General features: G+C 33.6%; 1 protein-coding gene and 1 long non-coding RNA gene across 5 annotated transcripts; both read right to left on the reverse strand.

The window, feature by feature from the left end:
- Positions 1 to 29,537: 29,537 nt before the first annotated feature.
- LOC112090866 lies at positions 29,538 to 40,561 on the reverse strand. Of its 4 annotated transcripts, none has more exons than XR_002901850.1 (10): positions 39,984 to 40,561; positions 39,401 to 39,572; positions 38,410 to 38,572; positions 37,303 to 37,360; positions 32,215 to 32,412; positions 32,040 to 32,123; positions 30,790 to 30,899; positions 30,494 to 30,572; positions 29,807 to 29,876; positions 29,538 to 29,681 (listed from the first exon to the last, which is right to left on the reverse strand). It is a non-coding gene; the product is annotated as an uncharacterized LOC112090866 (long non-coding RNA). The 4 variants fall into 4 exon arrangements; XR_002901851.1 differs by having other exon boundaries at positions 39,449 to 39,572; positions 39,941 to 40,561; XR_002901852.1 differs by having other exon boundaries at positions 32,334 to 32,412; positions 39,941 to 40,561.
- A 16,260-nt stretch (positions 40,562 to 56,821) lies between these two features.
- LOC21401884 (DNA damage-binding protein CMR1) lies at positions 56,822 to 60,333 on the reverse strand. The gene is given in 6 exon segments (XM_024163120.1): positions 56,822 to 57,103; positions 57,453 to 57,516; positions 57,519 to 57,544; positions 58,011 to 58,417; positions 59,017 to 60,034; positions 60,135 to 60,333. Coding segments are annotated over 6 exon segments (1,926 nt in total). The 5' UTR covers positions 60,332 to 60,333; the 3' UTR covers positions 56,822 to 56,889.
- Between the last annotated feature and the right edge of the window lie 2,497 nt (positions 60,334 to 62,830).

The following is a 62,830-nucleotide window of genomic DNA, read 5'->3' on the forward strand; positions in this document are numbered from 1 at the left end:
CTTGAGAACTATTTTTAAGGTAATTAGAGAAGTTAGATTTATGCATATGATAGCTCGTTGGAAAGATATATATATATATATATATCTACTTTTTTGGAGTTAATTTTATAATTTTTGAAGACAGAAATAATATTTTATCAATTTTCCCGTCAAGATCGACGAATCTGCCAATTTCCCATTTTCAGGAGAATATGATTATGAATTAGAAATTGATTTATGGTTGAGCTATTGAGCTTTAATAATGATGACCAATTTGTTTATTTTGGACAGTAGAAAGGAAGACGAACAAGGGAAGCGCAGAGAGTTAAACTTGGATTTTGCTAAGCAACTCAGGTAAGTAAAGTATGACTTCTCTACAGTACTTGTAAACTTTATTTGATAGACTTTCTATGGAATGTCAAGTATGTTATTATGTGAATTTTTGTGACATTGTCAATGTGTATATCTTGTGAAGGTATGATTGAGCTAGTATATTGTACACAAGGTATAACAGCACGCTAATTGTTAAATTGCTTGTGATTGAGCACATGATAGCGTGCATGATAACCCGGTACTGCCAAGTCCCCAAAGGACTCCTATTGTGATATGGTGATAAATGAAATTGTAATTGGGCCATGCAAGTCTCTCAAGCCAAGTGGGTGATGACAGAGACTATATTTTGATATTGTGAAATTGTGATTTTGAGTGCATTGGTCATTCCCTCGAGCCAGGTGGGTGATGACGGGGAACCTGATATTGTGATTTGAGAAATTGGCATGTGGTCAGATTGTGAAAAAGACGACGGTATTACCGGGAGGGCCCTAGAGATATATAGTGCACATGCATAAAGTGTAAGAATTGATTGACACTACCACAATTTGGGCTATTTGCGACAAAAATATTTACAATGACAATTTTCATCGCAAATAAATAAATATTTACGGCGACATGTTGTCGTAAATATTTTTGTAAAACTAAAAACTGAAAAATATTTGCTTGGCGGCAGATCTTGTCTGGTGTGAACTTTTAGCACCAAAATAACATTATTTATGACGACATGTCGTCGCAAATAATTAACTATTTATGGTGACACATGTTGTCGCAAATAAAATTTAATTTATTTATTTTCCCCGAGCAAAGAGGATTATTTTGCCGGGTGACAAAAATTTTTTGTCACAACATTAATGTGTGTCATCGCAAAAAGTGATTTTGTATTCCCTCAGTAAAATAAAAGGTGGGAAAAGTGGGTGGGTCCCCAAAAATTATTTGCTATGACATTATAGGTGTCGTCGCAAATAATAATTCCAAAACCTTGCTTCTAAACCCTAAATAATTTAGTTATATGTGTGACAACATGTGTCGTCGCAAATAATGTAAGTGTCATCGCTAATAATTTTTTTAAGTTATATTTGCGACGACTAGTCATTGCAAAGCAAATATTATTTTCTGTCATCGTAAAAAACTCTGTTATTTGCCCACGAGCAGAGCGTCATCCTCCATTTTTTCCGATTGGCTTCTCTCTCTCTCTCTCTCTCGGCCTCTGACCGGTTTTCTCCAGTTTTCTGACCCTAAACTCTCAAAACCTCCTTGTATTCTCTTCAAAATGAACAATATTATAAGTTTTATTTGTTTCTTCATCCAAAAAATCCCAAAATCTCACCGTCAAAGTCTGCCGCCGTCGAATTCCACCACCGCCGCAGCCCTTTGCCCCTGTTTATCTTTCGTTTTCAGCCCCCGTTTCAGTGGGTAAGTTTTTCTATAATTATTGTATTTTTTAGTTTAAAATGTATGAGTTTTTTGTAATTTGAATTGTGTATAATTATAGATTATAAATCTTGAAGTTTGATTTATAGATTTTAGAATTAGTATATAATTTGAAATTTAGATTATAGATTGAATTTTAGATTATGAATTTTGAGATTGTTGAAATTTGGTATTGAGATTGTTGAAATTTTAAGATTATAATTTGATTTAGGTTGAAATTTTAATATTATAATTTGATTTAGGTTGAAATTAAAAGTTTTGATAATTGTTCTGGGTGGCATATCTTGTAGATATGGTGTGCCGAAATCTTTTAAAAGCTATTTTTTGCAGGTTTGAATTTTTATATAATAAGAAAAATATGTCGTTATGATGCCAAAATTTTATTAAAACCTATTAATTTTAAGAATTTAATTAATAAGAATTAATTCTATTAATAGAAAGAAAATTAAAAATTAATTATAAACATTATGAGTGCAACAATAAAAAAATAACTTGTTCATCCAATTTGATAAAACATATAAAATTGAAACATGAAATGTTAAACTTTCTTTATGAACGAGATTATATAGTCACAAGAAAATATGAAGTATGATTAGATGTGTTATTGTTTTTATAGTCAAGATGCCAATTGACAAGAGTTGGATACATATGAAAAATCTGTTGTCTGATCAGTATTGGGAAAAGTTGTCTGCGTTTATCAACATTGCCAAAGACTATGTTGATGAAAGCAGTTGTACAAGTTGTCCGTGTCGGAGGTGTTTAAACCATAAGTGTTTTCCAATAGAAACAATTAGAGCACACATACGACGTGGTATTACCATGGCAAAGACGATGTTGTGACCAATCCAATAAGTGAATCAGTTGACGAGATGGTTGCAGTTATACATGATATTGTTAGAAATAACTCTTATCATGATATGTCAGACGAAGTAGAAGCTGAGGTGTTCGGTGATGTGCAACACGATGAATTTAAAGAGTTGTCATCTGAGCTCGCATCGGCATTGTATCCAGGGTGTACTAATTATTCGTCATTGAATTTTTTGGTGAAACTCATGCATTTAAAGGTGTTGTACAAATGGCCCAATGAGTGTATGAACTTTGTTTTAAAGCTGTTGAAAGATGCATTTCCTGAAAGGATTAAACTTCTAGATTCATATTACGAGGCAAAGACAAAATTGGGCAAACTCGGTTTGGGCTACGAAACAATACATGTCTGTAAGTATGATTGTGTGTTATTCTGGAAGGAGAATGCTGATCTATCGGTTTGTCCAATATGTAACACCAGTCGTTGGAAGAGTAAAAAAATAAAAGGTAAAAGAGTACCTCAGAAAGTATTACGGTATTTTCCTTTGAAGGATTGATTGAGGCGTCTGTATAACTTGCGTCCTAGTGCAAAGGAAATGATGTGGCTCTAGGTCAAGATATAGTGGAGAAAGTACAAAAAGATGGGAAGCTTTTTGTCTTGTTTGACGAGACAGGTTCGTGGAAGGCGATTGGTGAAAACGCCAAATATTTTGACAGTGATGTCGGCTTGCACACAAGAGATATATGTGACCCACACTACAACGCCTAGAAGGACGTGCCTGAGGAGCACAAAAGAAGGATTCAAAATCGCATGCTGGTATCTATTTGAAACAAAATTTGTTCTAAAAATTTCTAATTGTGGATACAATAAATAAGATTTATTTGTTGATTTCTTAATGTATTCCAGGATTGGTTTAACCTCGACTACGACCGCGATAACGGCATCATTAGAGATGTAGTTGACTGTGAAGCCAGTAAATGTTACAAGGGCTGGAAGACTACCTTGCACAGACACTTCCAGAAGATGGGAGGGGCAGAAAATGAGGATTTTGTCAAGCAAAATCCTCCTAAAAACCTAAGGAGAAAAGAGCAATGGGAACCTTGCTGTGATCGTTTTACATCCCCTGCTTTTCAGGTTCAATTTCATTATGTCATCTTATTTTTGATTACTTGGTTTATTTAATTATTAAGTATGTTCCTAAGTTATGTATGATCATTACTAGAAAAAATCTGCTACAAATCAACGAAACCGTGAGAGTCAAAAGTGGTCTAGCTTCCATGGTAGAAAGTCATACTCCCAGTATCATTTCGATAAGGTAATATTAATTTGCATACTTGTTAAGTTTTTTTCACTTTGGCTTAATAATTGTTCTTACACATTCAACTTGATTAGGGAAATCCCGATACCCATAAGCTAGGATCATTAATTGACAATTGGGGTGACATACACCGTCATGGACAGAATTTTGTCAACCCGGACGCGGAACAAGCATTTGTAAGTAAATTTTAAAATTATTTCTTTTTTCATATTTAACATAACATGTTATAGTATTTTTATTCATTTTTATTTCCTTTACCTTTGTAGGCTCAGATGGAAGGGGAAAGAACCACGCAGATGACATAGTCTGCTAGCGAAGGTTCATCCACACCGGTCACTGAGGAAGGGATTATATCCCAAGTCTTGGGCAAGCGCAGAGGACACACTAAGGGAGTGGGACTGACATTGCCACAGAGGAATCGTTCAAGCGCTTCCACCTCATCATCTGCTTCGCAATCGGACGGGTCGTCATCGATTAATTTGCCCCAGCATGTCCAAACCTGGCTGAACAACATCTATGTCGAGCAATACAAAGTGTTCAACAACCAATAGATGATAATAGAAGCCATGCGCACGATGAATCCCAACATTAACTTCTTATCACTTAATCGTCCTGAACCATGGGTTCGCCCGCCGCCGCCACAAGTGGGAAATAAAGAAGACGAGGATGAGGACAATGATGCGGATAATTTAGGAGATTAAAATATATGTTTTTTTTTTCTTATTATCAATACCTTTTTGTGTGGATTGATTAATTTACTTTTTTAGACTTATTTTATTTATTATTGTGTTGAAAATTAATTGTTATTAGCAAATATCAATTTTATTATTAAATTTTCTTCTAATTTATATGTTAATAATTAATATTATCAGGAAATTAGGGGGACAAAAAAGGAAAACATTTTTTGCGACGACAAATCTGAAAAAAGTCGTTGCAAATAGTCTAACTCACTAGCGACGACATCTAACCCTTTTGTGATGACATATATCATCGCAAATATAACTGGACACGTCATCATCAACGACATGTTCGACAGAATATTCGTGACGACTTATTCCTGACAAAAGTCATCGCTAATGTATTAGCGACGACATCTCAAAACTTTGTCATCATAAATATATTATTTGCGTCTAATTTTTTGTAGTGACCAATTTGCGATGACAGGTCGTAACAAATATAATATTATCGATGACAACGTATTCTTTTGCGATGACATTCAGTCGTCACAAATAAGCTTTTTTCTTGTAGTGTGGCATAAGTTACCTAGGATATTGTGAGGCATGCATATGTTAAAAGGAGATTGTGTAATTGTAGCTTTACTTACTGAGCCTGTAGCTCATTAAAGTTTGCTCTGTGCTATACGTAAAGGTAAGAACAAAGCATAACAGTAAGCAGGGGAATTGGCTTCATTGACTGCTATACATATGGTCGGATAAGGAGAACACTATAACAGTGGAAAATTGGACCACTCGGATTGCCATAATTTTTCGTGTGCACAACATTCCCCACAAGTTTAGGGCAAGGATATCGACTATGTATTTAAGGGAATACCCAACAGTTTGGTGGGAGATTTCTCAAGATAGAACAACGAAAGAAATGACATGGAATAGGTTTCGGTTTGCAATAGAAAGACAATTTAGCCAAAACTTTGGAGGTTCTCTCTAGGAGAGAAGAAAGCTTGAGAGTTTCACCGATAGTGACCCAGAATAACTAGGAATTTAGATATGGAAATTTGTGATATATTGTAAATAATTGTGGATAATGAATATGTACTGTATTGAATTACGATCTAGGTATTGTATGGATGTTTGGAATAATGTTATTTTGAGTAATACTATTTTGATCAAGAAATGAGTATTTAGTATTTATTGACAAAGAGTGAATGCTTGATAAATGATGTGCATGTAGGAATAACGCGTACACACCAGTACAATAAAACAAATGCCACGTGGAAGACCTCGTAAGATTCCTCGACGAGAGCAATCAGAACCAACTCGTCAGGGAGATGGTAATGAACTCATAAACGAGGCTCCCGAAGTGCCTCCTACTAGGGCACAAGCGGATGAGATAGCAGAATTACAGGAAGTGGTAAGGCTGCAAGCGGAGCAAATTCGCCAGCAGAACGAGCGACTTAATGCCTTTATGGAACGAATGGAGGCTAATATGAATCCACCGCCACAACAACTGCTACCGCCACTACAACAGTAACCGCCACTACCACCGCAACCGGCACGAAATCAGAATGAGGCTCAGGTGGGAGAGCTAGAGTATGAGCGATTTAGGAAGCAACAGCCTCCGACATTTGAAAGGGACGTTGATCCATTAATTGCCGAAGAATGGATGTGTAGTCTGAAACAGGTGACAAGGTATTTCTAAAAGTTGCACCAGTCCAGGGAGTAATGAGGTTTGGAAAAAAGGGTACATTAAGCCCTAGGTACATTGGGCCCTTTGACTATTGAACGCAAAGGAAAAGTTGTATATAGACTAGCCCTATCACCGAGACTGTCTGGAGTGCATGATGTGATGTGTCCATGCTATGAAAATATTTGTGGGAACCATCTCATGTGTTGAGTTATGAAACGATAGACGTGGATCCAGAACTATCTTATCAAGAACAACCTATAAAAATTATGGACAGAAAAGAGAAGGAATTGCGGAACAAGACCATTCCACTTGTGAAGGTCCTCTGGAGGAATCATGCAGTCGAAGAAGCGACTTGGGAGTTAGAAGAAGATGTGAGAAAGAACTTCCCAGTTTTGTTTTAAGTTTCAGGAACGAAACTTTTCTTGTTATAGGGAATTGTAACTTCCCAATTTTTGGGCTTAAACTTCTGTATTAATTTTGTATGAAGGAATTGTAAGAGAAACGATAAAGGAGCTCAAGGATTAAATTGCAAGGCTTTGGGGAGCAAGATTGTAACAATTTTCATATTTAAGGGCCAGATTGCAATATTAGAAAAAAAAACAAACACAATAAAAGTAAAAGGGCCAACTGCCCTTTCACGTGGCATGGCTGGAACTTCAGCCAAACCACTAATTTTTTCTTCTTTGGCCATGTTGAGAGGATGGAGCATTATAGGAAGAACAAAAATTTTCACTTAATTCTCTATCTCCTCTCTTAACTCTCTTCCATGTCTCTCTCCTCTCTCACTCTCTCTGCGTTTTTTTCCCCTTTTCTTTGATTCATTCTTCTTCCTCCACAAAGGACTACAGCAACTTATTGAATCAAAGGATTCATCGGAGTTAGGGTTCAAGTAAGAGTTTTCTCCCTTGCTCCTTTAAATTTGAAAATTGGTTGTATTATTTTATTTTTGAAATACGAAAAATAGGGAAAATCATAAAAAATAAAAAAAAAAGAATGTTCGCCAAAAAAAGGTGTCCCTTGTTGCACTAATTCTTAAAAATCATGTATTAATTTTAGAATGGAAAACGTAAATAAAAATGTTAATGTTTGACTCATCCTGGGCCCTGCGCGCCCCAATGCGCGAGCCGGGTGCTTTTTAGCAGCGTTTTCTTTCTTCATAATTTGTGGCCATTTTTTATTGACATGCTCAGAAAAATGTAAGGATCGCGTCTACATAATTTTAAAATTTTTTGACACCGTTTTTATTTTATTTTATTTTTGAAATACGAAAAATAGAGAAAATCATAAAAAAAGAATATTTATCAAAAAATGGTGACGCTTGTTGCATTAATTATTAAAAATCATGTATTAATTTTAGAATCTAAAACATAAATAAAAATGTTAATATTTGACTCAACCTGACCCCTGAGCGCCTTACTGTGCAAGCCGAGTGCTTTTTGGCAGCGTTTATTTTTTCATAATTCGAGGCCATTTTTTGCAAGCATACTCATAAAAATGTAAGGATTGTGTCTGAAAAAGTTTAGGACTTTTTGACGTCATTTTTTATTTTATTTTATTTTTCAAAGACGAAAAATACAGAAAATCATAAAAAATAGAATATTTGTCAAAAAAAAATGTTGCCGCTTGTTGCATTAATTCTTAAAAATCACATATTAATTTTAGAATGTAAAACATAAATAAAAATGTTAATGTTAATGTTTAACTCATCTTGGCCCTTAAGCGCCCTTTTGCGCGAGCCGAGTGCATTTGGAAAGCGTTTACTTTTTTCATAATTTGAGGCCATTTTTTACAAGCACGCTCAGAAAAATGTAAGAATCGTGTTTGTAAAAGTTTAGAACTTTTCGACGTCGTTTTTATTTTATTTTAATTTTCAAAGATGAAAAATACGGAAAATCATAAAAAATAGAATATTCATCATAAAAATGGTGCCGCTTGTTGCATTAATTCCTAAAAAACATGTATTAATTTTAGAATATAAAACATATATAAAAATGTTAATGTTTGACTCATCCTGGCCCCTGGGTGCCCAACTGCGCGGGCCGGGTACTTTTTGGCAGTGTTTTTTTTCATAATTCGATGCCATTTTATGCAAGCACGCCAAAAAAATGTAAGGATCGTGTCGGCAAACGTTTTCAACTTATTGTCGTCGTTTTTATTTTATTTTAATTTTCAAAGACGAAAAATATGAAAAATCATAAAAAATAGAATATTCATAAAAAAATGGTGCCGCATGTTGCATTAATTCCTAAAAATCATGTATTAATTTTAGAATGTAAAGTATAAAAAAATATGTTCATGTTTGACTCATCCTGGCCCCTGAGCGCACCACTATGCGGGCCAAGTGCTTTTTGGCTGCGTTTCCTTTTTTCATAATTCGAGGGCATTTTTTTTGCAAGCATGCTCAGAAAAATGTAAGGATCGTGTCTGCCAAAGTTTAGAATATTTTGATGTCGTTTTAATTTTATTTTAATTTTTAAATACGAAAAATAGTGAAAATCATAAAAAAAAATAGAATATTCATCAAAAAAATGGTGCCACATGTTGCATTAATTCTTAAAAATCATATATTAATTTTAGAATGTAAAACATAAAGAAAACTGTTAATGTTTCACTCCTCCTGGCCCCTGAGCACCCTACTACACGGGCCAAGTGCTTTTTGGCAGCGTTTACTTTTTTCATAACTGGAGGCCATTTTTTGCAACCATGCGCAGAAAAATATAAGGTTCGTGTCTGCAAAAGTTTAGAATTTTTTGACGTCGCTTTTATTTTATTTTAATTTTTAAAGATGAAAAATATAAAAAAAATCATAACAAATAGAAAATTCATCAAAAAATGGTGCCGCTTGTTGTATTAATTCCTAAAAATCGTGTATTAATTTTAGAATGTAAAACATTAATAAAAATATTAATGGTTGACTCATCTTGGCCCCTAAGCGCCCTACTGCGCGGGCTGAGTACTTTTTGTCAGTGTTTAGTATTTTCATAAGTCTAGGCCATTTTTACAAGCATTCTCACAAAAATGTAAGGATCGTGAATGCAAACATTTAGAACTTTTTTACGTCGTTTTTATTTTATTTAATTTTCAAAGACAAAAAATGCATAAAATCATAAAAAATAGAATATTCATCAAAAAATGGTGCTGCTCGTTACATTAATTCCTAAAAATCTTGTATATATTTTAGAATCTAAAACATAATAAAAATGTTAATGTTTGACGCATCCTGGCACCTGGGTGCCCCACTGCGCGAGCCGGGTACATTTTGGCTGCGTTTTTTTTCATAATTTGTGGCCATTTTTTTCCAGCACGCTTAAAAAAAATGTAAGGATCGTGTCTGCAAAAGTTTCGAACTTTTTGACGTTGTTTTTATTTTATATTAATTTTAAAAGACAAAAAATACGAAAAATCATAAAAAATAGAATATTCATCAAAAAATGGTGTCGCATGTTGCATTAATTACTAAAAATCATGTATTAATTTTAGAATGTAAAATATACATAAATATGTTAATGTTTGACTCATCTTGGCCCCTGAGCGCGCCACTGCACGGGCCGAGTGCTTTTTGGCAGAGTTTCCTTTTTTCATAATTCGAGGCCATTTTTTTTGCAAGCATGCTCAGAAAAATGTAAGGACCGTGTCTGCCAAAGTTTAGAACTTTTTTACGTCGTTTTAATTTTCAAAGACGAAAAATAATGAACATCATAAAAAAATAGAATATTCATCAAAAAATGTTGCCGCATGTTGCATTAATTCCTAAAAATCATCTATTAATTTTAGAATATAAAACATAAAGAAAATTGTTAATGTTTCACTCATCCTGGCCCCTGAGCGCCCTACAGCGCGGGCCGAGTGCTTTTTGGCAGCGTTTACTTATTTCATAACTGGAGGCTATTTTTCGCAAGCATGCTCAGAAAAATATAAGGTTTGTGTCTGCAAAAGTTTAGAACTTTTTGACGTCATTTTTATTTTATTTTAATCTTTAAAGACGAAAAATATAAAAAATCATAAAAAATAGAAAATTCATCAAAAAATGGTGCCGATTGTTGCATTAATTTCTAAAAATCTTGTATTAATTTTAGAATGTAAAACATAAAGAAAACTGCTAATGTTTCACTCGTCCTGGCCCCTGAGCGCCCTACTACGCGGGGCGAGTGCTTTTTGGCAGCGTTTACTTTTTTCATAACTGGAGGCTATTTTTTGCAACCATGCTCAAAAAAATATAAGGTTCGTGTCTGCAAAGGTTTAGAACTTTTTGACGTCGTTTTCATTTTATTTTAATATTTATAGACGAAAAATATAAAAAATCATAAAAAATAGAAAATTCATCAAAAAATGGTGCCGCTTGTTGCATTAATTCCTAAAAATCATGTATTAATTTTAGAACGTAAAATATAGATAAAAATATTAATGTTTGACTCATCCAGGCCCCTGAGTTCCCTACTGCGCGGGTCGAGTACCATTTGTCAGTGTTTAGTCTTTTCATAATTCGAGGCGATTTTTGCAAGCATGCTCACAAAAATGTAAGGATCGTGAATGCAAACATTTAGAACTTTTGACGTCGTTTTTATTTTATTTAATTTTCAAAGACAAAAAATGCATAAAATCATAAAAAAAATAGAATATTCATCAAAACAATGGTCCCACTTTTTGCATTAATTCCTAAAAAACATGTATTAATTTAAGAATATAAAACATATATAAAAATGTTAATGTTTGACTCATCCTGGCGCCTGGGTGCCCTACAGCGCGGGCCGGGCACTTTTTGGCTGCATTTTTTAAATAATTTGAGGCCATTTCTTGCAAGCACGCTTAAAAAAAGTAAGGATCGAGTCTGGAAAAGTTTCAAACTTTTTGACGTCGCTTTTATTTTATTTTAATTTTCAAAGACAAAAAATACGAAAAATCATAAAAAAAATAGAATATTCATCAAAAAATGGTGCCGCATGTTGCATTAATTTCTAAAAATCATGTATTAATTTTAGAATGTAAAATATAAATAAATATGTTAATGTTTGACTCATACTGGCCCCTGAGCGCACCACTACGCGGGCCGAGTGCTTTTTACCAGCGTTTCCTTTTTTCATAATTCAAGGCCATTTTTTTGCAAGCATGCTCAGAAAAATGTACGGATCGTGTCTGCCAAAGTTTAGAACCTTTTTGACGTCGTTTTAATTTTATTTTAATTTTCAAAGACAAAAAATTGTGAAAATCATAAAAAATAGAATATTCATCAAAAAATGTTAATAGTAAATAAAAATGTTAATGTTTGACTCATCCTGGCCCTTAGGAGCCCCACTGCGCGAGCCGGGTACTTTCTAGCAGTGTTTTCTTTTTTTTTATAATTCGAGGCCATTTTTCACTAGCATGCTTAGGAAAATATAAGGATCGTGTCTGAAAATTTCAGAATTTTTTGACGTCATTTTTATTTTAATTTATTTTTAAAATACGAAAAATAGTGAAAATAAAAAAAAATAGAATATTCATTAAAAAATGGTGCCACTTGTTGCATTAATTCCTAAAAATTATGTCTTAATTTTAGAATGTAAAACATAAATACAAAGTTTAATTTTTTACACATCCCAGCCCCTGGGTGACCCACTGCACGGACTAGGTGCTTTTTGGCTGCATTTACTTTTTTAATAATTCGAGGCCATTTTTTGTAATAATGCTCAGAAAAATGTGAGGATCGTGTATGTAAAATTTTCAAACTTTTTGACGTCGTTTTTTTTTTTTTTTAATTTTCAAAGACGATAAATACAATCATAAAAATAGAATATTCATCAAAAAATGGTGTCGGATGTTGCATGAATTCCTAAAAATCATGTATTAATTTTAGAATATAAAATATAAATAAATATGTTAATGTTTGACTCATCCTGGCCCCTGAGCGCGCGACTGCGCGGGCCGAGTGCTTTTTGGCAGCGTTTCTTTTTTTCATAATTCGAGGCCATTTTTTTGTAAGCATGCTCAGAAAAATGTAAGGATCGTGTCTGCCAAAGTTTATAACTTTTTGTCGTCGTTTTAATTTTATTTTAATTTTTAAACATGAAAAATAGTTAAAATAATAAAAAAATAGAATATTCATCAAAAAATGTTGCCGCATGTTGTATTAATTCCTAAAAATCATCTATTAATTTTAGAATGTAAAACATAAAGAAAAGTGTTAATGTTTCACTCATCCTGGCCCCTGAGTGCCCTACTGCGCGGGCCGAGTGCTTTTTGGCAGCGTTTACTTTTTTTCATAACTAGAGGCTATTTTTTGCAAGCATGCTCAGAAAAATATAAGGTTCGTGTCTGTAAAAGTTTAGAACTTTTTCACATCATTTTTATTTTATTTTAATCTTTAAAGAAGAAAAATATAAAAAATCATAAAAAATAGAATATTCATCAAAAAATGGTGCCGCTTGTTGCATTAATTCCTAAACATCTTGTATATATTTTAGAATGTAAAACATAAATAAAAATGTTAATGTTTGACTCATCCTGGCCCCTGGGAGCCCCACAGCGCGAGCCGGGTACTTTTTGGCAGTGTTTTCTTTTTTTATAATTCGAGGCCATTTTTCACTAGCATGCTCAGGAAAATATAAGGATCGTGTCTGAAAATTTCAGAATTTTTTGACGTCGTTTTTATTTTAATTTATTTTTAAAATACGAAAATAGTGAAAATAAAAAAATAGAATATTCATTAAAAATGGTGCCACATGTTGCATTAATTCCTAAAAATCATGTATTAATTTTAGAATGTAAAACATAAATAAAAAGTTTAATTTTTTACGCATCCCATCCCCTGGGTGACCCACTGCACGGGCTGGGTGCTTTTGGGCTGCATTTACTTTTTTCATAATTCGAGGCCATTTTTTGTAATCATGCGCAGAAAAATGTGAGGATCGTGTGTGCAAAATTTTAGAACTTTTTGACGTCGTTTTTATTTTTTTTTAATTTTCAAAGATGAAAAATATGAAAAATCATAAAAAACAGATTATTCATCAAAAAATAGTGTCACTTGTGGCACTAATTCCTAAAAATCATGTATTAATTTTAGAATGTAAATAGTAAATAAAAATGTTAATGTTTGACTCATCATGGCCCCTGTGCACCCCAATACGCGGGCCGGGTGCTTTTTGCCAGCGTCTTTATTTTATAATTCGTGGTCATTTTTTGCTGGCATGCTCAGAAAAATGTACGGATCGTGTCTATAAAATTACAGAATTTTTTGACACCGTTTTTATTTGATTTTATTTTTGAAGTACGAAAAATAGAGAAAATCATAGAAAATAGAATATTCAACAAAAAATGGTGCTGCTTGTTGCATTAATCCCTAAAAATCATGTATTAATTTTAGAATCTAAAACATAAATAAAAATGTAAATGTTTGACTCATCCTGGCCCCTAAGCACCCTATTACGCGGGATGAGTGCTTTTTGGCAGCATTTACTTTTTTCTTAATTCGAGGCCATTTTTTGTAAGCATGCTTACAAAAATGTCAGGATCATGGCTGCAAATGTCTAGAACTTTTTTACGTCATTTTTATTTTCTTTTAATTTTCAAAGACGAAAAATACAGAGAACCATAAAAAATAGAATATTTATCAAAAAATGGTGTCGCTTATTGCATTAATTCTAAAAAATCGTGTATTAATTTTAGAATGTGAAACATAAATAAAAATGTTAATGTTTGACTCATCCTGGCCCCTGGGAGCCCCACTGCGCGAGCCGGGTACTTTTTGGCAGTGTTTTCTTTTTTTATAATTCGAGGCCATTTTTTACTAGCATGCTCAGGAAAATATAAGGATCGTGTCTGAAAATTTCAGAATTTTTTGACGTCGTTTTTATTTTAATTTATTTTTAAAATACGAAAAATAGTGAAAATAAAAAAATAGAATATTCATTAAAAAATGGTGCCAAATATTGCATTAATTCCTAAAAATCATGTATTAATTTTAGAATGTAAAACATAAATAAAAAGTTTAATTTTTTACACATCCCATCCCCTAGGTGACCCACTTCACGGGCTGGGTGCTTTTTGGCTGCATTTACTTTTTTCATTTCGAGGCCATTTTTTGTAATCATGCTCAAAAAAATGTGAAGATCATGTGTGGCAAATTTTAGAACTTTTTGACGTCATTTTTATTTTTTTTAATTTTCAAAGACGATAAATACGAAAAATCATAAAAAATATAGTATTCATCAAAAAATGGTGCCCCATGTTGCATTAATTCCTAAAAATCATGTATTAATTTTAGAATGTAAAATATAAATAAATATTTTAATGTTTGACTCATCCTGGCCCCTGAGCGCGCTGCTGCGCGGGCCGAGTACTTTTTGGCAGCGTTTCCTTTTTTCATAATTTGAGGCCATTTTTTTGCAAGAATGCTCAGAAAAATGTAAGGATCGTGTCTGCCAAAGTTTAGAACTTTTTGACGTCGTTTTAATTTTATTTTAATTTTCAAAGACGAAAAATAGTGAAAATCATAAAAAATATAATATTATTCAAAAAATGTTGCCACATGTTGCATTAATTGCTAAAAATCATGTATTAATTTTAGAATGTAAAACATAGGGAGAACTGTTAATGTTTCACTCATCCTAGCCCCTAAGCGCCCTACTGCGTGGCCGAGTGCTTTTTGGCAGCGTTTACTTTTTTTCATAACTAGAGGCTATTTTTTGCAAGCATGCTCAGAAAAATATAAGGTTCGTGTCTGTAAAAGTTTAGAACTTTTTCACATCATTTTTTATTTTATTTTAATCTTTAAAAGAAGAAAAATATAAAAAATCATAAAAAAGAGAATATTCATCAAAAAATGGTGCCGCTTGTTGCATTAATTCCTACAAAGCTTGTATTAATTTTAGAATGTAAAACGTAAATAAAAATGTTAATGTTTGACTCATCCTGGCCCCTGGGAGCCCCACTGCGCGAGCCGGGTACTTTTTGGTAGTGTTTTCTTTTTTTATAATTCGAGGCCATTTTTTACTAGCATGCTCATGAAAATATAAGGATCGTGTCTGAAAATTTCAGAATTTTTTGACGTCGTTTTTATTTTAATTTATTTTTAAAATACGAAAAATAGTGAAAATAAAAAAATAGAATATTTATTAAAAAATGGTGTCACTTGTTGCATTAATTCCTAAAAATCATGTATTAATTTTAGAATGTAAAACATAAATAAAAGTTTAATTTTTTACACATCTCAGCCCCTGGGTGACCCACTACACGGGCTGGGTGCTTTTTGGCTGCATTTTCTTTTTTCATAATTCGAGGCCATTTTTTGTAATCATGCTCAGAAAAATGTGAGGATCATGTCTGTAAAATTTTAGAACTTTTTGACGTCGTTTTTATTTTTTTTTAATTTTTAAAGATGAAAAATATGAAAAATCATTAAAAAACAGATTATTCATCAAAAAATGGTGTCACTGGTTGCACTAATTCCTAAAAATCATGTATTAATTTTAGAATGTAAATAGTAAATAAAAATGTTAATGTTTGACTCATCTTGCCCCCTGTGCACCCCAATGCGCGGGCCGGGTGCTTTTTGGCAGCGTCTTTTTTTCATAATTCGTGGCCATTTTTTGCTGACTTGCTCAGAAAAATGTAAGGATCGTGTCTGTAAAATTACAAAATTTTTTGACATCGTTTTTATTTGATTTTATTTTTGAAGTACGAAAAATAGAGAAAATCATAGAAAATAGAATATTCAACAAAAAATGGTGCTGCTTGTTACATTAATCCCTAAAAATCATGTATTAATTTTAGAATCTAAAACATAAATAAAAATGTAAATGTTTGACTCATCCTGGCCCCTGAGCACCCTACTACGCGGGCTGAGTACTTTTTGACAGCATTTACTTTTTCTTAATTCGTGGCCATTTTTTGTAAGCATGCTTAGAAAAATGTAAGGATCGTGGCTACAAATGTTTAGAACTTTTTTTCATCGTTTTTATTTTCTTTTAATTTTCAAAGACGAAAAATACAGAGAACCATAAAAAATAGAATATTTATCAAAAAATGGTGCTGCTTGTTGCATTAATTCCTAAAAATCGTGTATTAATTTTAGAATGTAAAACATAAATAAAAATGTTAATGTTTGACTTATAATGGCCCTTGAGTGCCCTACTGCGCGAGCCGAGTGCTTTTTGGCAGCGTTTACTTTTTTCATAAATGTAAGGATCATGTCTGCAAAAGTTTAGAACTTTTTGATGTCATTTTTATTTTATTTTATTTTTGAAATACGAAAAATAGAGAAAATCATAAAAAAATAGAATATTCAACAAAAAATTGTGGCGCTTATTACATTAATTCCTAAAAATCATGTATTAATTTTAGAATCTAAAACATAAGTAAAAATGTTAATATTTGACTCATCCTTGCCCCTGTCATAGAGTAAGCTTGTCCTTGTACCTTTCCTTTCCCTCTGTCATTGTTATTCGGCCTCTGACTCCCTGGCCTATACTGTTGGATCTGAGGAGATTGCACTGTTCACGAGGTACGATGTCAGAATTGAGAATAGTTCGGTGGTCGGTAAACTGGTGCAGGAAGAAATTGCATTTGTGGTGGAGCTGGCAACTGTAGTTGGAATGGTGACACGAATTGCTGAGGTCGGGCCTGCCCGTAACTGTTGTCCCTTTTAGGCTGTTGGGACTGCCACTGATTCCTGCTCCATTCCCTGAAATGCGACATACATCGCCTCTATGATTCCCTCGTTCGGTACGGCCGGCGGATTAATGGCTCTATGATGTGGCGACATCCTCCGCTTCTTAAAGAACCATTGCTCCCACTTGTCGCTTCCCCACTGGTTTGCCCTCGATTGTGGTTCCTTCTTTGATTCCGCTGAGGTCCTCCTGAAGCTCTGTTCATAGCTTCTCTAGTTTGGAGATAGGCCAAGTTATCTTGCTCAACCAATATCGTTGAAACCACCAAGTCTCAGTAGACACGAATTCTAAGGGCTACCAACGATTTTAGGACATTGCTTTTGAGATCCTTTTCAAATTTGAGACACTTCATGTACTCAGATTTGATTAAGGTTGGTACGAAATAGGATAGGTCATTAAACTTAGCCTCGTACTCCCTCACAGTCATATCTCCTTGTTCTAGCCCCATAAATTCCATCGCTTTCTCGTCGCGGTAGCTTTGAGGAAAGTACTGTTCATTGAAAAGCTCTTCAAACAATTCCCACATCATGGTGCTCACATCATGCAGTCTCCTAGTCTGCTTCCACCAAGTACTTGCTTGCCCTTCAAACTTGTAGGCTACAAACTCTACCCAGTACTCTTCGGGTACTCCCATTGTGTTCAAGTGCTTGGTGATTAACTCAAACCAATACTCTGCTTCCTGTGGTCCACCCTCACTATTGAATGTAGGGATTGACCCACATCTGAACTCGCAGAAATACCCCTGCTTCCTGTCCCCAGTTGGACGGTCATTATTGGCTCAAGTAGCCATTCCCTGAAATGCGACATACATCGCCTCTATGATTCCCTCGTTCGGTACGGCCGGCGGATTAATGGCTCTACGATGTGGCGACATTCTCTTAACTGAAAAGAAACTATACTGTTTAGTGGTTTTCTGATGTCATTAATGTTTGTACAAATCCCCAAGAATTTTCAAAACCATTGGCTCTTCGGTCGTTCCCATTGCAGCACCATTTCAATCTTTGAAGGATCCACTGAGATTCCTTGTCCAGATATGACATGTCCAAGGAACCTGACTTCCGTTAACCAGAAGTCACACTTTTCCTTCTTGGCGTAAAGTTGATGTTCACAAAGAGTCTGAAGAACGATCCTTAAGTGTTGCTCGTGATCTTCCTGGGTCTTTGAATAAATCAGGATGTCATCGATGAAACCTATCATGAATCGATCCAGATAAGGTCGGAAGACTCGGTTCATTAGGTCCATGAAGGCTGCCGGAGCATTCGTCAACCCAAAAGACATAACCAGAAACTCAAAATGCCCACATCGGGTTCTGAAAGCAGTTTTCAAAATGTCCTCCTCCCTGACCTTGAGTTGATGGTATCCAGATCTCAAATCAATCTTAGAGGAATACCACGATCCATCCAACTGATCGAACAACTCATTGATCCTTGGCAATGGGTATTTATTCTTTACGGTGACTCAGTTCAACTGCTGATAGTCGATACACAGGCTGAGAGATCTGTCGTGCTTCTTTGTGAATAACACGGGTGCACCCCACGAGGAGGTACTGTTTCTGATGTATCCTTTCTCTGCTAATTCACTGAGTTGCTTTCTCAACTTTTTCATCTCGGCCGGCGCCATTCGGTAAGGAGCGGTGGAGATAGGTGTCGTTCTTGTAAGTAAATCAATGCAAAATTCTATCTCTCGGTCTGGTGGTAAACCAGACAATTCGTGAAGAAATACGTCCAGGAATTCATCCACTACTGGGATTTTAGTACTTTCCCTGGTAATGTTGGATTCACCATCTAAAGCGAAAAGAAATGAGACACAGGCTAGGTTGCGCCATCCCCAACGCTGTGTTTCAATAGTCGTTCCTCTGCAATCGGGTTAACACCACCCTGATAGGTTACTATCGTGCCGGAACTGGTAGTCAAGGTAACCCTCATACGGTGGCAATCAACAACCGCCCCGTATCTTGACAACCAATCTATTCCAAGCACTACGTCAAACAAGTTCATGGGAAGGATAATCAAGTCCGCCCTCAATTTCTCACATTCGATCGTGATCACACATGATCTACATATGCTAGTCACCTCCACACTCCCCAATGGAGAGTTCATGAACATTGGAGTCTCTAAGTCCTCGGGTATCAAACCCAAAATTTTCACAAAAGAAGTGGAAATAAGTGAGTGCGTAGCACCAGTATCAAATAAGACTCGTACAATTGAGTGTGAGATGAGTATCATACCCTCAACAACTGGATTTTCGGCATGAGCTCCAGAACTTCCCCCTACCATAGAGTAAGCTTGTCCCTGTACATTTCCTTTCCTTCTATCATTGTTATTAGGCCTCTGACTGGCCTATACTGTTGGATCTGAGAAGATTGCACTGTTCCCGGGGTCTGAGGTCAGAATTGAGAATAGCTCGGTGGTCGGTAAACTGGTGCAAGAAAGAATTGCATTTGTGGTGGAGTTGGGAACTATAGTTGGAATGGTGGCACAAATTGCTGAGGTCGGGCCTGCTCGTAAGTGTTGTCCCTTTGAGGCTGTTGGGACTGCAATTGATTCCTGCTTCCTCCTTAAGTGCCCGAGTTTTCCACAGTTATGACATGTGTACCTGTAGGTCCACTTTCTAAAGAACCATTGCTCCCACTTGTCGCTTCCCCACTGGTTTGCCCTCGATTGCGGTTCCTTCTTTGATTCCATTGAGGTCCTCCTGAAGCTCTGTTCATAGCTTCTCTAGTTTGGAGATAGGCCAAGTTATCTTGCTCAACTGATATCGTTGAAGCCACCAAGTCTCGGTAGACATGAATTCTAAGGGTTGCCAACGATTTTCAGACATTGCTTTTGAGACCCTTTTCAAATTTAAGGCACTTCATGTGCTCAATCTCAAATTCGACCAAGGTTGGTGCGAAATGGGATAGGTCATTAAACTTAGCCTCGGACTCTCTCACGGTCATATCTCCTTGTTCTAACCCCATAAATTCTACCGCTTTCTCGTCGCGGTAGCTTTGAGGAAAGTATCGTTCATTGAAAAGTTCTTCAAACAATTCCCACATCATGGTGCTCACATCATGCAGTCTCCTAGTCTGCTTCCACCAAGTACTTGCTTACCCTTCAAACTTGTAGGCTGCAAACTCTACCCAGTACTCTTTGGGTCTTGAAATAATGAATTGAGTTCGTATAGGCATTTTGGATGCCGCTATTGCAATAGCTTTTCTGGCTATATTTTCTGGTACTCCGCTCATTTCATAAAGTATTCTACCTGGTTTAACGACAGCTACCCAATACTCAAGTGCTTGGTGATTGACTCAAACCAATACTCTGCTTTTTGTGGTCCACCCTCACTATTGAATGTAGGAATTGACCCACGTCTGACCTCACAGAAATACCCCTGCTTCCTGTCCCCAGCTGGACGGTCATTATTGGCTCGAGTACCCATTCCCTGAAATGCGGCATGCATCGCCTCCATGATTCCCTCGTTCGGTACGGCCAGCGGATTAACGGCTTTATGACGTGGCGGCATTCTCTTAACTAAAAAGAAACTATATTGTTTAGTGGTTTTCTGATGTCATTAATGTTTGCACAAATCCTCAAGAATTTTCAAAACCATTGGCTCTGATACCAAGCTTGTGACGCCCCCAAACAGGGGTTAGTGACGTGGAGGCTTGCTTAGACATTAAACCTGATTAAGATGGTGGTCAAACCGTTAACATTTCAAAATTTGATTTCAAAACCAAAACACTCAGGTATTTCCCAACAAGCCCCACTATTTTAATGAAATTGAGTTTTTAGAAAGGGTGAGGCAGACTCTAGAAAACACAATCACTGTTAAGATCGGCTTCAAAAGTCAGCCTCCAGCGTCCACAGGGTTACAATTTGTGCACACATAATTAAATACATAAAAGTAAATAACTAGCATCAACCACAGTCTAGTTATGTTTAAGGTTTACAATCCATAGTTAATACATGCCTTAATAAGTCTGATAGTGAAGGAAAATACTTCACCGCTTCCTTTCTTCTAGAATTGAATTCCTCACCTATTATGCGTTACTTCTAGCGTCACCTGGGTGGGGTTAATTCATATTGAAACGTAAGAAAAATGAACGAAAGGCCCAGTAGGATAAGAGTTATAAAACTAAATAAATAAGTAAGTAAATAAACTGAAATTCCATATTACAGGCAAACAGCAAGTAATTTCAGTAATTAAATTACTCACGACCAAAGCAAGGCCAAATGCGACCGTAGTGGCCTATACAGGTTTCGGGTTCTGCCCCCAAGGACATGATCTCCATATCCTATCTAGGCCATCAATGGGCTTACTAGTTCACAAGGTATCTTATCTTACGAAAATGTTCATTAAAACTTGAAATCAATCCATTATGAGATCAATAGCGAAAAATCATGCTATTGTCTTGAAAATACTTTTTTTTATCAACATGTTCTTATCATTTGAAAACATTATTTAGCCAAAACACTTTAAAACATGCTAACAAGAAAATGGGTAAGAATATCCTACCCCTTGGATGTCAAACCTGTGACTAACTTCTCGTCACACTAACCTACGCTTTCCTTAAAGCTTTAATACTCGATCTTATCCACTAGCTTTATCACAAAAGCAGTGTCTTAGGATATTTCTCATTCCTAAAATGAATTGAGCTCAATCATGTTTAATTGTTTCCTATTAGTATGCCTTGACTCAAATCTAAGTTTCACAAACGATTTTTATAATTTAGTTTGGGGGTTCTTTAAAAATTTAAATCCAATTCATTGGTTTGGTTTCCTATTTAATTTTAGTTTAAAAACAAGTTTTTAAAGAAATTTCGGCAGCATGCCAGCATAAATAGGAAAAATGCCAAACCTGCAATTCAAATTCAATTTCAAAATAAATTCTCCATAATCTATCAAAATCAGTTTCCAATCAATTTAACAAGTCTAATAACTGAAAACCCCTAAATTTAATTCAATTCTAGCAACAATTGTTCAAATCTAAACCCTAACTCAAAATTATTCAAATCTAACAAAAATTAAATTTTCTCTCAAGTCTAAAATTCAAATCAAAGAGTGGGTTTCAAGGGGTTTTACCTCAAATTAGTTGATGGAGCCGAGAGAAAGAGAGAGAGAGAGAGAGAGAGAGAGAGAGAGAGAGAGAGAGAGAGAGAGAGAGAGAAACGGCCAGAAAAAGGGAGAGAGAACCAGAGAGAGACAGCCGACGGGAGAAAGAGGGAGCCCGGAGATGGTGGCCGGCAGTGGAAGAAAAGAGAGAGAGAGAGAGAGAGAGAGAGAGAGAGAGAGAGAGAGATGGCTGGCGGTGGGAGAACCAGAGGAAAGAAAGAAGAAAAAGAAAGAAAGAAGGAAAGAGAGAGAGAGAGAGAGAGAGAGAGAGAGGGGGGGGTCTGTGGGCTGCACGGGAAGGAAAGAAGAAAAGGAAAAAAAAAAAAAGAAGAAAAAAAAAAGAAAAAGGACAAAAGAAAATAAGGGAAGAAAAAAAAATGGAAAATGAAAAAATGGAAAAAGGGGGAAATACATTAAAATTTAAGTGTATTTTCAAAAACTTTTGGGGTGAAATCATAAAATTTAAAGTTCCTTCATTAATTGTGAAAATCAAATTAGGCACACTAATAACTCACAATTTAGCATAATTAAACATGTTTAATTCTGGAGGGCGTTACACTTGTTGCATTAATTCCTAAAAATCATATATTAAATTTAGAATGTAAAACATAAATAAAAAAGCTAATGTTTGACTCATTCTCGCCCCTGGGTGCCCCACTGCGAAGGCCGGGTACTTTTTAGCAGCGTTTTATTTTTTCATAATTTGAGGCCATTTTTTGCTGGCACGCTCAGAAAAATATAAGGATCGTGTCTGCAAAATTTTAGAATCTTTTGACGTTGTTTTTATTTTATTTTATTTTTGAAATACAAAAAATAGAGAAAATCATAAAAAATAGAATTTTTTTGTTGTTTTGTCAAAACGACAACGTTTTTATCACCAGTAGAAAAATGACATGTTGTTTTGCTCTTAAAAGTATTTTTTGTTTTTGTTAAAACAGCGTCATTTTCAAGCATCAGAAAAAATGACATGTCGTTTTGCTAGTGAGTTTTTTTTTTTTGTATTTTTTAAAACGAATTCATTTTGACACATTAGTAAAAACGACATGTCATTTTGTTTTTCAAAGTTTTTGTCATTTGTAGAAAAAAAATGACACGTCATTTTTTCATGGGAAGCAAAACGACACATCATTTTTTAAGACAAAACGACACGTTTTACAATGGAAGAAAAACGACACGTCATTTTTTTGAAGACAAAATGACACATCATTTTTACGTGGGAAGCAAAATGACACGTCGTTTTAATTGCGAAAGAAAACGACGCGTTGTTTTACATGAGAAGAAAAATGACACATCATTTCTGATGGATCAAAAACGACACGTTGTTTTACGTGGGAACCAAAACGACACGTCGTTTCTTTTTTGAAGCAAAATGAAATGTCATTTTTTCATGGGAAGCAAACCGACACGTCGTTTTACATGAGAAGCAAATGACATGTCATTTTTTGAAGTCAATACGACATGTCATTTTTTTGGAGACAAAATGATACGTCGTTTTACATTGGAAGAAAAACGATACGTCATTTTTCGGGAGACAAAAGGACACGTCATTTTTACATGGGAAGAGAAATGACACTTTGTTTTATATGAGAACCAAAACGACACGTCGTTTCTTGTTGGAACTAAACGGCACGTCATTTTACCTATAAAAAAGGACATGTGACTTGCAACAAAATGAAAAGTCGTTTTTCCTTGGATCTAAAACCACAAATCGTTTTTATTGACATAAAATGACACGTCATTTTCTTGAAAACAAAACGACACGGAGTTTTACATTGGAAGAAAATGACAAGTCATTTTAGAAAAATGTAAGGATCGTGTCTCTAAAATACGTCATTTTTATTTTATTTTATTTTTGAAATACGAAAAAATAGATAAAGTCATAAAAAGTAGAATATTTATCAAAAAAAATGGTGTTGCTTGTTGCACTAATTCCTAAAAATCATGTATTAATTTTAGCATGTAAACATATATAAAAATGTTAATGTTTGACTCATCCTAGCTCCTGGGCGCCGCACTACGCGGGCCGGGTGCTTTTTGGCAGCATTTTTTTCATAATTCGAGGCTATTTCTTGCACGCATGCTCAGAAAATGTAAGAATTGTTTCTGCAGTGTTTTAGAACATTTTGGCGTCGTTTTTATTTTATTTTAATTTTTAACGACAAAAAATATTGAAAATCATAAAAAATAGAATATTCATCAAAAAATGGTGCTGCTCGTTGCATTAATTCCTAAAAATCATGTGTTAATTTTAGAATATAAAACATAAATAAAAATGTTAATGTTTGACTCATCTTGGTCCCTGGGCGCCCCACTGCGCGAGCTGGGTGCTTTTTGGCAGCGTTTGCTTTTTTCATAATTCACTGCCATTTTTTGCAAGCATGCTCAGAAAAATATAAGGATCGTGTCTGTAAAAGTTTAGAACTTTTTGACGTCGTTTTTATTTTATTTTAATTTTCAAAGATGAAAAATAGAGAAAATTATAAAAAACAGAATATTCATCAAAAAATGGTGCCGCTTGTTGCATTAATTCTTAAAAATCATGTATTAATTTTAGAATGTAAAACACAAATAAAAATGTTAATGTTTGACTCATCCTGGCCCCTGGCGCCCAACTGCGCGAGTAGGGTGCTTTTTGACAGCGTTTTCTTTTTTCATAATTTGAGGCTGTTTTTTGCTGGCATGGTCAGAAAAATGTAAGGATCGTGTTTGCAAAATTTCAGAATTTTTTGACGTCATTTTTTATTTTATTTCATTTTTTAAATACGAAAAAAAGAGAAAATCATAAAAAAATAGAATATTCATCAAAAATTGGTGCCGATTTTTGCATTAATTCCAAAAAATCATGTATTAATTTTAGAATGTAAAACATAAATATAAATTTTAATTTTTTACTCATCCCAGCCCGTGAACGACCCACTATGCGGGCGAGGTGCTTTTGCAGTGTTTGCTTTTTTCATAATTCGAGGCCATTTGTTGCAAGCATGCACATAAAAATGTAAGGATCGTGTCTGCAAAACTTTAAAACTTTTTGGCTTCGTTTTTATTTTATTTTAATTTTCAAAGACGAAAAATATGGAAAATCATAACAAAAAAATAGAATATTCATCAAAAAATGGTGCCGTTTGTTGCATTAATTTCTAAAAATAATGTATTAATTTTAGAATGTAAAACATAAATAAAAATGTTAATGTTTGACTCATCCTGGCCCCTGGGCGCCCTACTGCGCTGGTCGGGTGCTTTTTAGCAACGTTTTCTTTTTTCAAGGCCATCTTTTGTAGGTATGCTTAGAAAAATCTAAGAATCTTTTCTGTAAAATTTAAGAATGTTTTGACTTCGTTTTTTTTTTTTTCAAAGATGAAAAATGGAGAAAATCATAAAAAAAAAATGGAATTTTTTGTCTTTTTGTCAAAACGACGTCATTTTTATCATCAATAGAAAAACGACATCATTTTACTCTTGAAAGTATTTTTTTTGTTTTTGTCAAAACGACTTTGTTTTCAAGCATCAGAAAAAATGCCATGTCTTTTTGCTGTTAAAGTTTTTTTGTATTTTTTAAAACGGCGTCGTTTTGATGCATCAATAAAAATGACATGTCATTTTGTTTGGCAATTGTCATTTTGTCAAAATGACATGTCGTTTTTTGGAAACAAAACAACACGTCATTTTACATTGGAAGAAAAACGACACGTCATTTTTTGGAAGACAAAAATGACACGTCATTTTTTCATGGGAAGCAAAACGACACGTCGTTTTTTTAAACAAAACGACACGTCATTATCATTGGAAGAAAAATGACACGTCATTTTTTTGGAAGACAAAACGACACGTAGTTTTTCATGGGAAGCAAAACGACACATCATTTTAATTGGGAAAGAAAACGACGCGTCGTTTTACATGTGAAGAAAAATGACATGTCATTTCTGATGGAACGAAAACGACATGTGATTTTACGTGGGAACCAAAACGACATGTCATTTCTTTTGGGAATCAAAACCTTGTCTATAATGGTCTATTAATTCAAATATCTTCCTAATCATTTGTACTAACTAAATAAAGTTCAACATAATTTCAAGGTACTTGAATATAAATATTTGACTGGAAATGTCATACATCGTTACGTGCTAATCCCCTCTAGGATTTCTCACACTAAAGAACCAATATTGAAATATTCTACCGAGGTTGACTTCCAATTAAATCATTAAAGAGTAATGTAACTCATTCATGAAAGTGGACATCATCGTTCAACAAACACATTATCGCCTCATTATATATTTTTATGAAAGTCATGGAAGCAATCGTTGGGTTTAAATATTCATGAAATAACTTAAAAAATCATCAATTATAATTAACGTCCAAATTTATACAAGTTATATGTCTTAAAATTCTCATTTATTGTGCTTTCTTCATTGGACCCTTGATTTAGATCCTTTAAGAAAGTCATCAAGACACTTTAAACCGTCAAAATTCATGCTAATTCATAATTTCAAACATAACTTGATCATAGTTAATCATAATGATGGTTATGCTCAATAGATGTATCATTTCATCAGCCTATCTTGTGAGATCTCGCTGATATGGAAGTTTACATTCCATTATAAAGGTAATAAATACACAGGATTTTCTCAGGTTTTACAGCAGATGTAACCTTTGTTGAGGACAATCAATACTTTCATACTCCTTATCTTCAAGGGGAGATTTCATTCATGGAAGATAAGGAAAAAAAAATATTTTCTGAAGTTGTCCAGTCCAGCTCTGTTGTGCCTTTTACACCCATAACACAGACTTGCCTTGAGCCGTTTGCTAAGGTTTATTCAAGGAAGAAAGGGCCATTCTCTCAACTGATGCAATTACAATTGTCTGAATCAAACTCAGTGACTGTTGAGGTAAGTTCTCCAATTACTTCTCCCGATTCCAAAGATCCAAATATCCACAAAGAAAATGATCTTGACATTCCTATAACACTTAGGAAAGGGACTAGGACTTGTACCCAACACCCCTTGTATCTTTGCATGACCTACAACAACCTTTCTTACTAGTCTTAACAGTATTACCATTCCCAAAACATTATCCAAGGCACAAGAAAATGAGAATTGGAGGAATACCATGAAGGTGGAGATGGAGGCCCTAGAGAAAAGCAAGACATGGGATTTGGTGAAATTGCCAAAAGGAAAAAAAAACCAGTTGGATGTAGATGGGTCTTTACTGTAAAATATAAGTCTGATGGCTCACTAGAAAGATATAAGGGAAGGTTGGGTGCCAAAGGTTATACACAAACCTACGGCATAGATTATCTTGAGACATTTACTCCAGTTGCAAAGATGAACACCGTGAGAGTGTTACTGTCATTGGCAGCTAATTTTCGATGGAGATTGCAGCAATTTGATGTCAAGAATACCTTCCTACATGGTGATCTTGAGTAAGAAATCTATATGGAAGTTCCTCCAGGATTCGGGTCTATAAATGGAGAACAGATAGTATGCAGGTTGAGAAAGGTGTTGTATGGGCTCAAGCAATCTCCAAGGGCTTGAATTGGAAGGTTTACCAAGGTTATGATAAATCTTGGATTTAGACAGAGTCAAGGTGATCATACTTTGTTCGTGAGACATTCAGCTTCAAGGGAAGTCACGGCATTACTGGTGTATGTAGATGACATCATAGTGACTGGATATGATATGGAAGGAATTGGAAAATTAAAAGAGTGTCTGGTGAAAGAATTCATATCAAAGATCTTGGTGAGCTTAAGTATTTTCTTGGCATAGAAGTGCCTCACTCTCGACAAGGGATTTTCATATCCCAACAAATTTACGTGATTGATCTTTTAACGGATACAGGTAAACTGGGGTGTAAACTAGTTGACACACCTGTAGAGTTCAACCATAAGCTGAGTAATGTTCCAGAAGATGCAGCGGTTGACAAAGACAGTTGCCAAAGGCGTGTTCGAAAATTGATTTATTTATCACACACAAGACCAGACATTGGATATGTTGTTAGTATGGTGAGCCAATTTATGCATAACTTAAAGAGACTCATCTAAAGACCGTGTATAGAATTCTACAGTACTTGAAGGGTTCACCTGGTAAGGGAATTTTATTTCAACGAGGAGAAATGTTAAGTCTTGAAGCCTATACTGATGTCGATTATGCAGAATCGATTGATGATAAAAGATCAACCTCAAGGTATTGTACATTCTTGGGTGGAAATCTTGTTACATGGAGGAGTAAGTAACAAAATGTGGTTGCGAGATAAAGTGCAGAAGCAGAATTGAGGTCAATGGCGCATGGAATTTGTGAACTCCTATGGTTGAAGATAATTTTGGAGGATTTAAAGGTGAAGGTAGAAAGTCCAATGAAGTTGTTTTGTGATAATAAGTCGGCCATCAATATTGCCCACAATCCAGTGCAACATGATCACACGAAGCATGTAGAAATTGACAGGCACTTTACAAAGGAAAAGCTTGATTGTGGCTCAATTTGCACTCCATTCGTCTCCACAAAGAATCAGCTTGCAGATATTCTTAAAAGGGGCTTTCTAGTGCAGTTAACCAGAGTCTAGTTGACAAGCTTGAAATGGATAACATCCATTCATAAGCTTGAGAGGGAGTGTTGAAAAAAACATGTTTTTCCTATTTTAGGAAACCGTGTGATGTAATGGGATTGTGTAGTTAATTGTTTTTTCCTAATTCTAGGAGATTTGATTTTGATTTCTAAATTAGGAGATTTCCGGTTTATTCTTTCCTAGTTTAGTCTCTATGATTGTAAATATATATATATACATGTAAAACTACCCTAAAAATATAGTTTTTGATCGATTGTTTCATTCCAAACTCTGAGATTAAATAATAGGTAATTCACAAAACCATAAAATTTTGATATAATATCATGGAATTAAAAATATCCAGAATACGAATTCATTAAAAACATGCTCATATCATATAATAAAATTCATCGGCCAAAACCAAACCCTAGAATTCTCCTTAACACCATTCTACGAATATCACATAATTTATGAAGATTTTCAAATCTATTATTAAAACATAGAACTCCTACCTTGAATCTTTTGGAATTCTCTCAACAAATACGATGACTTGCACGTAAAAATCCCCAAAAGAATTCCTCTAAAGTTGTGTGAAAGAGAAGAGGGAGGAGACAGAATATCAACTTCGGGGTTGGAGAGCGATGGAGTCTCTCTTAGAAATTCATTGAATGATGGTGATAGGGCATAAACGTGTATTGAGAGGAGGGAGAGGGAGAGAGGAGAATAGTTATTGAGAATAAGTGAGAGAGATTTTAGAATGGAGCTTTTTAGAATGCTTTAAGTATATATAGATCTCTTAGGTCAAAACATAAGAGGAAATCCTTGTTTTTCTAATTATATATATATATAGAGTATATATATATATATATATATATATTGCACCCGAAGTCACCTTTTAATTAGATATACATAATATTTAAATATATTATAAAAATAATCAAATATAATATAATTAAAACGTGGTAAGCAAATTTTAATTTAATAAATGTAGAATAAAAAGGGCATTATAAAATTAAATCAATAATTTAATTTGGGCACCTAACGTCATTTAAAAATCATAATTTAAACAACAAAACATGTCACAATCATATCACAAAGTGCAGCAACATAAATAAAATTCTGTTTCAACATACAAATTTGACATAAACCCTTTGAGCACATCGATCCCACGTGGTCGTCACCTGCAACATAACTAGATAGAAACGTTAGTTTACTTATTTAAAATATCATAAAATCCAATTATCATTATATTAGACCGTTAAATTCCTCATTAATCTGTTAAAGAAAAAGGCGGGCGTTACACGACCTTTCAAGGTTCTCATGGCAATGTGCTTCAGTGATTTCTGAGTATGGCACGCACGCTATGTTAGAAGAAGCTGACAATGAATAGATCATAAAAATAGTAAGTATGTTTGACAGAAACAGTGAACGATCTCAACTTCAAGTGCGTTTCAATGTTTTTACACACTATCTATACAAACTCCCAAGCAAAGAAAAAAAAAAAAAAAACCTTTAGAAAGACGTAGTATTGACCAAATAGATATACAAACGTAAATCAGTATCATGATTGCTACTTTGACTGGGGGCATCCTCTGAACAACAATCTAGAAGCAAAAAAAGCCACCAAATACTTAATAGAAGAATACATTCCTCAAAAATTCAAGTTAACTGATCTACTAACACGTATTTGAAATGATACAAAAAGAAAAGAGGATATGAATCCTCAATTCAAGCAACTCTAAGGCTAAGAACTCCCCAACTATCTCAATCCTTCACAAGCTAGCCTATATGCTTACTGATTAAAACATATTTATATTAGCATATTTAAGTCTTCACCGAACACTACTAGACTGTACTGAAATTTAAAATTTCTATTTCTTAATGACTTCGTCAGCTTCCAATAGCCAAAAAAAGAGTAAAAAAAAATCTAATTTTTCTGGAATAAGACAACAAAAAGACTTAGTCCAAAAGCATCGATGGAATAAGTGCTTACATTCTCTCATGGTCTGAAAATCAAGGTGATCATCTTGGTCATCCACATCAACTTTTTAAGTAAAACCATGAAAAAGTAGCTGAAAGGTACAGTTGAGTGACAAAATGCATGGAACTTATTAATTGACACTTAGTTCACCTTATATAGCAAGCAAAACTACTGTGAAAAACATAAGACAAAGGCTAATAATACTTTTGGGCCAAAAAAAATGGAGATTGAATAAAACTTCCCGGAACAACTATGAGGCTTCAATATATTGTGGTTTTAGCCGCCAATATTGATGCTCGTTCACTTACTGTTGTTTGAAATACAGGTGCTAAAGCTCAGAAGAAACAAAGTTCCATCACTTTATCCTGAAGTTGCTCATCATACTAAGCCCCATCACAGTCCTTTCCTGCTTCTATCCCTGTCCAGACCAAAATATAAATGAGTCAATTCAAATTGATTTTCACAATGGTAATTAATGACAACTCTTTGCTAACAAGGTAGGTAGAACTGATAAAGAGCAGTGCTTCTGATTTCTGGTATGTGCACAGGACAAAAAAACATGAATATTCAATTGACTGCCTAGCTATTCGATCATGGAAAATGTAGACCAGAATTCAACCTCTCCGTCATCTTGAAAAGCCTTCCTCCAACATCAGGATTCCCGTAAATGATGGAAATTGAATAGACAACCTAGTCAAATTAATAAAAAAAAAAAAAGAAAAAAAAAGGCAAAGATGCATACAAACATTCTTCTCTAATGTGAACTGAGCCAAGGTTTAAAATTGTGCATTTGGGTACTGAGGCGTTTTATTTGAAGCCTCAAGGCGTTTCGAGGTGTAAACCTCAAGATTTTAAAAAATATACATATAAATTATGGAATTCATATGTTTTCCCTTTCACAGACCATATATCCTCTAATTAAGAAGTTCTAGTTTTTATTATTTAATTGAGAACATTAATTTAAGAAGAAAAAGACATAACCAGCCTGTGCAAATAGAGGTAATTTCAGCAGATAGTAGCAGCACTCCTCTTCTGTATAGGGTTTCAATCAGAAAAGTGCCGGATTTAGTAGTTTTGTCTAAGAAATTCGTTTTTCTCTCTTTTCCCCAACCTCTGAAGAAACTCGTCCTTGTTGGCTGCTGCTAGAACAGGTTATAGATGGACATTCTAGGGAGTTCTAGGGTTTTTTTTTCTCTTATCATATTAGAAATGAGCTTTTGTCTTTAAAAAAACTGGTTGACTTAATTTTTAAGGCTGAAAAATCATTTTTGGGCTTTTGAGCCTTTGGTTTTTTAGTTTCAACCCGGTCTTTTCTAGGCCATAAGGCTATTTTCCTCACCCTGAGGCACGCCTTATGTTCGGATGTTACCAAGTTGGAAAGAGAAAAAAACACCAACCTGTCAAATAGTTTTGTAAAAGACATCTACTGTTTTGGGCTTTCATACTTAGCAGTGGGAATGGTTCCTATGATAGCACCCTCCCCTAAAATCCTACTACCATGTCATAATTCAACAAAAATCAAGCAAAAAAACATGTGACAGAAATTTCAAGCACTTACAAAACTCAAGTTGTCTCCGTTCCTCTAAAGAGTTCATAATAGGTATGCAATTGATCCGATTGTTGTGTACTCCGTTGCTAGATTCTGTAACAAACCACATACTTGAATTGTAAGAAGCAAATTACATTAGTACCTACCACCTAGAGAAAGTTCACTCTGTCTCTCACACACACACATGCACATATCCTTTAGCTGTTTGGTTCCCATGATTTTCCAGCTTCTTGAGAAAAGACGAGTAATTCATCTAGAAATAGCCAGATAAAACATAAAGGCTGCAAAACTCAAAAAACTAACTGGAGGTGCAAGACCACATTTCCTTTATCAGTTATGCACACCATTAAAACAACATACTTCGTCCGCCTAGCTTCCTGACCTTTAAAAAGAGAAAACACAGTAATAATTACTACAAAATAGGTGGATCAGAATCATGAAAGGCAAATGACAACCAAAATAAAAGCTTATGATATCTTGTATGCTCAAGGAAACCAAAAAATAAATGCAATTGAAAGCCTAGCAATTAGATCTCAGCATCGTAAAAAAGCTTGTTTAGTGACGGCCACTACTAGACTAGACTTGTGTCTTCCCAATATCCTAAAATTTCTTACTACAATATCAATCTCAAGTTCACAACTAGAAGCTGAATAGAAAAGAAAATCCAACAAAACTAATATGGACTTTTAGGGAAAAAAAGGACCACATCCTTCTACAATAGCACGGAATCAATTGCCTTAGTGCACATCACATACAAAAGAAATATAAAACTCAAATGAATTTGTTGAAAAACATATTTGTCTTGAGCTTTGTACCAAGCAATGGGAGTGGTGTTTCCTATGTTAATATCGTCTTTTCAAACTCTACCAAACCTATAAAGACACCGATTTAATTTTAACTAGAAAGAGAAACCATGATGACAACATTTATTTTTGACCGCTTACAGGATATGCAAATGATGCTAGTACGCAATCTGTTTTTAACAAATAATAATATTAATAATATTAATAATAACAAAAGTGTGAGTCTTTCTAACGAATCAGATGTTTTAATGCCAAAATCTCATCACAAACAATGCGTTCAGGGGATCCAAAGGCAGAACAATCATCAGCATCTGTCTCGAAATAATAAGAAAAGAAAAAGAAAAGAAACAAAGCCCACTCTACCAGCTTTTCCTTGAGAGAATCAGTAAAATTTTGAGCATGGTCGTTGGGCAAAGTAATACTATAAATACAGTCTTTGCTAACAATAATTTCTACTCGAATTCCTCAACCCATAATTCATAAAACCAATTAATAAATCAAGCCATGTCTCTCCTAAGGACAACAGATTTGTAGCGGAAAAAAAATGAAGAACCAAACCTTGCTTGTCCTTAACCAAGTTTAGAAACGAGAGATTAGAAAATGCAGAGGAACAAAAATGAAAAAAAAACAAATGCTTGGGTTCTATTCCAAGGTTGAATGAATAAATAAAACCCAAACGTTTTTCTAAAACCATGAATTCAGTAACAAGGTAAATACAATCATGAACCAAATTGATGCAACAATTTAAACCTAGAACAATAAAATCACGAAATAAGAAACATAAGCAAAGAAGAGGAAACATGAGAATTTTCTTGTCCTTAACCAATGAAGAACCAAACCTTTCTTGTCGTTAACCAAGTCTAGAAACGAGAGATTAAAAAATGCAGAGGAACAAAAAAAACAGAGAAAAAAATGCTTGGGTTCTATTTCAAGGCTGAATGAATAAATAAAACCCAAATGTTTTTCTAAAACCATGAATTCAGTAACAGGGTAAAGACAATCATGAACCAAATTGATGCAACAATTTAAACATAGAACAGATAAAATCACCCAAATAAAAAACATAAGCAAAAATGAGGAAACATGAGAATTTTCTTGTCCTTAACCAGTGAAGAACCAAACCTTTCTTGTCGTTAACCAAGTTTAGAAACAGGAGATTAGAAAATGCAGAGGAACAAAAACAACAGAGAAAAAAATGCTTGGGTTCTATTTCAAGGCTGAATGAATAAATAAAACCCAAATGTTTTTCTAAAACCATGAATTCAGGAACATGGTAAATACAATCATAAACCAAATTGATGCAACAATTTAAACCTAGAACAAACAAAATCACCCAAATAAAAAACATAAGCAAAGAAGAGGCAAATAAAACCTTGAGGACACTGAGCGGAAAATGCTACAATAGAATCCATGAACCCCGCGGAAAAGCAATGAACTGAATTATAAAATTCACTACGATAAGCACTATTACGGAAGCGAAAATAAAGCATCATGTGAATTACAATTATAGAGTTATAACGCAATATCCACTACTTTAGTAGTGACACCAAGCAAATCAATTTTCGAGTCTCTACATCACGTAAAAGCAATAACACGTCAAGTGGAAATTTTTGTTAGCATATTTCGTATTCTTAACAAAACAATCACGGATATCAAAAGCCAAAAAATTAACTTTTGCATCTCAATGAAACATATCATTCTAATACAACTAAAGTCCATAATTTCAAATTTCGAATTTAGAATCTTCAATCTTTGTTCAAATATTTTAACAAAAGATAAGTAAAAAAGCAACATAATACAGAATTTTCAAAAAAAAGAAAAGAAAAGAAAACAACATAATACGAATACAAAATAAGCAAGCCAACAATAAAGAACCGCAAAGAAAGAGAGATGGAGAGGCAAAAAAGCTCTTGAGTTTTGGGATGGAAAAAGAAGAAAAAAGAAAAAATGGAAACAAAGGTAGAAAAGGACAGAAAAATTGGGATTTTGAAAAAAAAAAAAGAAAAGAAAAGAAAAAGAAAGAGCAAAATGAATACCAAACGACAAAATCCCAAAAAAAAAATGAAGCGCTGTTACATGTGCATAATAGTAAGATGAACGGCATGTGCTAGTTGCATTAAGAAGGTTTAATGTTGGTATTTTTTTTAAATACAATCTTGGGATATAATTTTATACCCAAGCTAGAGCCGTCAAGTAATCTATTCATCTATTGTCTTGATAAATATGACAACAAAAAAGGTGTAGAAATTAGTACACTAAAGTTTATGTTTATCAGTATCATTAGAAAGATCATATAGAGATCATAGCAGCTAGATTCTTCTTCCAGACAATATTTTCCTTTGGAAGCTTTGAGACATGATGTACTATTGAATAGTTAAAAATCAGACGTGGATGAAAAAAAAAAACCCGACCATGTAAGTTACATAATTAATCATATATGAAATCAACCACATTGTGTGTAATATCATGAACAAATGGAGGAGATCATATATAAAAGGATTAATTTCAAAAATTCCCTTGAACTATGACCCTTGTAACACTTTGCCCCCCGAATTTTAAAAAGTAACATCCGTTCCCTCCGAACTTTGTTCCGTTAACAAGTTTTCCCCTTCTGTTACAATGAATGACGGAATTCAACACGTGTCAGGCACATGACTCATCTGCGGAGGGTATTATCGTAAATTAACGTGCAACAACCTTCCAAGCGTTAAAGAAAGAAAACCTAGATCTTGAACAACATAAAGATCAGGAAAAAAAAGAACAATGAATCCAAGATGGAATCATCGGAGTTGAAAGGCTCTAGACAAATACTGCAAGAGTCTTCTTCAAAGTTGTCGTTGGAAGGAGGCGACGATTGCGATGAAGACGAAGCCGGAGCTATGATCGCCATTGAATTCTCTGCATAACCAGAAGAAGACAAAGACGAAGAAGACGCGAAAGCCACCATTGAAGAGTGGAAATGAAGGAGTGATATGCAATGTTGAAGAGAGAGAGTGTTCATGGAAGAGAGAAGAAGTAGAAGGGAGATGAAGAAGAAAGGAACCCTAGAAAAAGTGGTAGAGAGGGAAAGAGAGAGTGAAGATGATGGTCAAAGAAAATATGGTAAATTTTTCCAGTAAAAATGAGAAATTATCTTATTAGGAGGGTACGAGCGTAATTACGCTTTCAATTCTCACTAAATAATTGACACGTGGCAAGTCCGTCACTTATTGTAACAGAAGGGAAAAACTTGTCAATGGAACAAAGTTCGTGGGGAGCGGATGTTACTTTTTAAAATTCAAGGGGCAAAGTGTTATCAGGGTCATAGTTCAAGAGAAATTTTTTAAATTAATCCTATATAAAAACTAAGAGAGATATCAACCTTAACAACTTATCCATCAAAAACATATCAAATTGGAATCAACTGTACCATGGCTATAATGAAAGAGAAACTAACACTACCTGCCCGCTTAGGAGACAAGCTCACCTAAGCATATAAAGAGAATTTATGTAGTATATCAAGTTGCAAAATATAGATGAGTAACAATAAATAGCAATGTGGTTTTATATATAAAAACATATACATGTGTGTGTCTATATATATAACATATATATAAACACAGTAAACGCATATGATGTTGAAAAATCGTGGGACTGGTTATTTTAGATGAAAAAAGTTCTAGCAGTATAAGTTTGGTTAAAACAAGGAGAATAGGTTTAAAAAGAAAAATGATAGAAATAGTTAACAAAAAAATAAGAAAATCCAATTGACATGTTCAGCCATCAACATTTAGATACATTATTTCAAAGGCAGAGAATTATGAAGGTCTCTTGTGTTCATTTTCTTCTCAAAGAAAAGGAAAAAAAAAAATTGAAGATTTGATCGTGGTAATTCTTTTTTTTCTTCCACCTGAATGTATAATCAGGCTTGACAAAAGAAGCATAAGATTTGTTGCTATTAGATGATACACCAATGAAAAATTTAAAGAATTCCATTCTTATATTCAAAGACAAACCAAATCACCAAAGTTAAATCATTCGAAAATACAAAACAAAATAAAAACAGACTTCTTGACAACTAGTTATTTAAACTCACTTCCATTATTTCTAAGGTAATTCCTCCAACATTTACGCATTCAATAGAAATGAAGAGTTAAACATACATTAGAATCCATAAACGAAAAGAATGAAATAAATCACGTCTACTTTGTTATAGATACTGATGAATAGAACAAGTCAAGCTATAATTTCATTTTAAGCCACCAAATTTTATTGAAGTCGCCTTTCTCCTTCCTTTTACTGTAGTGCAGTAACGCAGACAAAGAAATTGACCAGAAACACCAAAAGTAAGGTGGCAATACGGGTTTGAGAGTGGAGGGTAGAGACACTAACATAGAACTTAATGTGATAACTTGTGTAGGATCTCCAACGAAGAACAATAAAAAGAAAAATGAAAAAAGAAAAACAAATTTTCTAGAAAATGCATGTACCTTTATGAAGGAAGGTCCAAGTTAAAATATTGTCTTCTATAGCAGCAACAATAGGATCCTACAAACAAATTTGACAATCTAAAATAAGATACAAATGACTCACGGAACAAAGTTTTAGAGTACAATCATAAAACCAAAAATCCAATTTAAGTTCTAAAATACAAAATGAAAAAAAGAATGGGTATACAGATGTTCTAATATTATATGCTTTGTCAGACAAGCAATCAAATTTATCATAGCAAATCAGGTATCCACATCCTCACTCATACAACTCAAATCAATTCTCCAATTTCCAAATTCTCATGCATTAGAACAAACAGATGATTTCCCAAATCTTTTTTTCCCTAATAAACGGGGTGAAGATTAAATAAACGAAATTTCAATAACAAAAACAGAAAATAACCGAAAACTAAAAAGTTAATAACAAAATTTCTATAAGACAAATAAGTCGACAAAAAATAAAAACTATATAACTTCTACCTTTGTTAATAGCACTAGGAAGCAACAACCTCCGTCTACACAATGTAATGAATTCGTAAGGGCTGCAACTAATAAAATTCTAATATCATCCGATTCATATGATTTTGGATCATTTAGGTCTTGGTCCAAATGAAATGATTTAATAATCAAAGTATGAAAGTTTTGACCACCTCATTTTGAAACTTCAACGTAATGAATTCTTAAGGGCTGCAACGAATAAAATTCTATATCACGAAGACACCAAAGTCCTTCACGAATATCCACATGAATAGTGAGTCACAACAACATAAGAACAGAGAAAATATCATCAGTGACAGTTACTTTTTAACTTCACAAAATCAGACTACATAATAAAGAGATATTTGCATTTGAGTCAACTGATAAACTAATACAGGAAAAAGAAAAGAAAAGAAGAAAACACTCTAAAAAAACAAATATTGCACTCACACTTTATACAAACCAACACCAGTGTAACCTATGGGCTTTTATACAAGGACCAGAGTCTACACATAAAAGGAAAATACCATTCATAAGAAATATCCCCTAAGGCAAAAAAAAAAAAAAAATAATAATAATAATAATAATAAGAGCTTAAAACGCTAGAGTAGAGAAATAGGAAGATAGTACCTCGTGATTTACGGCAAAAATTGGGCAATGGCAAACGATCATGTCTTGCTACACAATTCTTCACTGAAATTACATAACTCAACCCCAAGAAGTAAAAGAACATTATCACCACCGTGTGAAGTAAAAGAACATTATCACCACCGTGTGAAGTTCAAGAACGAGCCTTGTCAAAAAAAAAAAAAAAAAAAGTTAAAGAAAGAGAAAATTGAAAACCAAATCAAAATATGAACTTGAAATATGGAAAGAGAAAAAGATCAGTGTTTGTTAACTAATTTGTTAACAAAAAAGATAGTATCTCGTGATTACAGCAAAGATTATGGTTCTTTCAACCATGAATTCGGTAACAAGGTAAATACAATCATAAACTAAATTGAAGCAACAATTTAAGCATAATTCTTGTCAGTTTAAGCATAATTCTCGCTGTATCAGTTATCTAAAATCAAAGATTCAACATCAAATTCTAAGTAAACCTCTAGATATAAGAATCTCCTTCGAGGCCAGCTTTTAAACAATTGTTAGCTTCTTTTTTTTCTTTTTTTGGATACCCAGAAAAACCTTTAAAGATTTCTATATTGATTATAGATTATGTATACTATACAGCAACACAGAGAAAACCAAAAGCAAATTCAACATACCTGTCCATATGCAAACAGAGACTATGGATGCTAATGAGAGAGTAGGGAATAAAGAGGGAGAACAGAAATCGATGGGAAAGAGAGCAGGGAGGGAACGAAGAAGAAAGAAGCCCTTCATTCATCCAACACTTTTGGTTTAAAATTTTCAACGAAAACATTGTCGTTTTGGTCAAATACAGTAGCAAGTTTTGAAATTTCTATATTAGCTATAGATTAATATAGGGAGAACATTGTCGTTTTGGTCGAATATATTGCAAAAACGGAACTGTTGAAACCTGCCGTACAATTTTCAACAAAAGGTGCTCCCACAAAGTGGAAAATATCAAGCTGCAACAGAAAGTTGAATTAATGAATACCTTTCGTTTAAGAAGCCGGAGAAACTCACATCCCCGTGAAGACTTTACCTGTGTCTGCAACTGAATCGAATGTGAAATTTGCCCATTGATTGTCAAAGAATCATTGGAATTTTTCTGAACTATCATTTCTTCTTCATCCGTCTTTGCGCGGTGGCCTCATTCACACTATTACCTAGAAATCCATAATAGGAATTTAGTAATAATGAAGATTCTGAGACTGCACATGCAAGGAAAAGAAAAGTCACAAATGTTAAACTTCAATCAGTTTAGAATTTGGGGAACAAACTTTGGAAGCTGATCATACAGCTATTTATTGGAAAATATGACAACTTTCCTCGATAGAACTCATTTTCCTTAGCAAAACAAAATTCAACACATTTTCTTTCTAGAACCTAAATATCCTTTTTGGATTAAACATTTTTATAAGAAAGAAATGTCAAATGGAATAATTGCATCAATCACGTACAATTAGAAACCTCAAAGAATCAAACAATACAAACAATTTGAACAAATTATAATAATAATAATAATTAAAAAAACCTCTTATAGACTCAACAAAATCCAAATCAAGCCCTAATTTTACTCTGTCGATGCAAAAATGCACTTCACTTTTTCCTTCAACAGCTAAATAATAGAACTTCACAGCCAGCTTCCTCTTAAGAGGGTTTGATGACGGCGGTCGCGGCTGGAGCGGGCTCTTCAACTTGGCAGCGGAGAGCGCCGGCGAGTGCTTCGGAATCGGACGTAAAGAGTTCAGTCCAATGGCGGAGCGGTCTCCATGGAGTTCCGCGACGGCCAGGGCTTGGCTACGCTAGGGTTCGGCGACGCTGGAGACTCCATCTTCGTCTCCGTCAAGATCGCATTTCTTGTTTGCATGAAGTGCTTCATGGCTGCGAAATTTAGAGAGAGAAAGAGAGAAGAGGGGAGGGAGAGAGAGGGTGAGAGAGTTTTTCTTTTTCGCTCAACAAGAGAGGGTGAGAGATTGATTGATAGGGTTTTTGGATTGGGAATGGAGGAGAAGACAAATGAGCGAGAGAGGGGAAATGTAACCGTGGGAGGAAGACTCTGGAGATTTGCGAATATGATTTTTGGGTGAAAATGCACATCCGTAGGGATTTTTTTAGTTTCTGTTGATTTTTTTTTTTTTTTTTTGGGTTAATCTCGTTGATGGTTTGTGTGTTAGTGTTAATAATAATATGTTCCGCAGGGGCTATTCTATTTTTCGTTGATTATTTGTTTGTTACTGTTATCATGTCTATTTCGTGAGAGAGTCATATACAAAGAGAAAACAGAAAAGTTTTTTGAAATTTCTCTTATTTTTTTAATTCTTTTTATTTATTTTTTGAGAAATATTTTCATTAAAACACCTCAATATATTTAAAAATTAAAATTACTCTCTTTTTAAAATTAAAATCCCTCAAAGTTTCATAAATAACCTTATGTGCATCTTTTTTATGTACACCCCATATTTTTCTACTTCTAAAAACGGTTATGAAGTAGATTTGCTTTCCCTTTTTTTTGAGAAATATTTTCATTTAGACCTATTAAAAAAAATTAGGAAATAGTATAAAATAGGCCAATATGAAAAGTTTAAGAAAATAGATAAGCCAACTTTTAGTTATAGAAATTAATAGGCCATAACTTGTCAAGTTATGGTTCATAACCAAATAAGTTATGGACAAACTTGTCAAGTTATGGTTCATAACCAAATAAGTTATGGACAAACTTGTCAAGTTATGGTTCATAACCAAATAAGTTATGGACAAACTTGTCAAGTTATGGTTCATAACCAAATAAGTTATGGACAAACTTGTCAAGTTATGGTTCATAACCAGACAAGTTATGGACGAAAACACTAATTTGGCCTATTTATTAACTTATGTAAACTATTGGCCTATTAATTTTAATTTATCTCAAGTCTTGGCATATTTTCCTCTTTCTCCCTAACTCAAATCTTTTAACCTCCATAATTTTTTTCTTCTCTTTCATTTTTTCAATTATTTTTTTAAAATTGAACGGGATAATATTTATCTTTTTGAACTTGAACGTTTTTTTTTTTCTATTTTTTTTCCTTTTTACTATTTTTATGTGAACTTCAAAATTATTTTTTTTTCAAATTCTTTGATTATGCCTATGTGATTAAGCTCTTCTAATATCATTATCATTCATAAAAAAATAAAGTATGATTAGAAAGAATAATGTGCAGAGTTTTTTTCTCATTTTTTTTAATTAAAAAAATCAATGCGTTCATCTTTTTCTTCCAACAAAATATAATTAAAAAAAAAGCAACCCTAACAATTTCAATAAAACAAAACACAAATGAAAAAGGAAAAAAAAAAAAAACCCCCTACATTAAAACTTAATGAATCTTTCTCATCTTGCTCCATTACTTGGTCAATTCTCTACACTTTGTGTTCTCCAACTTGAGAAATTAAAGTGAGAAGAAAACACTCAATTAAGTGGAGGAGAAAAGATTCAAATGGAGTTTTCTTTTATATGTTCAAATGAAAAGATTTCCCATAAAAAAAGAGAAGAAATTAAGTGAGAAGAAAACACTCAATTACATGGAGGAGAAAAGATTCAAATGGAGTTTTCCTTTATATGTTCAAATGAAAAGATTTCCAAAAAAAAAAAAAAAACAGAGAAAGTAAATCTTTTTAACAAATCATATTTTATAAAAGAGTATTTATGGAACTTTGAGGGATTTTAATTTTAAAAAGAGAATAATTTTAGTTTTTAAATACATTGAGGTGTATTAATAAAATCTTGGGTGTAAATAAAATTTCCCATATTTTTTTCTTTTAAATTGTGTGTCTTGAAGGAAATGGGCGTATTTTTTCGTTTTGGGGTGATTGAGAGGAACACTATTTTTAGGGGCTGGAATTAAAATATGTTATTTCTTTAAAAAATTTGAATTTAATTTTTACATTAAAATTATATGGACAAATAATTAGATTTAGAAAATAAAAATTTAAATATATAGTAAAATTTTACTAGTCATATTGAAATATAAGAAAATTTAGAATATTTGACAAATAACAAACATTAGAATTACTATAATATTTATAATTGCAAACTTGAAAACTAAAACTTGTACATTCTTTTTCTTTTTTTATATGGACAAAACATCGGTTCTAAATAAATTTTTGCAGCAAATTACACAGTTGCTCCTCGAACGTTGGTCGTGTCCCGCGATATCCCTTGAATTTTAATTCGTAACATCCCTTCTTTCTGAAATTTAAAACTCTTGTGAAATTTCTCTTTATATTAAATTACTAACGGAAAATGACACAGAAAATGACACGTGCAGTATATGTGATGACAATTTTAAGGGTATTTTAGTAATAAAGAACAAACGGCACATTCCTCATTGAATGTTTAACGAAATGGATTAAAAATTAAAGAAAAAAATTTTAAAAATACCTGAGCAATGCACCTGTTCTAAAAAGAAAAACACCCCACTATGGCCATCCATATCCATATTACTTGGTCAATTCTCTACACTTTGTGTTCTCCAACTTGAAAAATTAAAGTGAGAAGAAAACACTCAATTAAGTGGAGGAGAAAAGATTCAAATGGAGTTTTCTTTTATATGTTCAAATGAAAAGATTTCCCAAAACAAAACAAAAAAAAGAGACGAAATTCAGTGAGAAGAAAACACTCAATTACGTGGAGGAGAAAAGATTCAAATGGAATTTTCTTTTATATGTTCAAATGAAAAGATTTCCTAAAAAAAGAGAAAGTAAATATTTTTAACAAATCGTATTTTATAAAAGGGTATTTATGAAACTTTGAGGGATTTTAATTTTAAAAAGAGAATAATTTTAGTTTTTAAATACATTGAGGTATATTAATAAAAACTTGGGTGTAAATAAAATTTCTCATATTTTTTTCTTTTAAATGGTATGTTGCATGGTGTCTTGAAGGAAATGGGCCTATTTTTTGAAAAGTCTAAAGACTACTTTCATTTTGGGGTGATTGAGAGGAACACTATTTTTAGGGGCTGAAATTTAAATATATTATTTTTTAAAAATTTTGAATTTAATTTTTACATTAAAATTATATGGACAAATAATTAGATTTAGAAAATAAAAATTTAAATATATAGTAAAATTTTACTAGTCATATTGTGTAACGTCCAGTTAAATTAATTGAGATTAATTAATTAAATTCGGTAGTTAGTGTTAATTAATCCGGGATTAGTAAAAGATTCTCAGTTATAATTATCACGTAAAGGACCTTTATCCTTTAAAAATGATTGATTTAAAATTGACACTGCTATCCCCCGAACAGTTTTTAGTATTAGTAAGTAATTTTTCAGAATTTGAATAATAGGCTATTTCATACTTTATTCGAATTGGGCTTTGAAGTCTAATCATCAAATTTGCATAGAAAACCCAAGCTCATTTTTCCTTTTCCTTTTCCTTTTCTTTTTCTTTCTTTTTTCTCCTTTTTTCTCTCCTTCTCTCTCTCTCCCAAGTTCACTCTCTTTCTCCACGCTGGCCAACACACTCCGATGAGGATTCCAATTTCTGTTTTTGACACCTCCTGACTCGTTGTTAATATCTCAACGAGCTGAGCATGTTGACATGTCGCACGACCTCCAACTCCACCAGAATCAGCCGCAATCGCCAGCCAAAGTTTCAAAAACTACCAAAACTTCTCTCCATCGTAACTTTATCGTCCGACCTCTGATCGGAGTGATTCTGATCCCTACGGACTCAGCTCGAAGAGACGAAGAAAGCCCAACCAGTAGCATCCCTCGACTCTCACCGGAGCTATGAAATCTAGCCGCCGCCGCCCCTCATCGAACTATGCCTTTTCGGGCATCGTGAGTGACACTGTCAGGCTCGTTAGACTCAGAACAGGACGTTGAGCAAAAGTCCTAACTCAATTTTGAGGTTCCACCTCCGATTGCCAGAGATTCAGGCTCACCGCCGCCGTTGTCGTGTTGTAGGGTAGTTCCAACGATCTAATTGCTAGATCATCGCTATTTTGGTGTCAAGATGCTCAGAAGATCACGGGTAATAAAAGCCCGCAACCAATTTTGAGATTCAATAGTCAGAGAATTAAGATCAAAGTCGCCGAATTTTGTCACCATTTTTTAGTGTGATCTGAGCAGTTAGAGGCCAAATTTGGTGAAATTGATTCCACCATTGAACTCAGGAGGTCAAAAACTGGTGGGAACCAAAGCATCATTGTTGTCCGACCACCTAAGCCGCCGCACGCGCTGCCACGCGCCGCCGCGTATGGCCGACTCTGGCGAGTCTCAGTTCTTGAGGTTCCCGACGTCCAATCGAAGATCTGATTCCATAGCCCGACTTGTTTTGACGCACTAAACGCAACGGTGACCTCTGTTTGTGCCAATTCTACTATGTTGAAAAGTCTACCGATACCATGAACGCGGATTGAGGCAAATCGAATGGAATCGTTGAAGTCAGAGCGAGCCGTGGAATTGCTATCCTAGAGGTAGGATATCCTTACCTATATCCTTGTTAGCCTTGTTTCAAAGTATATTGGCCTATGAAAATGTTTTAAAGACAAAACATGTTTTAGAAATAGCATGAAAGATATTATTGAGCTCATAATGAACTGAATTAAGGTTTTAATAGATATTTTCTTAAAATAAGATTTTTTAAGAACTGGTAAACCCGCTGATGGCCTAGATATCAAGATATGGAGATCGTATTCTTGGGGGAAGAACTCGAAACCCGGACAGGCCACTCTGGTGGTGATAAGGCCTTGCATTGGTCGTAAGTAATTTATCATTAAATTACTTACTGGCTGCCTGTAATTTGAAATTTAAGTTTATTTACCTTTTAGTAAAAAGGCTGTTTGGTTCTGAATGATTCTTTCGGGCCTATATTTTCATTATTTATTCGATTTTATAAAATTTTATTCTGCTGGACATTTCACTCATTTTTCCTCTATTTTCAATGTTTTAACCCCTCCCACCAGAGTTAGTAGCTTGACTAGCACCAATAGATTGAAGGCACAAGATTCGAAGTGGTTAGTTTATTCTGAATTTGCAGTTTTTATTTCTAAGTTCTATTGTATCTCTGTATATAAACTATATTGGTCGATACTGTCCCAGAGTTGTATAATTTTAAACTTTATGGATTGTTTTAAATATTTTAATATCTATTTTGATATTTGTATATTTTATTTTATTTTCATGGATTTTTCTTAATTAATCCAGTTTAATTAAGTTAATTTTATTTAATTATATCCCAATAATCACGACCCTATCTTTCGAGTCGTGAGATATTGAAATATAATAAAATTTAGAATATTTGACAAATAACGAACATTAGAATTACTATAATAATTATAATTGTAAAATTAAAAACTAAAACTTGTATATTCTTTTTCTTTTTTTATATGGAAAAAACATCGGCTCTAAATAAATTTTTGGAGCAAATTACACACTGGTCGTGTTATAAAATATCCCTTGAATTTTAATTCGTAACATCCGTTCTTTCTGAAATTTAAAACTCTTGTGAAATTTCTCCTTCTATTAAATTACTAGAGGGAAATTACACATGTGATGACAATTTTAAAGGTATTTTAGTAATAAAGAACAAAAGGCACATTCCTCGTTGAATTTGTAACGAAAAGGCTTAAAAATTAAAGAAAAAAATTTAAAAAATACCTTAGCAATGAACATGTTCTAGAAAGAAAAAGAAACCACTATTGTCACGACCCCAAGGGTAGAGCTGTAATTATTGGGGTTTAATTTAAAATTTAAATTAATTAAACTGGACTGTTTAATAAAATCACAAAAATAAATACATAAATATCAATATAGTTTGCTCCGGAGACTTTCTTTCACAAATAATATTTAAAACAATCCATAAAGTCCAAGGAAAATAGTACAACTCTGGGACAATATCGACCAACACAGTTTACATACAGAAATACAGTATATCTCATAATTTAAAACTGTAAATTCGAAACAAACACACCGCTTCGAACCTCACACCTTCAATCCATTGGCATCCACTTGTCATGTTGTAAATCTAAACCGCTAACTCTGGAGGAGGGGTTTAAAACATTGAAAACATAATAAAAGTGAGCGAAATGCCCAATATGATATAATTTATAAAACTGAATAAATAAATAAGTGAATAAAACGAGAGAGTCAGGCCCGAATTCCATTTTTCAGGCAACCAGTAAGTAATTTAAGTAATTAAATTACTTATGACCAAAGCAAGGCCTTATCACCACCGTAGTGGCCCGTCCGGGTTTCAGATCCTGCCCCCAAGGATACGATCTCCATATCCTATCTATGTCATCAGCGGGCTCACCAATTCGCAAGATCTCTTGTATTAAGAAATCATTCATTAAACTTTATGAAATAGTTCATTATAATTCCAATAGCTACAATCAAGCTATGGTGTCAAAAGGTTTTTCTTTCGCAAACATGCCCTTTCTTTAAAACACTTGCAAGGCCAAAACTCTTTGAAAACAGGCTAACAAATAAATGGATCAGGAATATCCTACCTCTCGGATGTCAAACCTGCAGCTAACTTCTCGTCACCCTAACCTCCGCTTTCCTTAAAGCTTTAATACTTGACCTTCTCTACTAGCTTTATCACAAAAGCAATATCTTAGGAAGTATTTCTCATTTCTAAAACGAATTAAGCTCAATCATATTTAATTGTTTCCTATTAGTGTGCCTTGACTCGAATCTAAATTTTACAAACGATTTTATAATCAATTTGGGAGTTCTTTAAAGATTGAAATTCAATTCATGGGTTTGGTTTCCTATTTAATTTCAGCTTAAAAACAACTTTTTAAAGAAATTTTGGCAGCATGCCAGCATAAATAGGAAAAATGTCAAACCTACAATTCAAGTTCAATTTCAAAATAAATTATCTAGAATCCATCAAAATCAGTTTCCAATCAATTCAACATGTCCAATAACTAAAAACTCCCAAATTCCATTCAATTCTAACAACAACTATTCAAGTCCAAACCCTAACTCAAAATTATTCAAATCTAATCAAAATCAAACTTTCTCAAGTTTAAAATTCAAATCAAAGAGTGGGTTTCAAGGGGTTTTACCTCAAATTAGTTGATGGAGCATTGTTTCCCTCTGTTTCTCCCATTTTCAGTTTTTTTTCTTTCTTCCCTATTTCGGCAGGGAACTCCAAGAGAGAGAGAAACCCAGAGAGATAGCAAGGGAGAGAGAGACCTAAAGAGAGAGAGAGGTGGCCGGAGAGAGGGAGGGAGTGGTGGCCGGCGGTGAAGGAAGGAAGAGAGAGAGAGAGTTTCCGTGGAGAAGAAAGAAGAAAAGGAAAGAGAGAGAGAGAGAGAGAGAGAGAGAGAGAGAGAGAGAGGGTGGTCTGGGTAGCCACGGGAAGGAAGGGAAGGGAAAAAGAAAAAAGAAAAGAAAAAAAGAAAAGATGAAAGAAAGAAAAAAAAGGAAAAAGAAAAGAAATAGGGAAAAATAAAAGAAAATATACTAAAATTAAGTGTATTTTTTAAAATTTTCGGGGTAAAAATTGAAAAACTGAAAGTAATATAAGTCCTTAAAATAACTCAAAAATTTAATCTTTAATCACAAGATTAATTAGACAAAATCAATTTTAAGCACACTAATATACACAATTAACATAATTAAACATGTTTAATTTTAGAAGGCGTTACAACTATGGTCATCCATATCCATCTTCATTGCCCCCAACAGATTATATTGCAAACAAAACTATAACAAAGCTCATTAGATTGTGTAATTACTCTAATTCTCCTTCAATAATCATCATAAATCCATACCACATAGAATTCAAATTACAAACAAACAAAAAAAGGGATATAATGTGCAGTAAATTGTTCTTCCAATAATCTTCATAAAACATTTTTAAAAATGTAAACCATGAGGAAAATAAGCTCAAAGAATAATAACAGGTTTGTCGGCCATGTTTGAGCTTTGGAGATGAGGCCGGCTCACTCCACTCCAAGTTTTGTGCCGGCGACAGTGATGACATGCACCCCACGGTGAGGAAGATAAACCTCTGATCGCCCATCGATGACCCAGCCCGAAAATGATGAGAACTCTGCAGGCTCGGTTTGGAGGCAAAATTCCAATCAAATCCCTACCTCTCCTTTCTTGCTGGCCGCCATTGATAGATGAACCACCAAACTTTAGGTCAAGCGAAGGAGAAACGACAAGAAAATCGACAATTTCCCTTCGGAAAAGAAATAGGAAGAAAATGACAACTTAGGGTTCGTTTGGTACGATGATTCAAACTAGGGTGATACTAATCATAATTCTGAAACCAAAACCGTGATTCATGATTTTGGGTTCAAATCATGATTCTGAAATTATGATTCAGAATCAGGGGTTTGAATCACTTTGAATCAAGATGGATGTAGTTTTAGAATCATGAGTGATTCTAGTTTAAAACAAGAAAAAAATCGACAATTTCCCTTCGGAAAAGAAATAGGAAGAAAATGGCAACTTATTAATTGCATAATATAATTAAGGGCAGAATAGTAATTTTACATTTGATACTCCAATTCATATCCAAGCCCTTTGCAAAATGACTAAATGGGAAATTTTTATTAGTAAAATAATTTTTTAAAAATATTTATTTGTAAAATGACTACACAACGAACAGAAACGATCACTTTTTACAAAGAACGATCAGGTAGTCGTTCTTCTTAAAAAATAAGGTCATTTTGCCAATTTTACTTTGTTGAATAGTCATTATAGTAAATTTCTCATTCATACCGTGGATAAGTGGCACGTGTTATTTTCCGTTAGCAATTTGACAGAAGGAGGAATTTTGCAGGAGTTTTGAAATTCAGAAAGAATGAATGTTACAAATTAAAGTTTATGGAGCATTTTGTGATAAGACTTATAATTTGGGGAGCAACCGTATAATTTGTTCAAATTTTTACATATAAGTTTGTAACGATTTGAGGAAAAATTTTAACAACCACAAACACTTACTTAAGGCACTTGTCACATGCTAGTAGCACGAGAAATTTAGGAGTTGTTCTTTTAGAGTGTAACTTGAGTGTAGTTTTTGAGTTGAATTTGAGTTATAACTTGAGTTGAAGTTAGAATTTGAATAAAGTTGAGTAAAATTGAATAAAGTTGAAACTTAAAAGAATGTGAACTTGAATAAAGTTGAAACTTGAGTTATCTTTTTTTGAGTTTTTTAGACAAAAGAACATGCCCTTAGATTTCACATTAACGGATTGAGCTCATGTCCTTTATTTGCGTCCACTTTCGTGTCCCCCAATAAAATCATGCTAATCAGTTTAAAAGTTTTGGGGCCCGTTTAGTTCGCTGATTCGAATTTTTAATTTGAGTTGATATGTGATTTTATGTGAGAGTTTTTTATTGTAGCAAAAAAGTTAGATGTGATTATTTGAGAGAGCTTTTTACTGTAATAAAATTTGAATTCTAAACTCACATCAGCAAAATGAACGGAACCTTAATTTTTATAATTTTTAAATTGACGTGATATGAAACTTTACTCCATGTAATATTTTTAATTGATGTAGTATGATTTTATTTGAAGGACATGAAAGAAAATATGAAAAGAGAAAGTTGACTGGCGCATTAACTTATCTTTTGGATATCACACCACTGAGTCACAATAGTCTTTTTCTTAAAAAAAAAAAAAAGGAATATCCTACAGCTTAAGACTGCATAGCCAAATTAGTCTTTTTGTGTCTCCGTAGTATTTCTTATACAAAAAAAAAAAACCTACAACATTAAAACAAAAGAAAAAACCCCCTTCAAAAACATTTGGTCTATGCTCGTTTATGCAAAAAAAAAAAAAAGGGATGATTTTGTTACGTTGAAAAAAATAAGCAGAACAGAGCATTAAACCAAAAAAAAAAAGCTAATCACTCAAGTTAACTTTTGAAATGTTTCAATTCTACTAACTTCTCAATAACTTCAGTATGAAAGGTAATGCTAAAAGAGAAATGGGACCAAAGAGCATATTTTGTAGTCTAGGGGCACAAGTGATTACTGCAAACACAGTAGAAACAATGTTCAAATCATGTGACAATGTAAAACACAGAATAGCTACAGCGTTAAAATCTCGAGTTCAGCAATCTTCCAAGATGATTTTACCACGCAAGGGACTGGTGATTATTACATTAAAAATATGAAAACTTTCGGCACAACGTCACACCAAGTATTTTATACAGTTCACCAATTTGGTTATGTCATATTTCTACCGCCGCGCCGCAAATTTCACTATTTTATTGAAGAAAATCGAATATAGAGAAAATCACTCGATCACTTTTGTGTTTCTCTCACACTCAAAAAATGATTCCTAAAATCACACTTCAATTTTCTCTCTGAAAACTCGTCCTAATAAATCCCCTCATATTAGGTATTTATAGAGTACAAAAAAAGCCCACAAAAAACACTAAAAACACGAAGCGCACCTAGAACACACGCGTTGTGCGCACTGGCACTGCGGCGCCATGCTGATGACTTCCAGAGCACTACAGCACCCAAACCCAGGGTCACGGCGCTGCGCGTCATCTCCTCCTCTTTGTGGCTTGTTTTCCTTGCTTTTCTTCAACTTTGATTTGGCTCCACATCTCCTCAACATCCTCGACCTACAGCGTCATCCTTCAGAAATTTTGAAAACCCTCCACACAGAAAATATCTTGAGTTGCAATTTAAGAACGTTAGCAAGAGATTGAAGTCTATTCATAAAAATATAATCTCTCATTACCAGTTTAGTGATAAAAAGAGATTATCACAAGGGAACATACATGTTTGGTTGAAGCATATTAACTTGCACTTTCTATGCAAGTTTGTCACGACCTAAAAAGGGCCGTGATTATTGAAGATTAAAATTGAAAGTTAAATGTAATTAAAGGAGATTAATTAACAAAATCCAAGAAAATAAATATTTTAAAATAATAATAAAATATATTGCTCTGGAGTCTTTCTTTTACAAATAATATCAAAACAGTCTACAAATTTATAATTTTTCTCAAAATAATACAACTTTAGGACAATGTCGACTGATACAGTTTATATACAGAAAGTACATTACAACTCAGAATTGAAAACTATAAAATCATAATAAAATGAACCATCTCAAATCTCGGGCCTTCAATCCATTGGCATTTATCGTGCTACAAATTAAACTGCTAACTTTGGAGGGAGAAAAACATTTAAAGTAGGGGTGAGCCAAATGCCCAATAAGGAGAAACAGGATAACGAATATAGAACAAGAAAGAAACAATAGTCACAATGACTGAAATATCAATCAAGACCATGACGCATAACTCAAGTGCATGTAAGAGAATATGAAAAATAAGTGAGTCTCAACAAATCCAATCAAATGCAGAATGGAGCTGAAAATTAGGTATTTCAAAAACTCTTTTAAAATTCTATATTATTTTTCAATTTCATTGCAAAAGTGATAAGGTATCCAATATCAAAATAGTCTAGGTATTTGTAATTTATATTAGATACTAGGATATCTAAACAATTTAGAAAATAAGTAAAGATAAAATTCATACACGGGTAGTTTGAACTACTCTTTCAAAATACTGATACGTAGTTTAGTGCAAAGCCAAATCACACCCACGCCGCGGAGTGGCCCGTACGGGTTTTGGAACCTGTCCCTAAGGATACGATCTCCATATCCCTATCTTTATGGCCATCATGCTAAAATCAACTATCTAAAATGCTCATTAGATAGCCTTTGAAAACTCATATATCTCATTGAGATTCAATCCATTTTTCTAAAACTCACTTCCGAAAAACTATGATTTGCGAGCTTAGGTTTTTTAGAAGGTTTTCCATATATATACATATAATCGCTATATATATATGTACATATATAAATAAAGGTCCCGTTCATTTCACTGATTCGAATTTAAAATTTGAGTTTTGCTACAGTCAAAAGCTCTCAGAAACAGTCACATTTTTTTTTACTACAGTAAAAAGCTCTCACATAAAGTCACATCTCAACTCAAATCAACGAACTAAACGGGCCTAAAATCCTTTCGAATTCTCTAAGTCCGAGTGAAACCGAGTTTTAAACCGAGAAGTGAAAACCCATGAAATATGTCTAAGAAGTAAAGCATGTTCAACTCATGCTGAACAACTCAAAATTCAAGAATTGAATATGCTCAATTCAATATTTGTCAAGTATCGTGTTTTCAAAACAAGGGATAATCCCACAAAACATGCTTATGAGCAAAACGTGAAAAGTTCATTTAAAAGTCTAAGAAAATATCATAAAACAACATCTAAGGTGCTAAACCAATATAGTGCCTATTTAAGCCAATATCCTTCTCCAAGTGAAACATACTAGGTTCCTTAGAAGCGTTCTAATTCATGGGTTCACATCTAAGTTAGGCAAACTTGCCAATAACTCATCCACATACTCCAAAACAAGTCTTTGGCTTAGTTTGGTAGTACTGTAGATTTTAAAACAATTGCTTTTAGTTGTGCTGAACGAAGAAGTAGCTGTTATAAAAAACAACTGAGTGTTTGGTAAACTATAATTATAGTAGCTGTGCTGGTTTTAAAATAAGTGTAATAGCGTTTGGTAAATTATGAGGTTGAATTGCTGCAGATAGTTAAAAATTACGACTATATTATACTATAATATAATATATATAATTACAATATAATATATATTTATTATTATATTTAATATAATACAATAAAACTACTATTAAATGACATATTATATAATTATGATATTATTTGTTACAATATTACTATTATATTATATTATACTATAATATAATATATATAATTACAATATAATATATATTTATTATTATATTTAATATAATACAATAAAACTACTATTAAATGACATATTATATAATTATGATATTATTTGTTACAATATTACTATTATATTATATTATACTATAATATAATATATATAATTACAATATAATATATATTTATTATTATATTTAATATAATACAATAAAACTACTATTAAATGACATATTATATAATTATGATATTATTTGTTACAATATTACTATTATATTATATTATACTATAATATAATATATATAATTACAATATAATATATATTTATTATTATATTTAATATAATACAATAAAACTACTATTAAATGACATATTATATAATTATGATATTATTTGTTACAATATTACTATTATATTATATTATACTATAATATAATATATATAATTACAATATAATATATATTTATTATTATATTTAATATAATACAATAAAACTACTATTAAATGACATATTATATAATTATGATATTATTTGTTACAATATTACTATTATATTATATTATATTACGATTTTGAATTTTAGATTGAGAATATTGTAAATTTTAAATTTCATTAGGGGTGTTATAGGTATTATGAAAGTTTCATTAATTATACTATGTTGATTCTCACACAATTTAAAAGCTAAAGTTATTTTTAGGCTGCTTCTGATTGTAGTTGTAGATTCTTGAAAATTTTTTCAAAAAGCACTCTTGAGTAGATTTACTAAACACTAAAATCGTTTCTGCTACAAGCAGAAGCTGAGCTTTTATTACATGAATAAACTTGAAAGTCCTAGTTCTAAACATCACCAAACAATCCAAATTAAGTCACCAAAAAGGATTCTAATAAGGAAAATAGTAGAAAATATGCCAATATGAAAAGCTTAAGAAAGTATATAGGCCAATTTTTAGTTATAGAAATTAATAGGCCATAACTTGTCAAGCTATGGTTCATAACCAGATAAGTTATGGATAAACTTGTCAAGTTATGGTTCATAGTCAGACAAGTTATGGACAATAACTTGTCAAGTTATGGTTTATAACCAGACAAGTTATAGACGAAAACAGTAATTTGGCCTATTTATTAACTTATGTAAACTATTGGCCTATTAATTTTAATTCATCTCAAGTCTTGACATATTTCTCCCTTTCTCCCTTCTAATAATCACTTAAGTCCTAAGATTAACAACCTAATAAGGTTAGAAACTCATCCGTCTAAAAAAGGGCTTGGTACACCTCAAGTGGGGCTGTAAAAGGCCAAAATAAATGTTCCTCTCGGGTGACGTCCGGTTAACCGGTTGTGACAGTCATCAACACAAACAGTTTTTGACAGTTTCAAACCTAACTGTAAAATTCATGAAAAATTATATATTTATCCGAATTGGGCACATGATAGCTTGTTGAAAAGCTCTAGACTTCTAGTTTCTAAATATGTAAACCATTTATTGAAATCCATTACCCAAAACTCTCAGCATCTGTATGAACCAAACCTATCTAGAAAGTACATTCGACAGTTTTTCCAATACCTTTAAAAATTCATAACTTAAGCTACAAAACTTCTTTTGGGGTGATTCAAGTCTCCAATTAAAGTTTGAAATGTCTATTCCGCAAATATATAAATCATTCTCCAAGATTCATTTACAAAAAAATCCATAACTTGATCAAAGAGGGACTGCTCTAACATTGATTCAACGAGTTTTTAACACAACTTGAGGATTTGACATCTTAAGTTATTGAAATCTTTTAGAACAATTCAAAAACCAAGATAAACTTAAGCGTTCTCCTTAAAGACACTAATATGGTTGATGATCAATTCTTCACACAAATCCCAACTCTTAAAGCTCTCTAAAATAAAAGAATATTTGTCATTAACACCCATTCTCTCTCAAGTTCTTTTAATAAAGGTATATTCTCAAATCTCTATATCAAGTACTATTCAAGTCCAATTGAGGTCAAACTAAACCCACAACTCATATTCCATAAACTTGATCAACTTAAGGTTGAAGCAACTTAAACACCAATTATTGATCTCCTAGACATTTCATCAAACACCACACATGCTTTATTGCCTTCAATTCACGAACAACTTCAAAAGTCATAAATTTCTAAGCCACTCTTTACTCATAAGAGAAACATTCCAACCAAAATATTGATCAATATAGCTAACCCTTCACAACTTGACATTTTTCATACATATCTCATGAAAATGCAAATGATGGCATAAAACAAATATCTCATCATTAAACCCAAAACTCACAAGATTATAAAACATGCAAATCAAGTCCATGAATATTCTCTTTAAAATTTCACAATCATGAACCATTTTGGAATCACCAAAACTAGATTAAAACTTGAGTTTTAAAACATGCAACAACTTTGCATAACAAGAACTAGGTTTTTAACAATAAAACTAAGTAATCAACAAAATTCACAATACTAGAAACTATAATCAAAGTAAAATCTCAATTTAGTAAATAAATATAAAAATCAAGAGAAGGATAAGTAAACCCTACCTCAAATCCTTTGAAATCCATAAGCAATACCTCTAACCCAAGAGCTAACCAAGAGCTAACCAAGAGCGAAAAGACCAAAATAGAAAGGTAAAACTCAAATTGGAATCATGCAACCAATTTTACAAACTTAGAAATTTAGAACCCTCCCTTAATCTTCTTGAAATCTCTAGGAAAATTACGGGTGTTCATGGGATCCGCAAATCCGATTGATCCGCGAAATCCAATCCAATCTGAAGTTTTGGATTGGATTGAAAATAGTTTTGTATTGGACACAGATTAAGGTTTTCCCAATCCGAAGGTTTTGGATCGGATTGCGGATTGAAAGATTGAACACTTTTCAATCCACGAAATTCGCGAATCTGAAATCATATATATACATATATATATAGTTTTTTTAATTATATATATATATAAAATTTTATGTTAATTTTTTTATAAGTTACTTTTAAAAAAAAAAAAATTTATCTTATGTATGTTTTGTTACTTTTGCAAAAAACAAACTCAAGTGTTACTTCAAAAGTTGTGGATGTTGAATTACTTTAAAATAACGATGAAGATTTCATTTTGAGTTTTACTAATATATTTTGTTAAGGGCTGGTTTCCTCCGTAGCCAAACGATATTTTGGTATTAGATGGTTGCTCAAAGCTTTGAGCACTCGCTTAACATTTGTTGATAGCATAATAACTCTTGAATGAATTACTCAGAGATTGGAAGTTGCGAATCACTTGCACAGTGGAAATGACGAGAAAAGTTTAGCATTTCCGTTAAACTCAGAATGACCATTACCCTGAAATTACCCATCAACTTTAATTTGATTGAGCCAAGCTCGTTTTTGTCAATGCCTTAAATATAACTTAGTATGCGTTTGGTTTAAGGATTCGTACCATAGTTCGAATCATAGTTCGTGACTTGCTACAATGTTTTTTCTCACAAAAAATACACGTAAATCGAGAATAATTCTAAATCATGATTCTGAATCCATCAACTAAACGTAACATTAGTGACTTTTATGGTGGGGAAAAAATACCAAACTGAAAAGATAAAGCAGCTGTAGCACTCATAATTAACTAATCCATTTCAAATAAAATAAGTAAAACAGACAAGGATTGAACGTCCAACATAGTTAAAAGTGATTACTATTAACAGGTCCGAGAAAGAGAGATTTAACATCTAATCATACAAGAATCGGGGGATTAAATTCCTCAACTCAATGTCCACACATAAACCTGACCTCCACCTGTGGCTCCTGCTAACATCCCAACATTGTAAGGGTGTGCATCAAATCTGCACGGAATAGCTGATAAGTGTGGGCTCTGCAAAGTGAAAATGGTTCTGCTCTGAGATGGGGAAATGACATCAACTCCTCTTTTCATATTACCAATGAAGACGTATGAATCGTCCCACCCCCATATTGCCCTGTTGGCACAAATTGAAATAGTTGGTGAGCAACCATACTTTTCATCCTTTCAAACTTTCCAAATTGAAGAACAGAGACAATAAAGAAATCTATATTTAAATTTTTGAGGGAAACTTTAAACTAGGGATGGACTTGATCAAGGGGATATGGATTGAAATTTAAACATCCTTAATCATTATGAGAAAAAGCGTTAAGATATATGCACCTAAATGTGGATGATAGACATATGCTACTTTGAGAAAAGAAAACAATCACAAGAACCAGATGATAACAATATAGCAATTAGTACAAGGATTAAAGGAAGAACAGAGACAGCAACGTTAGAAATCAAACAAAAAAAAATCATACTTGAAAGGAGAAATCCATCTGCCTGTCTGATTATTATGTTGAACCCATGATGTTTCTTCAAAACACCATGTACACCAACCGTGTCGTCGAAACTGCAAGAGATTGAAAAATCCCACCAAAATAAGATTAGTCAAACTTAGCTGACTGGATTCCTCAACCATTTCATTTAAGCAAGAGACGTTAGGCTTTTTACTGCATTGTTGGTATAACAATAACTATAAAGATAGCAGCAAAGAATTTTGACACCATTCGATTTCTACATTTTGAGAACCAAAGGTCCAGAGACTGTCAACTAGAAAAGGTATACTAGAGCGAATTGAAGAGAGATGCACAGCTCGACTCAGAAAGTAAAAACAAAAAATGTTAACCAGTAGAGAAGATTGCAAAACTGCCCGCCAATAGTTGCCTATTAGCTTTCACTTCCATTTCCCAAACCTGATACATGCTCTTTAGCAGAAAGTAAAACATTGCCACTATACGCATTTGTTTACTTCTATTATTATTACCATTATTTTCCATAAGGTCCTTAGATCGAAAAGACACTATGTAGCTACATACCTTGTAGTCGCAAGGCACTTTCCAGATGGCGAAAAATAAGCAGAATGTACAGATCTTTTGTGACTAATAGTCTTCAGAGCCTTAGTTTTATTTGCATCAATGCTTCTCAAATCCCAAATGCAGACATTTCCGTCTGAGGAACTAGTTGCCAATATGTTAGGATTGCCTGAATTAAAGTCTATAGAATTAATCCTATCGGCATGCAAAACACTTTGAGTTGAACATTTTCCCATTCGCTCATCCCAGATATTCAAGAGTCCACATGCCTCACCAAAATATAAACATTTTGGATCATTTGATCGTTGAGAAAGGGAAAATATAGAATACTCGCTAGAATATATCAAATTAAAGACCTCCTTTTCAGCGTCCATCAACCTTACAAAACCGTCATAACAACTGGTAGAGACCTGCATTTAAACATTAGAAATCTTAAACAAGAGAAAAAATAGAAATCAACAAAGATAGCTTTCCTAGACATTGCCTTGAAACCTAGTTTACATGTTTAGCTTCACAAGGAAGAATATTTGAAGTTTCAAAAGACTAATCTTTGCGTATTTGGGTCAATGTTAAGCTACTTATAAATATATCTTTAGAGCCAGATTCTTATTTTCAGTTGTATCCACTAATCAAAACACTATAATTACATTTGGTATGAGGGTTCAAATCAGGGTAATTTTGATTTTAGAATCAGAACCATGATTCATAATTTGAACATGTGGTCCAAACCATGGTTCTGGAACTGGAATCAGAACTAAGAGTTTGAACCATCCAAAACCAAGAGGGGGGTGGTTTTATTTTTTGGAGTGGTTTTGGTTTAAAACATCAACTGAGGGTCCAAACCTTGAACCAGAACCATCCAAACTAAACACTGGCTTTCAAGAACTATTTTTTACTTTTTGCAAACAAACAGAAGTTGGAACCAAAATCATGGACTCTAGTTCTAGAACCCTCATACCAAACGCAACCAATAGCATACAATATACATAGATTATGTACTGAAAGTTACCTTGGACAAGCAATGTTGATGAATCGAAATCCCTGAAACAGGACCAGAATGAGAATGATATGTGTATATCCCATCTTCTGTTTCTTCATCATCCCTCTGGGGATCAAGATTCCAAAATCCAACATCACCAAGCTTGTTCCCGGCCACAATAACTCTAGAGCTAGCACAAGGGAAAAACCTTGCATGCATAATCCTATCTGGCAAAATCCGTGCTATATTCCGGGGATTCAAAGTCATCGAATAAAAATCGAAATAACCGCCAACTTCATTTTCTTCTTTCTTAATCGAATCGCTCAGATTCTCGTCTTTACAAATCCTAACTCCACCTGATTTCGCTCCTACATTCTCAGCATTTGAATTCATAGAATGCACATCAAAACAACCCCCAACTTCACTGTCTTTCTTAACAGAGGCGGTCAAAATCTCACCTTTACAAACCCTATCTCCTCTGAATTTCTCTCCTATATTCTCAGAATTCGACTTTGGAAACAAATCAGAAGAAAACCCAACCTCATTGTCTTCTTTCTTGACCAAATCGCTCAAATTGTCAACTTTACAAACCCTATCTCCACCAAACCTCGCCCTTATGTTCTCAGGAATCACCTTTGAACACAAATCAAAAGAACCCCCAACCTCATTGTCTTCTTCTTTCTTAACAGAATCACTCAATATCTCACCTTTACAAATCCTAACTCCACCAATTTTCGCTCCTAGTGATTCATTCACTTCAGATTCCTTCTCAACACGCTTAAGAGTTTCGAGTAGGGTTCTATGAGACCCCTCTCCTATATACGCTTCTCTCATACTAAGAGGACCCAACTTGCGAGGCGAGGGCTTCGTCGGTGAAGAGCTCTTAGATCTACGGTTCTTGAGCGGCGAATCGAGAAGATCAGAGGGAAGTCCTTCCGAATCAGGAGGCATTCCTCTCGTACGCAAAGATCTGCGGACGACGATCGGAGTCTGATCGGTTTTTGGTTTCTTCTGCGAACTAACTTTGCTCGATTTGGTCGTCTCGTCCCTGCCATTGAAGTGAGAAAACTGGACAAAAGTTCTCATGATAAACGATGATTAAGGAAGAGATTTGCAGAAATGAAATGGGAGAGAGAGAAGAGCCGTACTTCTGGCGCTTGGTTGAGGCGGAGAGTTGCGTGGCCATGGAGTGAAGCTTGAGGGAAGCCATCAACTCGCCGTTGCGGCAGATATTCTCGAGCCGCTTACGCTCATACTCCGTGAGTTTGGAAGATGCCGCCATGGAAGCGAAATCGAAGCTTTCGGGAACAAAATTGAGTTTCCCTTGGTTTTTTTTTTTTATCATTGATAAAGAGTTTTTATCATTGATAAAGAGTTTTTTATGGCGGGAAAATAGAGGTGGCGGCAAATGGAAAAAAAAAAAGTTGATATCAGAACTTTGCATACATACATTAGTAATTTTATTGCAATATTTAATTAAAAAATATATATATCATATGTCCCAAAAGATGTAATTTTATTAAACTAAAATAATATAAATAAGTACATATAAGTAACTGTCTCGTTAAAAATTTTATCAAGTAAAACTCGTGAGAAGATCGGGACAAAACTTTAACGAAGGAAAAAAGAGTGCAGTACATTACGGAAGAATTGCTTCCAGAAGATTCTGTTATGTCTAAGTTCGAAAAATATTATTGAATTGTATCATCTGTATAGTGTTGTTTTCATCTTCTAACATCTTTCCAGTCTTTAACGCACATTAGTCCATCCAAGATATCTGGATACATTTTGCTCCTCTTTTTGTCAAGAATTCGGTTGCTTACACTAAATGCTTGATCCGATGCTACCGTTGACACTGGAGTTGTCATAACATCATGTGCTATCATAGACAGTGTTGGAAAATGATCTGTCTTGTTCTTCCGCCATTGTAAGATGTCCAGTTTGTCATCATCGATTACAAAATTTGCTTCAAAATATTTGGTTAGTTCTGAAGACGCTTGTGTTGATGACGATGACCCCACTTTCTCCTTCTTCTTCGAGAAGCTTCATGATGAACCTTTAGGCCCCGAACTGCTCCTCGACATCGAAGTTGCCTGTTCTTTTTATCCTGTTCCATATTTTATTTCATACAAACCAAACAATTTTGCTAACATATTCCTAGCTTCGACAATGGTTAGTTCCATATCAATATCTAAATGTTCTGTTGTGGTAGACATCAAAGATTCGGTCCAATCTAATCCGCACTTAGGATCTAAAATGGTTGCTAACGCATATAATATATGACAACTGGCCCAATAACTTTTAAATTTAGCTTCCATTTGATTAACTATTGGTCCAAAAAGATCAGTATCCCAATAATATGTAAATGTTTAAGAAATATTAAATAGTTGATGCAAAACTAGATGCACAGTAGGCTAATAAACACCAGAAAGTAATTCAGTAGCGTTGTAGAATGCTTCTAAAAATTTTAAAAAGTACTCACCACGCTTCTAATCTGTATCGAAAATTATATGCTCACCATGCTTACTATTCACGTATGTAGTGATGATCTGTTGATACGGAATTGTAGTCTTCAACATTAAGTAGGTGGAGTTTTGTTGGAAAAACGGATCCAGTTATCAGAGTTACGGCGCAGCGGAAGTTTTAAAATTTTAATGCCGAACAAGGAAAGAAGACTCATGATGTAGGTAACAATAAATTAAATGCATTATCAAACATACATTGTTTCTTGGACTCCAGAATATTTAGAGCGTCCACCAACGAATCTTCTCCACTATTCTCGAGCTCCTTGTCTCAGAATGTGTGTGGGCAACGTGGTAAGGTTCCAAGCGATCGGTATTGCACTATGAACCCTAGATCCCGCTTTCTCAACCTTAACGTACTTTGTTAAGATAGCGATCTAGATTCGTTCTTCAAAACATCAAGACAGAAACAAGTTGACCTCGATCTTTTTCACTCGATAAAACCTTTCCTCTTAGTTTTGATTCAATGGAAATTTCTCTCTTATTTTTCCTCACACCATGAACGAATTCTTAAGTCCAGAAAATCCCAAAAAACGTTTTTCCCTTATCCTGAAGAAAGCCAAAAATGTTTTTCTCTCTCTTTCTCCCAAAATTCGTGTATCACCTTTTGTGATCTATTATTGTCCCTTGTTTCATGAAGCACTAGCCCTAATATAATATCTGGATCCTTTTTCAAAAAACAAATTTTCTACCCAAAAATAATTAATAATTATTTTTACTAGAAAATCTTTTTGAACCAAAAGATCACAAACTTTTTGAGCTAGGTTCTATGAACCTTATCCACGAATTTCCTAAGGAGAAGGACTCCAAAAATTCGTCCACTTATCTTTAGGAGATAAGGTTGTTGGTTTCAATTCAAATCAAGATCCTTTGATCTTCCAAAAGTCCAAATCCTATCTTGATTCAAACTCCTTTTAAAATTTAAATTTTAAATAAGATTCTCTTGTTTGGATTTTAAATAAATATTTTCCACAAACATTATCCATATTAATTAATTTAATCAAATGGAATATTCTAGATTTTCTTTCTCTAAAAAAAAAAGTGAACCATCTTTTTTAAATGAAAAAAATCTATCAAATAAGCTCCATTGTTTAAAACTAATTAATAATTAATATTAGGAATATATTTTAAACTATTTTGAAACAAAATCTATTTCCCTCCATCCATTAAAATTCGTTCACTTTAAATAGGAGAGAATAAATTTTGTTTTTCCAAAATTAAACAATTCAAACACAATCTTATTTCTAAAATTCAATTAACCAAAATAATTAACAAATAATTATTTTATCCACAACCAATCATATGTCGACAAATCATTATGT

This window comes from Morus notabilis, unplaced genomic scaffold, assembly GCF_000414095.1.
Source record: "Morus notabilis unplaced genomic scaffold, ASM41409v2 Scaffold130, whole genome shotgun sequence".
Lineage (NCBI taxonomy): Eukaryota > Viridiplantae > Streptophyta > Magnoliopsida > Rosales > Moraceae > Morus > Morus notabilis.